Source organism: Ceratotherium simum, chromosome 33, assembly GCF_057802395.1.
Source record: "Ceratotherium simum simum isolate JZ-2026a chromosome 33, ASM5780239v1, whole genome shotgun sequence".
In the NCBI taxonomy this organism is placed as follows: domain Eukaryota; kingdom Metazoa; phylum Chordata; class Mammalia; order Perissodactyla; family Rhinocerotidae; genus Ceratotherium; species Ceratotherium simum.
The window spans coordinates 14,037,744-14,089,041 of record NC_141932.1 but is presented as its reverse complement, the minus strand read 5'-3'; the positions used below and the strand labels follow the sequence as shown (position 1 = coordinate 14,089,041).

The 51,298-nt window shown below is 38.6% G+C and overlaps 1 protein-coding gene across 2 annotated transcripts; it reads right to left on the bottom strand.

The window, feature by feature from the left end:
* Window positions 1-5,823: 5,823 nt before the first annotated feature.
* On the bottom strand, window positions 5,824-24,353 carry LOC101388366 (sulfotransferase 2A1-like). Of its 2 annotated transcripts, none has more exons than XM_087422282.1 (6): window positions 24,218-24,353; window positions 22,763-22,971; window positions 20,132-20,258; window positions 12,838-12,950; window positions 11,215-11,395; window positions 5,824-5,936 (listed from the first exon to the last, which is right to left on the bottom strand). In XM_087422282.1, exons 1-6 carry the CDS (start codon window positions 24,351-24,353, stop codon window positions 5,824-5,826), a joined length of 879 nt encoding a protein of 292 aa, XP_087278408.1. The 2 variants fall into 2 exon arrangements, with proteins under 2 accessions (XP_087278408.1, XP_087278409.1); XM_087422283.1 differs by having other exon boundaries at window positions 12,856-12,950.
* Between the last annotated feature and the right edge of the window lie 26,945 nt (window positions 24,354-51,298).

The following is a 51,298-nucleotide window of genomic DNA, read 5'->3' as shown; positions in this document are numbered from 1 at the left end:
CTAGGGATAGGAGGTTCCTTCTATTCTTAGTCTGCTGAAAGTTTTTATCAAGAATGTATGTTGAATTTGGATAAATGATTTTTGTGCATCAGTTGATAATTTTATGTGATTTTTCTTCTTTAGTTTGCTGGTATGGTGGATTCCATTGATTGACTTTTGAATATTGAAACAGCTTTGCATTCTTGGGAGAAATCCCACTTAGTCATGACTTATTACTATTTGTGTATATTGCTGCATCCAATTTTCTAAAATTTTATTGAGAATTTCTGTTTGTGTTTATAAACAATATTGGTCTGTAGGTTTCTTTCTGTGTAGTGTCTTCTGTTGTTAGTATCAGGATAATAGTGGTCTCAGAAAATGAGTTGAGAGGTGTTTAAGTCTCTTCTCTATTCTGGAACAAAAGTGTGTAGAACTGGTATTATTTTTCTCTAAGTGTTTGTAGAATTTACTGAAAAAATCATCTAGGCATGGAGATTTCTCTTTCAGAAGGTATTAAACTATGAATCCAATTTCTTTATCAGTTATAGGACTATTTATGTTATCTGTTTCGTCTTGGGTGACTTTTGGTAGTTTGTATTGTTTGAGGAATTCATCCATTTAATATAAATTGTTGAATTTATGTAGATAGTTGTTCCTAACACTCCCTTATTATCTTTTAAATGTCTGTGGGTTCTGGTCATATCTCCTCTCACATTCCTGATGTTGATAACTGTGTCTTTTTTCTCTCTCTTTCAATAAGTCTTGGTAGAGTTTTATCAAGTTTATTTTTTTCAAAGTACCAGGTTTTGTTTTATTGATTTCTCTATTCCTTTACTGTTATCAATTTTATTGATTTCTGCTCTAGTCTTTATTATTTCTTTCCTTCTGCTTGCTTTGGGTTTATTTTGCCCTTCTTTTTCTCCCTTCTTGAGGCAGAAGTTTAGATAATTGATTTGAGACTTTTCTTCATTTCTTTTCATTATTTTTTTTTTAAAAAGAATGTCTGCTTATTTTTAATTAATTGATTAATTTCCTATTGTGATATGAACACTTAACATGAGATATACCATTTTAAGGAATGTTTATTTTTATTTTTTATTTTTTTTAATTTATTTTTTATTTTTTTGTGAGGAAGATCAGCTCTGAGCTAACATCTATTGCCAATCCTCCTCCTTTTTTTTTGCCAAAGCCCCAGTAGACAGTTGTATGACATAGTTGCACATCCTTCTAGTTGCTGTATGTGGGACGCAGCCTCAGCATGGCCAGAGAAACGGTGCATCAGTGCGTGCCCGGGATCCGAACCCGGGCCGCCAGTAGTGGAGCGCGCGCACTTAACCGCTAAGCCACGGGGCCGGCCCCTAATGAATTTTTAAATGCACAATATTGTTAATTATAATAGGCACAATATTGTACAGCAAATCTCTAGAACTTATTCATCTTGTATAACCGAAAGTTTAAATCCATTGGACACTAACTCGCTATTTCCCTCTCCCCCTGATACTTGGCAACTACCATTCTACTCTTTCTTTCTATGAATTTGACTATTTTAGATACCTCATAAAAGTGGAATCATGCAGTATTTGTCCTTCTGCATCTGGCATATTTCACTTAGCCTAAGTCCTCTGGGTTCATTCATGTTGTTGCAAATGGCAGAATTTCCTTCTTCTCTAGCGCTCAGTTATATTCCATTGTTTGTATAGACCATATTTTCTTTATCCACTCCTTTGCCAATGGACATTTAGGTTGTTTCCATGTCTTGGCTCTTGTGAATAATGCTGCATTGAATGTGGGAGTGCAGATATCTCTTTGAGACTATGATTTCACTTCTTTTGGCTATATATCCAGGACCGCAATTACTGGATCATATAGTAGTTCTATTTTTAAGTTTTTGAGGAACTTCCATACTGTTTTCCATAGTGGCTACACCAACTTACATTCCCATCAACAGTGTACAAGGGTTCCAATGTATCCACATCTTCACAAACATTTGTTATATTTTGTTTTTTGATAATAGACATCCTAACAGGTTTCAGATGATAGCTCATTGTGGTTTTGATTTGCATTTCCCTGGTGATTAATGATGTTGTACACCTTTTCACGTACCTGTTGGAGACTTGCATGCCTTCTTTGGAAAAATGTCTATTCAGATCCTCTGTCCATTTTTTAATCAGATTGTTTTATTTGTTGTTGTTGTAACTGAGTTGTATGAGTTCTCTTTGTATATTCGATATTAATCCGTTATGAGATATATGATTTGCAAATAGTTTTTCCCATATGACAGGTTGCTTTTTCATTTTGTTGATGGTTTCCTTCGCTGTACAGAAGCTTTTTAGTTTGATGTAATCCTGCTTGTTTATTTTTGCTTTTATTGCCTTTGCTTTTGGTGTCATATCCAAAAAGTCATTGCCAAGACCGATGTCAAGGATCATTTCTTCCATGTTTCTTCTAGGAGTTTTATGGTTTTAGGCCTTATGTTTAAATTTTTAGTATACTTTGACTTGCTTTTTGTGTATGGTGTAAGACAGTTTCATTTATTTATTTATTTATTTACTTACTTACTTATTTATTGTAAGGAAGATTGCCCCCTGGCTAACATCTGTTGCCAATCTTCCTCTTTTTGCTTGAGGAAGATTGTCCCTGAACTAACATCTGTGCCAGTCATCCTCTATTATGTATGTGGGACACAGCCACAGCATGGCTTGACGAGTGGTCTGTTCATCCATGCCTGGGATCCGAACCCATGACCTCTGGGCCACCGAAGCCGAGCATATGAATTTAACCACTATGCCACTGGGCCGTTCTCCCTATTTTATTCTTTTGCATGTGGCTATCCAGTTTTCCCAACACCATTTATTTAGGAGACTATCCTTTTCCCATTGTGTATTCTTTACTTTTTTTTTTGTGGGAAGATCAGCCCTGAGCTAACATCCATGCTAATCCTCCTCGTTTTGCTGAGGAAGACCAGCTCTGAGCTAACATCTGTTGCCAATCCTGCTCCTTTTTTTCCCCAAAGCCCCAGTAGATAGTTGTATGTCATAGTTGCACATCCTTCTAGTTGCTGTATGTGGGACGCGGCCTCAGCATGGCCGGAGAAGTGGTGTGTCAGTGTGCGCCTGCCATCCGAACCCGGGCCGCCAGTAGGGGAGTGAGCACACTTAACCGCTAAGCCATGGGGCCGGCCTTATTCTTGATTTCTTTGTCATAATTTAATTGGCTATAGATGTATGGATTTATTTCTGGGCTATGTTGTTCCATTGATCTATATGTCAGTGTTTATGCCAATATCATACTGTTTTGATTACTATAGCTTTGTAGTATAGTCTGAAATCAGGAAGTGTGATACCTCCAGCTTCGCTCTTCTTTCTCAAGATTGCTTTCTATTCAGGATCTTTGGAGGTTCCATACAAATTTTAGAATTGTTTTTCCTATTCCTGTGAAAAATGTCATTGGAATTTGTTACAGCTTGCACTGAATCTTCAGTTTGCTTTGGGTAGTATGGACATTTTAACAATACTAATTCTTGCAACCCATGAGCATGAAATATCTTTCCCTTTATTTGTGTCTTCTTCAATTTTATTTCCTCAATGTCTTATAGTTTTCAGTGTACAGGTCTTTCACCTCCTTGGTTAAATTTTTTCCTAGGTATTTTATTCTTTTTGATGCAATTGTAAATGGGATTTTTTTCTTAATTTTTATTTCTGACAGTTTGTTATGAGTGTATAGAAATGCAATTGATTTTTGATTACTGATTAATCTCCTTACTAGTAATTAGTGTGTTCAAATCATCTATATCTCTCTGACTCAATCTTGGAAGGTTGTATCATTCTAGGAATTTATCCACTTCTTCTAGGTTGTTCTATTTGTTGGCATTTCATTGTTGACAGTAGTCTCTTATGATCCTTTGTATTTCTGTGATGTCATTTGTAATGTCTCTTCTTCCACTTGTAATTTGATTTGTTTGAGACCTCTTTGTTTTTTCTTGGTAAGTCCAGCTAAGGTTTGTCTATGTTGTTTCTCTCTTCAAAAAACCAAATTTTAGTTTCTTTGATCTTTTTTTTGGACTTTTACTCTCTATGTCATTTATCTACTCTGATCTTTGTTCTTTCCTTCCTTCTGCTAATTTTGGGCTTAGTTTGTTCTTCCTTCTCTAGTTCCTTGAGGAGTAAAGTTAGGTTGTTTAATTGAGATCTTCTTTTTTTTTGTAGATTTGTGTGTGTGTGTGTGTGTGTGTGTGTGAGGAAGATCAGCCCCATGCTAACATCTGCCAATCCTTCTCCTATTTTGCTGAGGAATACTGGCCCTGGGCTAACATCCAGGCCCATCTTCCTCCACTTTATATGGGACGCCGCCACAGCATGGCTTGCCAAGCGGTGTGTCAGTGCTTGCCCGGGATCTGAACTGGCGAACCCCGGGCCGCCACTGCAGAGTGCGTGCACTTAACCGCTTGCGCCACCAGGTCGGCCCCGAGATCTTTCTTAACGTAGGTGTTGATAGCGATAAACTTCCTTCCTAGAATGGCTTTTCCTGCATCCCATAATTTTTTGTATGTTGGATTTCCATTTTTATTTGTCTCTAGATATTTTTTTATTTCTCTTTTGATTTCTTCTTTCACCCATGAGTTTTCCAGTAGCATGTTGTTTAATCTCCTATTTTTCAATTTTCTAGTTTTTTTCTTGTAGTTGATTTCTAGTTTCATACCATTGTATTTGGAAATGATGCTTGATATGATTTAAATCACGTTGAATTTATTAAGATTTATTATTCTAATGGAAACCAAAGGAAAGCAGGGGTAACTGTACTTACATCAGCAAAACAGCCTTCAAGACAGACTGTAATAGGAGACAAAGAAGGCCATTATATAATGGGGTCAGTCTAACAAGAGGATGTAACATTTGTAAATATTTTTGTACCCAACAGAGGAAGAGCTAAATATATAAAGCAAGCAATAACATATCTGAAGGAAAAAATGGACAGTAATACAATAATAATGGGGGATTTTAATATCCCACTTTCATCAATGGATTGATCAACCAGACAGAAAATCAGCAAGGAAATGTTGAACTTATACTATATATTAGACCGGATGGACTTAACACACATTTACAGAATATTCTATCCAAAATCAGAAGAATACACATTTTTCTGAAGTGCACATGGAATATTTTCCAAAATAGATCATATGTTAGACCAAGGCAGTGATTTAAATAGGGAAAAACTGGTGGGGAGAAACTCAAATTTATCCACAGGAGAACTGGTCGCCAAATTATGTTATAAGTGTCAATACAAAATACTGAGCTAGTTATGTAATAAACATGGATGAAACCCAAATATAAAATACTGAGTGGAAGTGTCAGTTGATGAATGCATTATACAGTATGCCATTTATCTAAGTTTTAAAAGCCTCCATAAATACCATATATTGTTTATGGTCAAACACAACCTAGTAAGAGAACAATACTAGGTTGGGAATCCTTGAGGTCAGAACATTAATAAATTGTAGTGACACAGGCAATTGAAAGAAAAGGAGCCTGAATTGCTTCTCAATTTTATTTCTCATTTTTTAAAAAAAATTCTGACATAATTTTGGGTAATACTTGTATTATTTCTGTATCATTCTATATGCATGAAATGTTACAAATATTTTTCAAAAGCTGGGATGCCACAAAGTGAACGAAGTGTGCCTTGGTAATTTTTAACAATCAAGTCCTCAATGATTCAAGGATTCTTTTCATTTGAGGCTCTCGGATGAAATACAGGTTTTATGCAATTACCCCCAGTTATTTGCATGTAGAAAGACAGGAAACAAATATCAATATTCATATAAGATCCTGAAGTTTTAGAACATTATTCCCATGGGAACAGCTCTTGAGGAAGATCTCCCATCTTCTCCTGGAATATTTTATCAAAGGTTTCAGCTTGGGCCACCGTGAAGTAATTTTTCCAGTCTCCAGAAATGCCTACAAACATGAAATAGAGACTGAGATCAGATCTAGGGGGAGGTCTGCAGTCCCCAACACATCTCCTCCTGGATCTATTCCTTCTGTCCACTGGACATGGAAATTGTAGCTAGTAGAGCAGAATGACCAATGGCTCAATGGTGGGCCGTCATACCTGGGCAATCATAGGTGTTTACACTTCCACCTGCCTGGAAACGATTTCCTATATTCTCCTTTCTCCCAACCCATCCTGTATACAATCACCAGCAATACTGTGGCCATATCTCTGATACATCCAGAATCTGGCCACTTCTCACCACCTCTATTTCTACACCTCGGTGCAAACCAATCTCATGTCTCTCCTGGATTGTTGTATTAGACCTCTCACTTGTCTCTCTGTTTTTGATCTTTCTCCTCTATAAGTTATTCACGGTGTGGCAGCCATCTTGATTCCTTGAGAACCTGAGTCAGATCATGTCCCTTCTGGCTCAAATTCTCCAAGGACTTCTGGTTTCACTCAGTGAAAGTGCTTATGGCTTCAGGTGATTTGGTCGCTGTTACTTCTCTGACTCCATCTCCTACGACCATCCACTCACTCACTCTACCCCCTCACATTGAGTCTTCTGATTCTTCCTCAAACATTCTCCTTCCTCAGACTATTTGCATTTCTTCTTCCTTCTTCCTGGAATGCTGTTATCTCAGATACATGCATATCTTCCCGGTTTGTTTCTTTGACCTCTTTGCTCCAATGCAAATTCTCAGTGAGGTTCTCTCATATTACTCAATTAAAAACTGTAAATCCCCATCCTTGCTGTATTTTCCTGTATAACACTTATCACGTAAGATATGGTATATATATTTCCTTTGTGTGTGTGTGTGTGTGTGTGTGTGTGTCGCAGGCATTTCTAATCTCTGTAAGTTTTGGAAAGTCACAAGCTTTTCTTTTAAATTGCCAAAGACTTAGTGTTTCAAAGAGTCATAGACACCTAGTATGTACTCAAATATTTGTTGAAAGGATGACTGAAAGAATGAGGAATGTACTATTATTATCTCCATTTTACAGGTGAGGAAAAAAGACTTGGAGAGGTTACACAGTTAGAAAGTGATGGATGTGGATTTGAAGCCAAAGATTTTATCACAGAAGCCATACTCTTAATTATACAATTATATTATTATTTCTATATCATATAAATTAATACTTGGTATTATATGAATATATTAACTAAATTAATACATCAAATTACTATATTAGAGAATAATATATAATTATATATAAATTAATATATAAAATATAAACTATATACTCTTATATGCATAGAAGTGATATAACAGAATGTCTAATAAATAATTGCTGCCCTAGAAACAGCCACTGTTACTCTCAATCTCATTGTTCTCTTCATTATTAGCATAATTGTTATTATTATTAACTTCTTATGCTTATATATCATCCATAAGACATCTGACTTTTGGGAAGCCAGAAAGAGCTCTTTGAGACACCAGAGTCTCTGTAAATTCAATATGGCGGCCCCCTATTAAACATCAGTCCAGATGAGAGAATCTAATGTTTCTATGCAGGAGCCTCAAATTCTAAATCTTACCCATTTTCAAAATCCTACAAAACTTTTTGATGTAAATTTCAATTTATGTCTCTCGTTAGTCCTTGTCTCTTAAAAATCTCCCCAAACTCTTGTGTATTAGTTTTCTAGGGCTGCTGTAACCAAGCACCCTAGACTGGGTGGCTTAAAGAATGGAAATGCATTTTCTCACAGTTCTGGAGGCCAGAAGTCAGAGATCAAGGTGTTGACAGAGTTGGTTCGTTCTGAGGCCATGAGGGAAAGAACTGCTCTAGACCTCTCCCTTTAGCTTATAAACGGCTGTATTCTTTCTATGTCTTCACATCATCATTCCTCTGTATTCTTCTCTGTCCAAATTTCCTCTTCTTTTAAGGACACCAATCATATTGGATTATGGCCTACTTGAATGACCTCATTCTGACTTAATTACAGAGGGTCTGTAAAGACCCTCTCTCCAAATATGGTCACATTCTCAGGTACTAGAGGCTGGGGCTTTAACACATGGATGTTGAGGGGACACAATTCAACCCATAACATCTTTTTCGGTAGGAAGACACCTTTAAAAAGTTCTATGAAGCATTAATATATAATAATGGCTAAATGATGTTAAGTTTTGGATAAAGTTCATCAGAGCTTCAGGTCATCCTTACTATATTTACTGTCTAGTGTTAACAGCTATACTTCAATGATTTTGATATTCTGATCTGTCATATGTTTAGATACGTCATAATTGGGTGGGCAAACTGTCACCAGCTTGTTGATTATGATACTTTAAACTACATTTCTTTAATAAATTAGTACATTATGGTTTTATTATTTCTTCCTTCTGTTTATTGAACAAAAGTCTTAGAATGTCTAATCCATGCCAGGCACTATCCTCTAGGATAAATATCATCAAGGATAATAATCGCCATAATAGTTAGAGAAAACTATTGCTTTTATCTGAAAATCAGATAGGTCACCAGTAATGGAGACTTTAACAGCGAGGATTCTCCTAGGTGCAGCTGGTATGTTTAGACCTCAATGGAAAACAAAAGTATTTTTCCTGTGTCCTGAGCAGAAAAGTGCCCCAAACATCATGAAAGTAGGTCGAACAGAAGAGCTTGTGACAAAGAACACCCACCATTTGATATGTCTTTTCACGATGTCATGATTTATACAGTTAATTAACTATAATTGATATACTTTATTTTAAAATTAATCTTGGACCTGTATGTGCCTCCCAGATGAAAGAAAGGACACAGGTCAGACCTGAGAGAGGAAGGTAGGATATTATTCCTTTTCTTTTTCTTTCTTCCTTCTTTCCTTCCTCCCTCCCTTCCTTCCTTTCCATGTTGATTTCACCCATCTATCCGTTTTTAGTCTGCTCTGTCCTAGAATAGTGAAGTTGTAAACCATGGTGGTTATGTTTAGTCTCTAGCATCAGAGACCTGGTTTTCAAAGGGACTTGTGTCTTACTAGCTGCATCAATTATCACACTTTTCTGAGGAAAATAATACCCCATGAGATTGTTGTGATGATTCAAGTACAAGCTACATAGGGAGTCAGATGATTAGCTTAGCAATAATAATCACATGGTTTGTTGTTAACTATTATCATTATTATTATATCTATCCCTTTCAACTCTCTATGCCGTATAACAAATCCATGAGTAATTGGAAAATGTTGAAATCCAATATGGTTGCCTTCTGGAGGAGTCATTCTAGACAAGAGTAAATGGTGGGTGTACTCATTGAATTATGCACCAAATTCGAATTCATCCCCTCTATTTTGTCTCTGCCAAAATTATGGATTGTAAATTCCCATTGCTTTTCTCTCTTAAGCAATCATCTTTTGTCCCTTTAACCATTTCATACAAGTATTGTACATAAATATAACATTTTAACTCTGTCAAACTCTGATGCATAAAAATCAATCTAAGAATGGATAATCTCTCTATGCTAGGTCTTCCCTTTACTATGCCAAAGGCTGTGCTTGCTACAGGCCTTTTTATTTTAAACAACAGAAATTTATTTTCCCACAGCCTATAGGTCTGAAATCCAGGATCCAGGTGTCAGCAGGGTTGCTTTCTTCTGGAGGCTTCTCTCCTTGGTGTGTAGATAACTGTCTTCACATGATCTTCTCTTTGTGTGTGTGCATTCCTGTGTCCAAATTTCCTGTTCTTAAAAGGATACCAGTCGTATGGATTAAGGCCCACCCTAAAGACCTCATTTTGACTTAACTCTCTCTCTAAAGCCATATCTCCAAATACGGTTACATTCTGAGCCAGTGGGGGTTAGGACTTCAAGACGTGAAGTTTGAGGAGACATGATTCAGTCTACACACTCCTCCTTCTGATCGCCCAACTCCAAATTCATGTCCTTTTCACATGCAAAATACGTTCACCCCATCCCAACTGACTGGAAGTCTAAACCCATTCCAACCTCAACTCTAGTCCAAAATTTCATTTAAATATCCTGTAAAGCAGGCATAAGTGAGCCTAAAGGTAGGATTTAATCCTGAGGCAAGATGCCTTTCGAACTGTGAACCCGTGAAACCCAAGTTGTCTGCTTCCAAAATACAATGGTAGGAAAGGCAGAGCATACATATTCCCATTCCAAAAGGGAGATCTCAAAAAGAAGAGAGGGGTCATGAGTCCCAAGCAAATCCAAAACTTAGCAGGGCAATTCAATGAAATTTTAAGGATCAAGAATGAGCCTCTTTGTCTTGAAGCTCTGACCTCCTGACCCACTGGGGTCGTGGCTGCTGTCCCCTCTGCCCTGGTTGGCAGCCACCACCTGCTTGAAGTCTTTTGAATCATTGAAGCTCTTCCTTCCATGGATCACTATCCTAGATGTAGTTGAACTATGGAGTTCTGGGAAAATGAGCTCCTATTACATGTAGCAGATGCTTTGCATTCAATCTGAGCCCAAGGATATGGACATGATTAATCTTTCATCATGGAGGGTCTTTTTTTTTTTTTTTTTTTTTTTTAAAGATTTTATTTATTTATTTTTCCCCAAAGCCCCAGTACATAGTTGTCTGTCATAGCTGCACATCCTTCTAGTTGCTGTATGTGGGACGCGGCCTCAGCATGGCTGGAGGAGTGGTGCCTCGGTGCGCACCCGGGATCCGAACCCGGGCCGCCGGCAGCGGAGCGCACGCACTTAACCACTAAGCCACGGGGCCGGCCCCCATCATGGAGGGTCTTACAATGTCTGATAGCAAGACAGGCTGTCAGCTACGTGAAAAGTCTCTTCTCTTTCCTTTTCTCAGTAGAGTTATTCTTTATACATTTATTTATTCAGGAGAGTTCTCCATGTTAAATTACCAGTGGGGTAGCACCAACATGACCATCCCCGGTCTGGTCCTCATTTCCCAGGGGAATCCCGCCTGGCAGGTTGGCAGGAGTAGTGAATTAACTTGGTCGGTGTTTGTAGAATGGGTATGCACCATGTCAAATTCTGAGGGTAGAGAGTCTGAATGAGGAGAGAGAGAGTGACCTCACATAAATCAGATCACCATTGAAGGCCTAATAAACTTTCTCCAAGTGCCTGCAGCCCACATCAGTGCCATGAAAAGAGACTCCATGAGAAGGACATCTGAGAAGTTCTCTGGGTGATGAGGAATTAGAGTTGATAAATTCAAACACTCCCTAGTCCCAACTGTTAGTGCCCTACTGTAAGCACCAGAATGCTCTCCATACATTCTAATACATTTTGAAAGCAGAGCATTTTTTTGTTTACCTTTTCTCATAAATGATCCATTCTTCTCATCTAAATACCGACCATGCAGGAGGGAATAATTGGACATCTTGTTTTCTCTCATGATCTGAAAGGAGCTATTCTTGAGGAGTGAGTTCAGTTCTTCTGGTTCTAATTTCTTGCCCAGGAATTGGCAGATCTTCTCTACAGTGCTTCTTGTGTCCTAGAAGAAAAAAAAACAAGAGAGAGGATGTGAAAGAGAAGCAGCATAGAAAAGGAGTTGAAAAGCAGGAAACAGCAGTGTGAGGACAAGGAGTAGAGGCAGAGGAACTACATGAGAAGTGAGAAGCGATTGGTTGGATGTGACTAGGAGGAATTAAGGGAAAAGCTAAAGACAGAGGAGCACAGAGGATGTAAAAGATGCAGGATGCACATGGATTTCCCAGTATGGTGGACTTCATGACACCTTAACACTAAATACAGGGCCTGGGTTCTCTAAACAGACTTTCAGGAAGTCTTCTAGACAATTATGATCAAGATTAAGCAAAGAGAGGTTCAGTGAGAACTTGACAAATGTTGAAGGGATTGATTTCAAACACTGGCTGTGCCATGAATCAATACCGTTGTCCATAATTAACATTGGAATAACACAGAGAGTTTCACAATATCTTCACATATATTATCTCAATAACTAGTACTTGGCACACTATCCTGGGATATTATTACCAGAAAATGGATTTTATAACCATGAAGACTTTGCTGTAAATCATAGACCTTCCTCGTAGAGCTACAATGCTTTAAAAAATTTCTTCATCCCATGAGCCTTCATTATGATCTAACCAGAAAGCACACAACCGTAGCAATGACTTCAATAAATATTCATTTTGTGCTTGAAAGCATAATTACTGCAAGGTATGGGAGCATGTACCTGAGGTAGCCAAGCTCGTTACAAAAGGCTTCTTGGTAAAAATGAAGTTCATGTGGAGGTCATGCAGGATTAGACAGAGGTAGCCAGAGGATCATGATGGGAAGTAATGTGTCTCAGAAGCAAAAGCCTATGTTTATGTTATTTTCTCTTTTCTCCATGGCACCACTAATAGGTAAAGTTCTTCTTCCCATGTTTTAATGACCCTTACTGGTTTTGAGCATCATCTCACAGCTTTTCCTGCTCATCACAGCTCAATCTAGTACTTGGCACGGCAGAATAATTACACAGACTGATTTCATGACTTTGTCTTTCTTCTATCAGTCAATCTGGGATGCCAGACAGTTGGACACATGTCTGGAACCAAACTTGTTTCTACCCAGTCCCACCTTCTTCCTCAGTCCCCTCCCACCACTAGGTTATCAGCAGCATCATATGTCCAACCTCTAAAGATTTTACAAACGTTGCCAATGTGAGCATAAGCCATTTTCCTCTGTCTCAGTGCATGAAAAAAGACCTTTAGATGTTGTTAAGATGAAACAAAAAAGAACACATGAATGAAGAGAGCATGGAGCTTGGGTTATGTCAACCAGAAGTATGGCAAAGAAAATAAGGAGTTGTTTTCACTCCTCATGACCCATCACACGGCTAACCTTTGACTGAGAAGGTGGAATAGAGACACAGAGGAATGGAGGGAAGTTAGAGGGAGTGAAGGTGGTGGTGAAAGGATGTGTGCTAACCATAAGAACAATAGTTACCCGTTTCAGCTCTTCATAACTCAGTATCAAGAAGTTCTCCTTCCTTTTCATGGACACCCAGCCATGAGTGTGGTCAAACCAGGATCCATACGGCACTGCATATTGGGGAGGCAGGAAGAGGGGGTCGATTACAAAGTCTATGAAAGCAGGGATCCATCTATCATATTCACTCTTGTGGGAACAGTTAATAGCACAACGTCTGGCACATGTAGGCCTGTCCTAAGAATTTGCTGAATAAATGAGAGTAAAGATGTAAAACTATTATCCAACATCATGCAATTACCCTGTAAATACCGTTGTTTATTTGGAGCAGGCTCTGTACCTAGTTTTCAAGGGTGTCTAAGGGGATCCTGTCCAGAGAGCCATGTGGCCTGAGGAATGGTATTTTTTGCTGCCTCAAATCAGTTTAATGTTTAGAAATTTTGGTTGATAGGTCATTCCTACAGCCCTTGAAGATATTTTTCTCTCTTCTTGCTGTCACTGATGCTATTACAATTATTGTTCCTTTGGAAATTATCTGTCTTTCCTTTGGTTTAAAGTTTTCTTCCCTTTTTGCTACTACAGCTTTCCTAGAGACTAGGCAAAGATTTCTTTGTAATAATTCTTTGTGAGGTTAGATTTGGTTCTTCAAACTGAGACTTCATTAATGGAGGAAATTCTTAGGCATGTCTCCTTGAAAATTTCCTTTCTCTATATTTCATTTTATCTTAGAATGTAAATCTTCTCACTCTATCCTCAATGTCTTAACTACTTTATTCTCTTCAATGGCTATCTACCATGCCTAAGCACTTCTTAACTCCAAATGTAGTGGAAAATTAATTATCAACTGAGAATTCTACTTCGTTAAACTATCATTCAAGAATGAGCATAAAGGAGACATTTTCAGGCAAAATACTGAGAGAACTTACCACTTTTGTTATGATAGAACTAGGCTAAGTTATACTTTATGAGTAAATAAAGTGAATCCAGGAGGAAGGAACAATCAATGAGTCAAGAGGAAATCCAAAGGTAAATAAAAAATATCATGACACAAACAAAAATGGAAGCACAATATATCAAAACTTATGGTTGCAGCCAGAGCAGTTCTAAGAGGGAATTTCATAGCTTTACACACCTACATTAAGAAAAAAATACTCAAGTAAAAAATTTAACTTCACAACTCAAGGAACTAAAAAGAGAAGAACAAACTAATCTCAAAGTAGGCAGAATTAAGTAAATAACAAAGATCAGAGCAGGAAAAAAATGAAACAGTGACAAGAAGAAAATAGAATAGATTAACAAAAATAAGACCTTGTTTTTTAAAAAGATAAATAAAATTGAGAAACCTTTAGCTCGATTAAGAAAATTCCGAACAGACTCAAATAATTAAAACATGAAGGAAGAGGCACTACAACTATTGTCACAGAAATACAAAGGATCATAGCAGATTACTATGAACAATTATATGCTAACAATTTGGATAACCTAGAAGAAATGCATAAATTCCTAGCAACACACAACCTATGAAGACAGCGTCATGAAGAAATAGAAAATCTGAATTGTCCAATAGAAAGTAATGAGATTGAATCAGTAATCAAATATTTCCCCAAAAAGAAAAGCCCCGGACCAGATAGTTTCCTGGTAAATTCTAGCAAACCGTTAAGGAAGAATTAAAACCACTTCTCCTCAAACTTCCAAAAAATTGAAGAGGAGGGAACACTCTCCAACCCTTTTTATGAGGTCTGCATTTCAGCGATACAAGGGCCAGATAAGGACACTATAAGAAAGGAAAACTACAGCCCAATATTCCTGATGAATATAGATGCAAAAATTCCAAACAAAATATTAGCAACCTCAATTCAAGAGCACATTAAAAGCATCATACATCATGGGATGCAAGGATGGTTCAACATATGCAAATCATTAATGTGATACACCACAGTAACAGTAAGAAGGATAAAAATCATATGACCGTTTCAGTAGATGAAGAAAAAGCAACCTTCCCATGTTAAAAATTCTCAACAAATTAGGTAGAAAAGGAGTGTTCCTTTCTCATCATAAAAAAGGTCATATATGAGATGTCCACAGCTAACACTATACTGAACGGTGAAAAATTAAAAGCTTTTCCTCTACGATTAGGAAAAAGACAAGGATGTCCACTGTCGCCATTTCCATTCAGCAGAGTTCTAGAAGTCCTGGCTACAGTAATTAGGCAAGAGAAAATCCAAATCAGAAAGGACGAAGTAAAATTATCTTTATTTGCAGATGACATGATCTTATATGTAAAAAACCTCAGAGACTCTGCCAAAACCTGGTAGAACTAATAATTGAACTTAGTAAAGTCCCAAAATATAAAATCAACACACAGAAAACAGTTGTGTTTCTACACACTAACAATGAACTATTTGAAAGAGAAATTAAGAAAGCAATCCCATTTACAATAGCAGTAAAAACAATAAAATACTTTGGAATAAATTTAATCACTGAGGTGACAGACCTGTATGCTGAAAACTATAAGACATTGATTAAAGAGATTGAGAAGACACCAATTAATGGAAAGATATCCTGTGTTCTTGGATTGGAAGTGTTAATATTGTGCCAATGTCATACTATCCAAAACAATCTACAGATTCAGTGCAATCCTCATCAAAATTCCAATGGTATCCTTCTCAAAAGTAGAAAAAAGAAATCCTAAAACTTGTATGAAAGCACAAAAGATCTCAAATAGACAAAGCAATCCTGAAAAAGAAGAAGTATGCTGGAGGCATCACACTTCCTGATTTCAAGCATTAATACAAAGCTATAGTTATCAAAACAGTATGGTACTGGCATAAAAACAAGCACACAGACAGGTGGAACAGAAGAGAGAGTCTATACATAAATGTGCACGTAGACGGTCACCTCATTTTTGTCAAGTGCACTAAGACACACAATGGGGAAAGGATAGTCTCTTCAGTAAACGGTGCTGGGAAAACTGGATATCCACGTTGAACAAGAATGAAACTGGACCCCTATCTTACACCACTCACAGAAATTAATGCAAAATGGATCAAAGACTGACATGTAAGACCTGAAACCATAAAACTCCCAGAAAAAAAACATAAGAAAAAGATCCTTGATGTTGGATTGGCAATGATTTCTTGGCTAATCACCAAAAATACAGGCAACAAAAGCTAAAACAAACAAGTGGGACTACATAAAACTAAAACGCTTCTGCACAGCAATGGAAACAATCAGTAATCTGAAAAGACAACATATGGGATGTGAAAATGTATTCGCAAACTATGTATCCGATAAGGGGTTAATAACCAAAATTTAAAGAACTCATACAACTTAATATTAATAAAGCAAATAGTCCAATTAAAAACTGGGCAAAGGACATGAATAGATATTCTTCCAAAGAAGACACACAAATGGCTAGTAGGTATATGAAAAGGTGCTCAACATCACTGATCATCAGAGAAAGGCAAATCAAAACCACAGTGAGACATCACATCACAGTTGTTAGAATAGCTGTTATCAAAAAGATAATAGACAACAAACATTGGCGAGGATGTGGAGAAAAGGGAATCCTCTATACACTGGTGGTAGGAATATAAATTAGTACAGCCATTATGGAAAACAGATGGCAATTCTTCAAAAATTTTAAGACAGAACCACCACAGGATCCAGCAATCCCATTCCCGGGTATATATCTGAAGGAATTGAAATCAGTATCTTGAAGAGATATCTGCACACTCATGTTCATCTCAGAATTATTTCAGCATTATTTACAATAGTTAAGATAAGGAAACAACCTAAATGTCCTTTGATGGAGGAATGGATAAAGAAAATATGTATATATACTTGAATATTATTCAGTTATTAAAAAAAAAAGGAAATCCTGTTATTGGCGACAAACATGGGTGAAACTGGGGAGCATGATGCTAAGTGAAATATGTCAGACAGAGAAAGACAAATACTGTATGTGTCACTTCAATGCATAATACAAGAAAAGCAGATTTCAGAGAAACAGAGAATAGAATGGTGGCTGCTAGGGGGTGTGGGGAGAAGGAAATGGGGAGATATAGGTGCAAAGGTACCAATTTTCAGTTATAAGAAAAATAAGGTCTGAGGATCCCATGTACAGCACGGTAACTGTAGTCAATAACTCAGTATTATGTACTTGAAAGTTGCTGAGAGTAGATCCTAAGCAGTCTCAGCACACACACACAAAGACCTAACTATGTCAGGCAATGAGTGTGTTAATTATCTTGATCTTGGTAATCATTACACAATGTACAGGTATATCAAATAATCACCTTTAAATATATCCAACTATATCTGTCAATTCTTTCTCAATAAAGTTAAAAAATAACAGGTTTGAATGATTACAAAATTAAAGTACAAGCAAGTATTACCACTATCATCACTTCTATTCAACATTGTCCCATCCCCCTGGACAATGAGGTAAGAGAAGAAAAAATAAAGAAAACATATGTGTAGTAGAAATGAAGAAAAAATAGTCATTCCTTAAAGTTTGTATTTATACTTTATAGAAAATCAGAGAGAACCTACAGGGAGAGAATGAGAATTAAGAAGAGAATTCATTCAGATTGGTAAATAACTGATCAATATTCAAAATCAGTTACATCCCCAAATCAGGCACAAACAACTGGAAAACGTAATTTTAATATGTCATTAATCTAGAAGAAATGAAATACATCTAAAATAGAGTTGCAAGCTTTTTATAGCAAAAAAATCATAAAAGATCATATAAGACATCAAAAAAGCTTTAGCTAAAAGGAGGCATAAACAATGTCTATAAATGAAGAGATAAACTAAGTGAAATATACCAATTCTCCACTAATTATTCTGTAAAATTACTAAAGCGACAATCATAAAAATACTGACAATAATGAGTGTCACTGAGGATATGGAATAACATGGACTTTCATATGCTATTTTTGGGAGTATAGATTGATACATCCGCTCTGGATAATCATTTAATATTATCATTTAAAATTGTAAATTCAGCTTCTTTGTGCCTTAGCATTTCTACACTCAGGTATATAAACCAGAAAGAAAGTCATGCACATGTGAACCAGAGAAGAATTATTCTGAATACCGTTAAACTCGAAACACCTCATTTATTTTGTAACTTTGGATGTACAATTGTTAGGAGAAGCATTGGACCAAAAAACTAACGGCTTCAGTGATGCTTGCAAACAGCAATTGATTTTGATTCTCCCTTGACCAAGCCTAATCTAGTAGCACTCATGATGCTGGTATCATCAGTCTTGGGAGGTGGGACCTAGGCTAGAGGACCACGCAGGCCATGAAAGCATGCTTGGGGTCTTTTTCATTGGAAATTCTAGGGTCCAAGGTTCCCAGAGCACGGGTGATGAAAGGGTTGCAAGCTCCAGGAGTCCTATGGATGACTTACCTTGCTGGGGAGGAAATGTGTCCAGAGAAGGGGATCCCCTAAGGCTTTGTTATCATGTATGATCCAGAGCTCTGCTCTAACGTCCAGGGTCCAGAGCAGGCACTCCTGTTGGCTGGGTCTAAGGACAATATTTCCTTGGACTTAAATTCCCAAGGTTTGTTCACTGAAATTGAGGAAAGAGTTCAAAATCGGCTGTCTACAAGGCTGCAGACAACTCAGGATGCTGGTATTAGTTGATAACGATAAAGATTTTGGTGTTGGTGGTTCTTGGCTAGATAAGAAAGAGGCCTGTGTGTGAGTTTTAAGGCACAAATAAGCAAGATATTGGGATAGTGGTGAGGGTTACAGGACATGTCTTCATCACCTATGACTGTTGATTGGGCTCTCCTGGATTCCTGGTGACAGCTGAAGCACAATTCAGACTACTTTATGCACCAAAGGGCAAGATCAAATATAGCATTGATGAGGGGGTGTGTTCTCTTCATGTCTGGGCTTCCACAATAGGGTTTCACTGTTGCCTTTTTTCTGAAAGAGGAGATAGGGCTGACGAGTTCAGCCAGGATCAGCTCAATAAGAAATACAAGTGCCAGGCTTTGCAGATTGGACTTTATGCTGAGGGCAAACAATTCAGGAAACGTGAACTGTTCAATATCTATCAGGTGATTGCAACATAGCCTAGAAGGGCCAAAGTGCATGAGGTGAGGACACCAATATTGAGTCTGTTATACGAATCTAGGTGAAAAGTAACAGTGGCTCTGGTTAATGAAGCACAAATGGAGGGCTGGCAAGTAAATATTTATTATTTAACAAAGGTGCATTAGCTGCTTACTATGTGGCAAGCACCTCTCTAGAACCTGGGGTCAAGAATGAACAACTCAAAGAGCTTTCATTTTAGTTGGAAGACACATGCAATAAAAAAATAAATAGAATAAATACTCATTGGTGATGAGTACTAAGAACAAAAAGAGATAAGCCTATAGAGATGGGGAAGGATGATCTTACATATAGCATTGATAAAGAAAACTTCCCCAATTCAGAGACATTTCAGCAGAGACCAGAAGGAAGAGATTAATCAAGGTCATGGGAATTGGAGATTAAATAGAAAGGAAAGTGGTGAGGGGCATGGGGGAGTGGGATGGGCAACAGATGACACTTGGGAGATGTCAGAGTCCTGCTAAGCTTGGGTGAGGGGTGGTTCTATTTATTGTATAAGATCCACCTGCAGTGGGAGCCGTTTGGGACTTGGAGGGAATTATGTTCAGTTTCGAACATATTGAACTATAGGTGTCTGTTGTTCTTTCTAGTGAAGATGTCCATGGGCTGTTAGAGAAACTCAGCTGAAGCTATGGAGATATATCACAGCTGAGATATGGGACTCATCACGTAGTTTTGAGAAAAATTGCAAAATTTCAAGTATCTGCGAAAGCCTAGATGCTTCATCATTAAAAGTATAGAGATTCTAGGATAATTAATATATTTTTGAGGCAGATAGGACAAGGGGATTACGTTTTAGAAAGATGCATCTCAAAAATGGTGGAAAGTCAGGACTGTGTTGTCCAGGAAGCCAATGAAAAGCTGACTTTCAGACAGTCACTAATTATGAGAGAAGAGAAGAATACAAGTGCTCTGTGTTAATATTGGACAGGCCTGGAGACTCAGAACATAGCTAGGATGGTTTATGATGGGGCAAGCTGAAAGGCTGGCTGGAGTTATGCTGCTTGGCAGGAGAAAACGTGGACTTTGAAATTTGGGTCCAATGGTGATGGAGCCTTATACCCCCAGGATGATGTAGAGATCTCAGGCTGGGTGTTAGATGAGGTCTGAGAAAGGCCTCTGACAATCCCCTAGCTTCCATATTTTACATTCACTCACCATTTCCTTGGATGAACCATTCAAAATATTGTTCCAGTGACTCTGGGTTCTTAAAAAATTTTAAAATCCTCCAGAAAAAGTAACCGGACAAGAGAGTATCTCTGGGATTTCTGATGAGATAAATAACCTTAAAGAGAAAATTGGATAACAAAAAATCAACACAGTTATTTCCCATCCTTTTTTTTTTTTTGTGAGGAAGATGAGCCCTGAGCTAACATCCATACTAATCCTTCTCTTTTTGTTGAGGAAGACTGGCCCTGAGCTAACATCTATTGCCAGTCCTCCTCCTTTGTTTCCCCAAAGGCCAGGTAGATAGTTTTATGTCATAGTTTCACATCCTTCTAGTTGCTCTATGTGGGACATGGCCTCAGCATGGCGGGAGAAGCAGTGCATCGGTGCGCGCCTGGGATCCAAACCCGGGCCTCCAGTAGCGGAGCGTGCGCGCTTAATCGCTAAGCCACTGGGCCGGCCCTCCCATCCTTTTTGATCTTCATAAAAATGGAGAAAAAGCCAATTCCTAGAAAATGCACATTAAATATCAATGGATTCTTTTAATAAGTTACTTATTCATTAACCAATATATATTTTTATGTTCCTAAAAACCAGTCACTGAAGTAACACTAAGAATATGACAATGGAAGAGGAACGCATTTTCTCTTCCCTCTGGGATATCATAGTCTACTCACAATGGGAAGCAATTGAAGGTTTATTTTTCATTTTATTCATTTATTTATTTATTTTTTCTGGGAAAGACTCACCCTGAGCTAAAATCAGTTGCCAATTTTCCTCTGTTTTTTCCCCCTCCCTGAAGACCCTGTATATAGTTGTATATTCTGCTGTAATTCCTTCTAGTTCTTCTATGAGCCGTTACCAGAGCATGTCTACTGAAAGAGGACTGGTGTACTTCCGTACTTGGGAACCGAACTCAGGCTGCTGAAGGAGAGCGCACCAAATTTTAACCACTAGGCCATCAGGGCTGGCTCACAACTGAAGGTTTTAAAAGGTGAGTGCTTTAAATTTTTATAGTATAGTTTAAAGATTACTGCTAGGAGATGGATTAATAAGCTGTCCTATATTCATAGATACACAGCAGACCTTCTCATGGTATAAGTCTATTTAAAAGAAGTTCAAACTAGCAAAACTAATTTATAGAGTTAGAAGCCAGGGGAGTAGTCACCTCTCTGGGTGGGCATTGATTGGGGAGGCACATGAGGGAATTTTCTGGGGGAGTGGAAATGTTCTAAATCTGGATCTGGAAGGTAGTTACCCGATTATCAGACATTCGGCCCTGTGCAGAACATCCATAAGACATTTGCTCCATAAGACATTGGGTCCACAGCAAAGGTCTTTGATATTTGGTCATATTTGGTCCTATTCAAAATGTCCACGGAGACAGTGGGTCCACACACCAAAAGGTCCTTGATATTTAGTCCCATCTGAGAGCATTGGGCATAGACCAAATATGCTCATGGATGTTTTGGACAGGACTATATGTCAAGGAACTTTTGGCATGGACCAGGTATCTTATGGGCCAAGTGTCTACCGTACATTTTGAACAGTACCACATATAAAGGACCTTTGGAGTGGGTCAAATGTTTATGGATGTTTTGGGCAGGACAAATGTCCTGCAAGGAGTTAACCCAGTTGTGTACATACGTAAAGATTCAACAAGTTAATACTTAAGATTAGTGCACACATACAGACACACACATGCAAGAACACTTGGCATTTGAACATCTGACTTATACTCTGGATTCTGCACGAACTTCCTTTGTGACGTTATTCTAGGCCCCAACTCTCTCTAGGCCTCAGTTTCCCCAAGCAGGGATTCAACAAACACCAATAAGCACATGTAAATGAGTATATTCTAAATAAGCCTAGGAAGTGATGGGTCAGAACAAACAAAACTTAATTGTGCTGCAACACATTGTGAAATTTCCAGGAGAAAGGAGAATATTATTCTGAGCTTCACAATCTGGTTTAAGCATAAAACATTTAAAAAACCCACAAACCAATGAGCAGCTTCTAGCAAAGTATGTTTCTAAAAACGATCTGAGATATGCTAGATCCTGCATATCCAACGATGTCTCCTGGGGATTATCTTTTATCCCCAGGAGAGATTCCTGTGACTGCTGAGCTCAATAGAAAGCCATATATAGGAAGATATAGTGGTTAGAGCAATCAGCCGTGATGCAAGAGCAATCTCCCTGGATTTAGGCACTGATTTACGAATGGGCTGCTTTCCCCCTGGGCAACTCTATGCCTGGTGCTTCTACCTAAGTGGCAGGAGGCATTTACCTAATTAAGATTGGCTGATTATTTTTTAGAGCAACAGAGTGTGATTGTCTAATATGTAACAGTTATAAATTCTGGTTAGGTTTAAAATGTGGTTTTCTAAGATTCTTGCTCTATCACTTCACTTTGCCTCGTGTTTACCTCTGGCTGGTATCACCTGTGGAGGGGTCTACACCCTTGTACTCAAGTATGGACTGTGGCATCACCAATGCAGAATCTCAGGCCCACCCCAGACCTAGTCAGTGAGGCCTCATTTCACCCAGATCTCCAGGGGACTCCCAGGCACATTAGAGGGTGGAAAGCATTGACCAAACATCTTGACCATTGAGCACTGACCTTGGTCTTGGAACTGAAGAGAGACTTGGGGATGAGTTGGGTGGGGAGGTGGGAGGTGATGAGGCGGGGGCCTTCCCTATTCTTTAGCATGTTATACCCAAATTCAGTCTCGACCCAGGGCGAGCGTTCCCAAATGGGCACAGATTGGATCCACCTGGGATCCCCCTTGGAGTTAATCAGGCAGAGAATTTCAATCAACCAGTTTGTTCCTGAATAAAGAAGGAAAAATGATGGTCACTCATTTTAATCTGACTTCAAAACAATTGTGGTAAAGCATACATAACATAAAATGTACCATCTTCACCATGTCAGTAGTGTTAAGTATATTCATGTTGTTGTGCAAGGATCTTGCAAAACTGAAACTCTGTACCCATTCAACAACTCTCCATTTTCCCTCCCTCCAGTCCCTGCCAGTCCCTGGCAACCACCATTCTCCTCTCTGTTTCAATGAGTTTGATTACCCTAGATACCTCATCTAAGTGGAATCCCGCCATTTTTGTCCTTCCTGACTGGCTCATTTCTCCCAGGATAACGTCCTCACAGTTCACCCACGTTGTAGCGTGTTTCAGAACTTCATCTTTTTAAAGGCTGAATAATACTCCATTATGTGTACGTAGTACATTTTGTTTATCCACTCCTCTGTCAATGGGCATTTGGGTTGCTTCCACTTTTTGGCTATTTGCTTAAATCCTTCAACCTGCTCCCAGTGCCCTTGGCTTTTCACCACCTCGCCACTTCCAATGTCATCAGCCTCAGTCTCTGCCCAGTTTGCCTTCTCTCTAACCCCTCCCTTCATACAAACGTGATCCTCATCCTTTCGGTCCCTTGAATTTGACAGGCTCTTTTCCAATTCCTAACCATCATCCATGCTGATACCTTTACCTGAAACTATCCCTTTTCACTAAATCGTTTCACATTCATTCTTTCATCTCCACTTAGACACCATTTCTTTTACGTTTTTTTTTTTTTGGCTCTGATAGTTGTGTTTATTCTTCCCTCCTCAGTTTAACTGAGGTGTAACTGACGAAGAAAAATCATCTATATTTAAGTTTTACAATGTGATTATTTGATATACGTATACATTGTGTAATGATAGCCATGATCGTGCTAATTAACATATCCATCACCTCACATAATTACCTCATTTTTTCTCTTTCTTCTATAAGGACTTCACTGATCATCCTCCTCCACTCTTCCATATAAACAACTGACTGTGCCTTGGGATTCAATCCTCTGGATTCCCCTAATACCTTAGATTACCCCCTCTGGACACTCATCTTACCATGTAACTGCCTGGCTGAAGCCTTTTCTCTGACTGTAAATGGCATCAGGCCACAGCTCTATTCCCCCAGAGCAGTATGCATCCTCTGGCATATAGAAATCACTCCATTCGTCTACCGCATGAATGAGGGACATGGCCACAGCCTGTCCCAGTATCTGATCCTGCTTCCTTACCTGATTTCGGGTAAGTCACTGTTAAGACATCTTCATCCTTAAACACAAAACTCTCCTGCACTTCTCTCAGGACTTCAGCTGTGAAACCCGCTGTGATGAAAGGTATCCCTTCATACCACAGATACCCATCTGACATTGCGATGAGCTCTTTGTTCTTGGTGTTAGAGTCTCGGCTGTAGCCTCTGTTGGAGATACTGGCAGCTGCTAGGAGTTCAACTTTTATACTAAAGATAGAACAATTATTAATCTCTCCCAGGTTGATGAGGAGATGGCCTGTTGATAAAGAAAAGTGGATACTGATAGAGAGTCCCAAGGTTGATGATATTGAGCAACTATGAAGTCATTCAGAGATCATTCTAGGGTAATCTGAGTTGGATTTCATGAAAGGGAACTGGGAATCAATAAGAAGCCCAAGGTCATAGAAATGTGGGTAAAACTAAAAAATATTTTTCATAAGCTGTATTTATTTACTTGTTTATTTATTCATTTATTTATTTATTTTTCAGTTATCTTATTGGGGTCATAGTGGTTTACATTATTGTGTAATTTCAGGTGTACACTATTATATATCAGTTTCTATATAGACTGCATCGTGCTCCCCACCAATAGTCTAACTTTTATAATTCACCATATATATGTGCCCCTTTACCCCTTTTACCCATCCCCCAACTCCCTTCTCCTGTAGCACCCAATAATCTGTTCTCCTTATCCATGTGTTTGTTTATCTTCCACATACGAGTGAAATCACACAGTATTTGTCTTTCTCTGTCTGGCTTATTTCGCTTAACATCATACCCTCATGTTGCACCCCTGCTGTTGCAAATAGGATGATTTTGTCTTCTTTTATGGCTGTAGTATGCTGTTGTATATATATACCACGTCTTCTTTATCCATTCATCAGTTGAAAGGCACTAGGGTTGCTTCCACATCGTGGCTATTGAGAATAATGCTGCAATGGAGATAGGTGTGCATAAGTCTCTTTGAATTGTTGATTTTAAGTTCTTTGGTAAATACCCAGTAATGGGATAGCTGATGGTGTGATATTTCTATTTTTAATTTTTGGGAAAACTCCATACTGTTTTGCATAGTGGCTGCACCAGTTGCACGCCCACTAGCAGTGTAGGAGAGTTCTCTTTTCTCTACATCCTCTCCAACATTTGTTATTTTTTGTCTTGTTAATTACGGGCATTCTGACAGGTGTAGGGGGTATCTCATTGTAGTTTTGATTTGCATTTCCATAATAATTAGTGATGTTGAACGTCTTTTCATGTGCCTGTTGGCCATCTGTATATCTTCTTTGGAAAAGAGTCTGTTCATATCCTCTGCCCATTTCTTTTTTCTTTGTGAGGAAGATCAGCCCTGAGCTAACATCTGCCAATCCTCCTCGTTTTTTGCTGAGGAAGACTGGCCCTGTGCTAACATCCATGCCCATCTTCCTCCACTTTATATGGGATGCTGCCACAACATGCCTGACAAGCGGTGCGTCGGTGCGCACCCGGAATCCAATCTGGTGAACCCCGGGCTGCCGCAGCAGAGCGCACGCACTTAACCACGCCACCGGTCTGGCCCCATTCCTCTTTTTTTTTGGCTTGGGGAAGATTATCCCTGAGCTGACATTAGTGGCAATCTTCCTCTATTTGGTATGTGGGTCACTGCCTCAGCATGGCTGAGGAGTATGTCCGTGCCCAGGATCTGAGCCGGCGAACTGGGGCGCCAAAGCAGAGCACACCAAACTTAACCACTATACTGCCTGGCTGGCCCCCTTCTGCCCATTTTTTGATCTGGTTGTTTGTTTTTTCTTGTTGAGTTGTATGAGTTCTTTCTATATTTTGGAAATTAACCCCTTGTTGGATATATGATTTGCAAAAATTTTCTCCCAGTTGGTGCATTGTCTTTTAATTTTGTTCCTGGTTTCCTTTGCCCTGTAGAAGCTTTTTAGTCTGATGTAGTCCCATTTGTTTATTTCTTCTTTTGTTTCCCCTGCCTGAATAGACATGGTATTCAAAAAGATGCTGCTGAGACTGATGTCAAGGAGTGTGCTACTTATATTTCTTCTAGGAGTTTTATGGTTTAAGGTCTTGCATTCAAGTCATTAGTCCATTTTCAATTAATTTTTGTGTATGGTGTAAGATAATAGTCTACCTCATTCTTTTGCGTGTGGCTGTGCAGTTTCCCCAACACCATTTGTTGAAGAGACTTTCCTTTCTCCATTGTATGCTCTTGGATACTTTGTTGAATATTAACTGACTATAGATGTGTGGTTTTATTTCTGGGCTTTCAGTTCTGTTCCATTGATCTGTGTGTCTGTTTTTGTGTCAGTACCATGCTGTTTTGATTACCATAGCTTTGTAGAATATTTTGATGTCAGGGCTTGTGATACCTCCAGCTCTGTTCTTTTTTCTCAGGATTGCTTTGGCTATTTGGGGTCTTTTGTTGTTCCCTATAAATTTTAGGATTCTTGTTCTATTTCCTTGAAGAACGTCATTGAGATTCTGATTGGGATTGCATCGAGTCTGTAGATTGCTTTAGTTAGTATGGACATTCTAACTATGTTTAATCTTCGAACTCATGAGCATGGAATATCTTTCCATTTCTTTCTGACTTCTTCAATTTCTTTCAGTAATGTCTATAGTTTTCAGTGCATAGGTCTTTCACCTCTTTCTTAAGTGCATTCCTAGATATTTTATTCTTTTTGTAGTGATTGTAAATGGGGTTGTGTTCTTGACTTCTCCTTCTGCTAGTTCGTTATTAGTGTATAGAAATGCAACTGATTTTTGTAAGTTGATTTTGTACCCTGCAACTTTGCTGTAGTTGTTGATTATTTCTAATAGTTTTCTGATGGAATCTTTCAGGTTTTCTATATGCAGAATCATGTCATCTGCAAACAGCGAGAGTTTCACTTCTTCCTTTCTGATCTGGATTCCTTTTATTTCTTTTTCTTGCTTACTTGTCGTGGCCAAAACCTCCAGTACTGTGTGGAATAAGAGTGGTGAGAGTGGGCATAACTGTTCCTGTTCGTGTTCTCAGAGGGATGGCTTTCAGTTTTTCCCTGTTAAGCATGATGCTGGCTGTGGGGTTGTCATATATGGCCTTTATTATGTTGATGTACTTTCCTTCCATACCCATTTTTCTGAGAGTTTTTATTATAAATGGTGTTGCATCTTGTCAAACGCTTTCTCTGCGTCTCTTGATATGATCATGTGATTTTTATTCCTCATTTTATTTATGTGTTGTATCACATTGATTGATTTGCACTTGTTGAACCATCCCTGGTATAAATCCCACTTAATCATGGTCTATGATCCTTTTTAATGTATTGCTGTATTTGATTTGCCGATATTTTGTTGAGGATTTTTACATCTATGTTCATCAACGATATTGGCTTGTAATTTCCTTCTTTGTGCTGTCTTTGGTATCAGGGTAATGCTTGCCTTATAGAATGAGTAAGGTATTATTCCATCCTGTTCAATTTTTTGGAATAGTTTGAGTAGGATAAGTATTAAATTTTCTTTGAATGTTTGGTAGAACTCTCCAGAGAAGCTGTCTGGTCCTGAACTTTTTTTTTTTTTTTTGAGAGGTTTTTGGTTATCTTTCAATCTCTGTACTTGTGATTCGTCTATTCAGATTCTCTATTTCATCTTGATTTAGTTTTTGGTGGTTGCATGAGTCTAATAATTTATCACTTTCTTCTAGGTTATCCAATTTGTTGTCATATAGTTTTTCATTGTATTTTCTTATAATCCTTTGTATGTCTGTGGTGTCCATTGTAATTTCTCCTCTTTCATTTCTTATTTTATTTATTTGCGCCTTCTCTCTTTTTTTCTTAGTGAGTCTGGTTAAGGGTTTGTCAGTTTTGTTTATCTTCTCAAAGAGCCAGCTCTTAGTTTCATTGATACTTTCTGCTGTTCTTGTAGGCTCCATTTCATTATTTCTGCTCTAATTTTTATTATTTCCCTCCTTGCCAACTTTGGGCTTTGTTTGTTCTTTTTCTGGTTCTGTTAGGAGTAGTTTAAGGTTACATATTTGATATTTTTCTTGTTTGTTAAGGTGGGCCTGAACTGCTATGAATTTCCCTCTTACAACTGCTTTTGCTGTATCCCATAAGGGTTGGTATGCTGTATTTTCATTTTCATTTGTCTCCAGGTATTTTTTTATTTCTCCTTTAATTTCTTAAATAATCCAATGGTTCTTCAGTTGCATGTTGTTCAGTTTCCACATATTCATGACGTTCCCAGATTTTTTCTTTTAGTTGATTTCTAGTTTCATAGCATTGTGGTTGAAAAAGATGATTGATATGATTTAAATCATCTTAAATTTATTGAGGCTTGCCTTGTTTCCCAACATATAGTTTATTTTTGAGAATGTTCCGTGTGCACTTGAGATGAATGTGTATTCTGCTGTCTTGGGATGAAACGTTCTATATATGTCTATTAAGTCCTTCGAGTCTAGTGTTTCATTTAAGGTGACTGTTTCCTTGATGACTTTCTGTCTGGATGATCTATCCATTGATGTAAGTGTAAGTGGGGTGTTGATGTCCCCTACTATTATTGTGTTGCTGTCAATTTCACTTTTCAGGTCTGTTAATAGTTGCTTTACATATTTTGGGGCCCCCATGTTAGGTGCATATATGTTCATAAGTGTTATTTCCTCTTGGTGGAAAGTCCCTTTTATCATTATATACTGCTGGGTTGAATCAGGAGCTGTATTTCTGATCTCAACCCATTTGCTGGAAGTGGTGCAGGGACGATGGGCACTTCCACAGTCCTGGATAGCATTCGCATGCATGTCAGGCTGTTTCAGCCTCTTCTTACAGTGGCATCAGGGTGTGTTCCCACTGGTGGGGCCACAGCCACACGGTGTGCACTTCTACAGGCCAGGAAAGCATTCATGTGCATGCAGAGCTGCCACCACCTCTTCTTTCAGTCATGCCAGGCCGCATTCCCACTGGCGGAGTCATGGTGGCACAATTTGCTCTCCCAAAGGCCAGGATAGTGTTCACTCAGCCTGGGCTGTCCCTACCTCCTCTTAGAGTAGCGCTGGCTGCTGTGAGAGGACCTGAAACCTGGCTGTCTGTTGCTGGGGATGGGTAGGGGAGCACTCACCTATCTCCATTGCTTCCCAGGGACCCAGTCGATCCACCTTCAGATGTATAGCTGCATAGGTCTCTCAGGCATCCTGCTGTGCTGTATGGGTATGCTCTGTTGGTCAATGAATGTCCATTTAGTTGTAATTCAGAGGTGGAGAGACAAAGGGAACAGCTTCCTCTGCCATGTTGCTCATGTCACTCTCCCATAAGCTTTATTTTTCAGAACAGTTTAGATGTATAGGAAAATTCAAAGTTAGCAGAGAGAGATCTCGTAGTCCAAACTTTATTCAAATTTCCTTAGTTTTTCTCTAATGTCCTTCCTCTGTTCCACGATCCCATCCAGACACCACATTACATTGAGTCATCATGTCTCATTAGGCTCCTCTTGGCTTTGAAAGTTTCTCAGACTTTCCTTGTTGTTACTGATCTTGACCATTTTGAGTCAAGTCAAGTTTTTCCTGGTCAGGTATTTTAGAGAGGTCCCTCTATTGGGGTTTGCTGCCTGTTTTTCTCATGATTAGACTGGGATTTTGGGTTTTAGGGAGGAAGATCACGGAGGTAAAACACCATGATCATCACCTTTCAGGGGAACTTACTGTCCACGTGACTATCACTGTTGATGTCGACTTTGATCACCTGGCTGAGGGAACATTTCTCAGGTTTCTATACTGTAAATTTACTCTCCCTCTTTTCTATGAGGACATATTTAAAATGTTAACTCTGGACCTGGATGTATTCATGAGTGCACATTGTATAAACTCCAGTTGAGGGAAATTCTACAAAATAATTATCGGGTACTATTCAAGTCATCAAATTGTTATGAAAAACAAAGAAAAGTTGAGGCTATGTTCCAGATTAAAGGAACTTGTAAACCAAATTCTGGAGTGCAACTTGTACCACAAAAAATGCTGTGATTATTAGGACAATTGACCATTTTCAACTAGCAATTTGGATTAGATGATAATAGTGCATCAATGCTGTATTCCACGAGTTTTATAATTTTACTGTGGTTATATAGGAAATATCTTTGCTCTCAGGTAATATACAAAGAATAATATCTCTTCTCCTATAAACTCACACAGATATGTGGCTGAATCTATCAAACTATAACTGGAACACAGGATTCAGGTCTCATTTGCCATTTAATCAGTAACATATGGATAATTTAGTAAATGCTTTCAGGATTTAGGGAGTGGGCTAAGAGAATTCTCATATCCACCATATGGAAAATCAGAATAGCAATTGTTATTTGATTGGCCCCACTCTTCTATTTCCCAGTCAAGGACTCTAAAAGCCCTGGCTTCATGTGTTCACACAAGAAGCAAAAGAGAGAGTGCCATTGAATGTATGGAATCTTAATTCTAGGCGAACTTAAAGAAACACCTAGGTTTCTACCATTTCCCTGTGAGAGTCAGTCAGCTAAAATTAAGACCATCTAATAACTTATCTAAAACCCAAATTTGAAATTAGCAATGTTGAAACTGTACAACTACTCCCTGTCCCCTCTGTGTCTTCCTCCCTGTGTCCCCCTGGAGAGAAGTGGTTGAAGATCCCCAGGCAATGACTCTAGAGTGCAGTGACTGCTCAAGTGGTGAGACTGTGGAGCCAGAGGTGTGCCCATGGGCCCTGGAACCCTGCTCCTGCACCTGCAGGCCCCATGCTCCCTGAGTGCCCAATTTCTGTAGCTCCTGTCTGCCCAGTGTTGATAAGCAAGGGCTTACTAGCTGATGCACATAAAAAGACAATAATGATGACACTGGCTTTTGAGAAAATAAAAGGCTTTATTGCAAGGTCAACAGGCAAGGAGGCAGTAGGCCAGGCCCTCAAATCTGTCTTCCTGATTCAGGATTTGGGACAAACTTTAAGAGGTTAGGGATAACAGATGGGTACACAGAAATGCTAGTGGGGCAGGTTTTGACTGGAGGGCTTTAAACTTTTATGGTAAGCTGTGCCATGGAGTTTTAATACTGGGTCTTCTTAGACAATGGACCCCTTGCATCTTATGAGAGTCTGGGTTTCAAGTTCCAGTTGTGTCCAGGTCTTTTCATCTCATGGGGGAAGAACCTTTGTTTCTGAGTATTATTACCGATCAAGATATTCTCTGCACACGCTCTGGCTACATGACTTGCAGTTTTTTGGCTTGCTGCCCCTCAAAAACAACTTTTAACATTCTGTTGATAAGACGGTGGCAGTCAAAACTGATCTATAGCTACAAATGTCCCCTTTTTGTTGTTCATTCCTCAATCTTGAGGGAAACAGTGTGATGACTACTCTAGCTTCTTCCTGCTGGCAAGTGGCATAGGTTGTTTCATCTCATTGAACCAGTCTCTTAATCCTGATGATAGGTCAGTCTAGTTAAATTCATTTCAGAAGGCAAGGATGCAGGTGGGCTCCCAAAGTTAGGCATATATGTGTAAGGAAGTAATCAGGTATTTAATAAGAAACATTTCTAGAAAAGCAAAAAGAAAAACAAGGTTAAATGGTCGGAGCAAATTATAAACCAGTTCCTGATGGCCAGACAAGAAATTTCAAGATGTCAGAATTGAAACATCTTTTGCAATTTGAATTGTGTCTGAAGATGTCATCTGTTGTTCAGGTATCTTTTGAGTGGCTTACACAGCAACGGGCATGCAGATTGTCTATACATGGGCTATTGTGGTGGTCTCTGTTATGTTTATATAAAATTGTCCAGCTTCAGTTTGCAGGGCTTCAGGAAAAAGGGCGATTTCAGTTCTCCGTGATTCCAAATGAAAAGGATGGAACAAAACTGAAAATGTTAGTTTGGAGATTTCAAAAGGTTGAAAGAATTCAGGATCCAGTCCAGTTTACAGATAGAAAACCAAAACCTCAAAGACAATTAACAGAACTAGAATCTAATATCCACAAATGTGTGCTATAGTTTCAATCGAAACATACTTTTTCTCTAACATCACCCTCAGTTTTACCACGGATAGCCAAATTAAGACTAATTGGTTTGCAAACTGTCTAATTTCAATAAACTCAGCCCAATTATTTACATAAGTACGGCAAAAATAACAATTGGTCGTATAGGTTCTTTTAAATCTGCTTTGCTTTAACTTTTTATAAGGAATCTCACATTGAACTTTAAGGCCTCTGGAGGCCAGGAAAGCCAAGCCAAGGACTTGTTATTAGACTCTTCCTGTAATACTTAAAGATTTGGGTGATTCCTCTCTTCTTGAAGTCCCCAAAGGTATAATTTTACCAAATTGCTGTAAGTCTTAGTTAGCTGAAGAGAACATGTTTCCTTAAATCAGGAAAAACAGAACACTAGAAAAAATCAGAAATATTTCAAGCAAAAGTCATAACAATTGTAATCATCTTCAATAGTTGATTCAGTCCCATGTAGCCAAATTTAATCTTGATCTTTTTTTAGCAGTTTTATGAAGCCATCAGTTTCTCCATTAGAGTTCTGTAATTTCTTACCCAGTTCAGTTTTATGATCTAAAAGTTTATTGGAAACCTGTATTCTAGAGCAAGTTTCAAAGTCCTTTCCATGAATCTCTCTGAAGATGAAACATTTGCAAAAGTGGAGTAAAACAATACTATCTGTAAATGACAAAAGACTTAATAATGGGAATTGACAAAGAAATTTGGTTATTTGCAACATATAACATTTTAAGATAATAACTAGAATTATGACTGATAACCAGGACAGATCAGAATTTAAGAAATGTAATATAATTTTTAAAACACTTAGATTAATGACATTTACCCACACAATGTAACCTGTAGAAGGTTTATTATCATTTATTTGATAATGCTTCCCATGTAGTTTAACATACCAAGCAAACCTAATTAGTTTAGTATCTTCCTCTTTATAGGAAGAAAGAACAAACCCTTTGAGAATTTCCAGGGACCCACTGGAAATTCTCAAAATTACTTTTAGGTCAAAAGAAAGACTATTTAGGATTTGAATTCTGGGTAAGTTTGTCAAAAATGTCAAAAGGATCATAGGTCCCTATGAAACAACCTTAGTTATCCATTTAACCAATGTGAGAAGAGAAGATGTTAATGGCAAACATAGACAATTAAACAGTTAAGAAATCCTTAGTTCTCTTAATACAGAGACCTCAGCCTTTTTGCACATAGGAAAGTGTTTTCACAAAATATAGAATTTCTGCCTCTTATGTAGACTTACTCAAAGGTAGAGAAAAACATTTTATAATCTCTTTATCAAAAGCAGACTAAAAGTTCATGAAAAGTATCCTTTTAAGAGGGAGAAAAAAACAAATTTTAAGTTTGCACCAGCTTACTTTTGATATCAAAACTCATTAAGTTAATTAAATTAATTTTAATTTCGGACAACTTGACCATGCAGAAAACTCTTTTCTCAGGGTTCCTCTTCTGCAAACCTTCTATAAGTTTCTTTTTACATTCAGAATTTGTCCCATGGCTTCTTTCTTCCCTTGTAGTACTTGAGGACAAATTCATCTTTCTTAACAAAACAAACAAAAATATCTCCATTCCTTAAAACTTCCTTACTGAAAACATACATCTTACTTTCCTTAATTTTTTATATATTATCACCCTGTGGATTGGAAGATCCACAAATACTGTCTATAAACATGTGCTTTCTCATAGAAAATTTCTTAGCATGGCAGAAGACATGTTTATCAATAAACCCAAGTTTTTTCCGGTTTCTCTGTAATAGGAAACCAAAGGTAGATAAATATATGTTTAGTAATTAATGTCTAATATCTTATCATATGTGGAAATGACCTAGATCCTCAAAAAATTTTATCATTTTCATCGTTTCTTATGGCTGAGTAGTATTGCATTGTGTATATATACCACATCTTCTTTATCCATTGGTCCCTTGATGGGCACTTAGGTTGCTTCCAAGTCTTGGCTATTGTGAATAACGCTGCAATGAACACAGGAGTGCATGTATCGTTACGCATTGGTGTTTTCAAGTTCTTTGGATAAATACCCAGCAGTGGAATAGCTGGATTATATGGTAGTTCTATCCTTGATTTTTTGAGGTATCTCTATACTGTTTTCCATAGTGGCTGCACCAGTTTTCATTCCCACCAGCAGTATATGCGAGTTCCCTTCTCTCCACATCCTCTCCAACACATGTTGTTTCCTGTCTTGTTAATTATAGCCATTCTGACGGGCGTGAGGTGATATCTCATTGTAGTTTTGATTTGCATTTCCCTGATAGTTAGTGATTTTGAACATGAAGTAATCTATGCAGAAATAGAAGTATAATGATGTACACCTGAAATTTATACAATGTTATAAACCAATGTTACTGCAATAAATAAAAAATTTTAAAAAATTATCATTTTGCAAAAATCTAAGGTTTCAAGTTACCAAATGGTTTTGAAGTTATTTTAAGTACATGCACCATAACACATAAATGCTGTTAAAAAGTTAACCCAAAACATTTATCTTTTCACATCTATTTAGTTTCCCTTTTCCTTATAATTATTTAAATGGCCTATAATTCTTCATGAGATATTAGGCAAAACTAGCTATCATTCTAAGCTTTTTGCTAAGAAGTTTTGTGACAGAGATCACATGAGATTGTTTGACCAACAAGCCCCAGTAGAATAAAGGCTGTATGTCTGCATCATATCCAATGTTGGTAACTCACATTCTTATTTCCATCAAACCAACAAACTTAAATAAGCTTTCATTTGCCAAGGATTATGTTATATCGTGTTATGTTGAAAAACATTTGTGTTATTTTCTATTATATTTATATAAGTACTTATGTTCAGACAATTGAATAGAGCTGTTTTGAAAATTATACCATCTGGAGGTAAAAATATCACACATATGAAACATATATATTGAAAACATACACAGAGACTTCACAGCTATTGTTTTAAAGTTACTGCCATGAATCAAGTAGAGTAATACAAAGCTCACAAGTTATGAAAGAATAATTGAATCATAATTTTGTTTTAAGCTTTTTCTACTAACACTAGTGGAGAAGACACTTAAGCAAGATTTTGGGAAAGGATGCTTCTACAGGCATTTTTTTCTTTCCTTTTTCCCTTTTTCTTTTCTTCAGTCTTAGGAATTTGTGATGGGCTAGATACCAGTTCATGGAGAGATTACCAGTTGTTTGAGATAAAGGAAATGGTTGGGATCTGAACTGCCTGTGGAGCTGCATTTCCAGTTTTGCAAAGATTTTAACGTTAAAGAGTTGCTCTTTGTTCCTCAGAAATTGGGCTGCAACTTAAACGACATTATATGTTCAGCTACCTGTCCCACTACATCATCCCTAATTTGCTTCTTTCCCTCTGGGTGTTTAGTTTTATTTTAACTTAGGGAAGAAGGTCTAAAAGATTCCTAAGTGGCTTTGAATATCAGCTTCCAATGTGGTCCAATTTTTAATCATACATTGCTAAATCTTTTCAAGTGTCTTTTCAGGTTTCAGCCAGGGAGACTGGTAACCAAATCTTGCAGTATTGAACAACTCCACTAATCTTTAATGTCACCGTTTCTTGGAAAATCTCTCAGAACCTCGTTAACTCTGGGAGGGACTCATATTGTGCCCTCCTTTGAAGGTACATCATGGGGTGTCTGTAAAGCTATGACCTAATAGTCTTTTCTTTTAGGTATCTTTTATAACTTAATTTTTAATTACCTTTTGGCAACAAAACTTTCAATAAGGTTATTTAAGAATTTTGATGTTTTTGCTTTTAAGTGCACTTCTTAAATGATCTTGTCTAATCAGAATGTTCCTTCTAATGGCCAATGCAATTCCCCTGAGGCTGACAGCAGTTTTGTAGGACCCTATACTGCAAATGGAGTGCAACCCACATTTCTGTTCCACCATCTCTGACCACAAATGGGTGCAACTGCATTTTTGTCTGACCATATTTTGGGACCTCATACCTGACAATTGTCAACCCAAGCCCTCAGGGCACAAAACAAGCTTGGGAACATTCACCTGTTCTTTGTAAATATTTACAATTTCCAGAATCTTTAGGTTTTGAGCAATTGTGCCAGAAGGTGGTGCACTTGACTCTTTAGAGATTAAAGTTTTGTGTGTTCTCTGGCTCTAAAAACAAGTTTTGGAAGCTCAAAAGGAGCCCCAAATGGCACTGCAGTTTTAAATTATCCCAAGTTATATAGCCAGCTGTTCAGCTATCTCCATTTTTATTTTGCTGTTTTTCTTTCCCTTTTTTTTTTTGAGGAAGATCAGCCTTGAGCTAACATCTGTTGCCAATCCTCGTCTTTTTTGCCTAGGAAGATTGGCCCTGAGCTAACATCTGTTCCCATCTTCCTCTACTTTATATGGGATGCTGCCACAGCATGGATTGACAACCTGCGAACCTGCGAACTCCGGGCCACCAAACTGGAGTGCGTGCACTTACCCGCTAGGCCACTGGGGCGGCCCTCACAGTTATCTCCATTTTGGGAGGCTTTTTCCAAGGTGGCCACAGCATCAAGGTCTTTCTAAGGGATAGTGGTTAGGGTCTGATAGTCTACGCTTGTGGGAACAGCTCCCCAAGAATAACCCAAAGATCAGCTTTCTCCCTTATGTGTTTTGACACCCATAATGTTCAGACAAGTAAGCCCCAGCTGAGACGCCACTGTCAACTGCTTCACCACGAACAAAGAAGGCCCAATAAGATACGTTCTTCACGAGGGGGTCTGTATGAGTCCAATGCACATCATGGGCAGATTCCTTGACACCTCCATAAAATCTCCAGTCACCTGGAAATGGCCCAAAGGTCCAGAGCGAAGAGAAAGAAAAGTGCCTTTTTCTTTGGAGTCATAAGACTCTGATAAGGTTAGTTTCTAAAGGGAGTTGGTTATGGTCACTGAGAAAATCAGTCCCCAAACAGCCAATGTAATTTAGACAAACATTATCACACAATACCATTCTACATAGAACGTAAATTAGAATGCTAGCCAGATTATCAGGAGTGACTCAGAAACAGAATACCAGGAGTAATTCAGAAACGGAATACCAGGAGTAACACAGAACCAGATTATCAGGAGTAATTCACAAGTGAACAGATAAATCCTGCCTCTTTTTATCTTGGGTGGTTCAGTCCCCTGGTTCAGGTCTTAGCCTCCCAGGATTCCCCAGCATACAACCCTAAGTTATATTTCCAGGGGATCAAACCAGAGAGATGAGGTAAGGGACAGTTTTTTTCTTAAACTTACTCACCCAGAGTCCAGAGATGTCTTAATTCAGAAGAAGTTTCTTTTTGTACAAGTTAAAAAAAGCACTGAGGGGCCTAGAGCGCCACTATAGGGGAGCAGGAACCTGACAGCTAAGCCTCTAGATGAGTCAATCCAGCTGGTCACTTGGAGTTGGTGAGGAGGGCCCACACCCCACCAGGGGCTGCAGTATCCCAGGCAAGTGGTCACAAGGCCTTGGTCCCTACATGGTCACCAGAAATTTTTACCAGAGCAAGGGCTTGCTACCTGATGTAAATAAAAAGCCAATAATTATGGTATCTGCCTTTGAGGAAAAAAAGGCTTTATTGCAAGCTCAACAGGCAAGGAGACAGGAGGCAAGGCTGTCAAATTTGTCTCCCTGATTCAGGATTTGGGGTGAAATTTAAGAAGTTAGGAAGAACAGGCTGGTACATGGCAAGTCTAGCAGGGTGGGTTTCGACTGGTGGGCTTTAAATGTTTATGGTAAGTTGTGTAGATAATGAACCCCTTGTTTCTGAGGAGAGTAAGGCTTTCAAGTTCTAGTCTTGGTCCTTTGGTTCCGTGGGAGGAGAATCTTTGATTTTGGGTATTATTTCAGGTTAAGATTTCTCCTCTGCACATTCTTCGGTTACATGACTGGCAGTTTTTTTGGATTGCTGATCCTGTAAAAAAACTTTTAACCTTCTTTTGATAAAATGGGGTCAGTTTAAACTGGTCCCATGTTTACACCAGCACCACGGGAATCTTCCCAGCAGCAGAACCCAGGGTCTTCAGCATCAGCCGGGCCTGGTGGGCCTCTGTGAATGGGCCCAGGACATTGTCCCAGTTTCATGGGCCCTGGCCTCAGCCCTGGGCCCATGACCCCCACACCTTGGGCTTCCCACCAGACCCGGTTGTAATCTCTGATTTCACACCACTCCTCTCAACCCAATACCCCACCGGGGAACTTCCTCCTCCACGTCTGTGTACCAAGAGAAGGATGAGTCTGCTGATGAGAATGACTCAGGCCCTGGGAGATTACAGGATTTATAGAGGATTCTCTCCCCGAAAAGTCCTGCTGATCCTGAGGGGCCAGAGGGGACTAGGGAGTCGTCGGCCTGCATGTGGCACTGGTGTGGGTGTGGGAAATGGAGGCGGATTGATCTTTGCACCTGGTTGCTCTTCTGCAGCGTGGATGTACCTTCATTTATACAACCTGCAGAGGGGGGCATTTGCTTGTTCTCTGTGTGGCCCTCACACATCATGCTACTCTGAATGTCCCTACATGCTAATTTAGGGCCCATGTGGGCATTTCTGTGGGTCCCTTGGTCTAGCAGTGTTTGCACTTTCACGGAAGCTACCAAGAGCTTTCTAAAGTGTCTTGACCAGCCTGGTTGCGAATTCAACTGGGATTGCATTAAATCCATAAGTGGTTTGGGCTTAATTGACATCTTTACAACACTGAGCTTTCCAATCTAAGTCTACTACCTGCTTATTCTTCATGTGGTTGCTTACAAAGACACTCTGGGAGGTGTTACTATTTAATCACAGAGGTTGTCTGCATGTCTTTCTGCATGTTTATTTCTAGAGCTTCACCTTTATTATTGTCTAACATTTTAGATGGTATCTTTAATTAAGAAAAATCTGTTTCTCCTGTATGTAGGATTCAGTTGATATATTTATTTTGTATCCAGGGACGTAGCTCAAGTTTTTAATTGTGATAACTTATCTGGACATTGTTTTGGGCTTGATAATTTGAACATTAATAGAGTTCATGGTGATCTTGTAAACACTGTTTCCTGCGGAGCCAGTGAATGTGTCCCCTCCTTGACGTCCACAAATCCAACACTGGAGGAGACCCTTCACCCCTTCTCTCTGCCCCTCTGTCTCCAGTCTCCTGCTTCCTCTGCTGCCCCCTTGTGGCCGTCCTGGACCCTGGGTGTCCCCACAGCGGGTTCTCTGACCCTGTCCTGGTCCCATTTAGCAAATGCTCCAATCCTCTTAGGACAGGCCAGCCTCAGCAGAGCAGAGAGAGAATTAGATTTGGGAGGGGTCACTCATGTGACAGGCTCTGGAGAGGAGTGCTTTGGGTGAGGGGGAGACAGACATCTAGGATATAAACAAAGCCCCTTCTGCTTGTCTGACAGACCCTGGCAGGGATGGACACACGCAAACACTGGACCCCACCCCAGTCAGACCCTGACATTGTGGAGAGGGCAGGGAGAAATGTCATTTTCTATCTATCCCAGGAGAGGGAGCTGAGGTGGGGGCAGTCCCTGTGGGTATCCTGGAGGTGGAGGGGTAGGTAGGATTCACACTCACAACCTGGGTAGGGAGGTGAATCTTGGGGCCCCTGGAGACCTCCAGGCACCAAAGAGCCAACAGTGAATGGAAAATGGATTAATTTTACAATTGCATGGAGACAGTTTGCATTTGCCCTGACTGTCTGAATAGAAAGTGATGGATTAGGTAGCACAGGATTCCTCCCCTCCTCATCTTCTCCATTCCATTTCTCCTCTTACCCAAGCAGTCTCACCACCCCCCACCTCCTTCTGAATCAGGAATCTTCACCATCACCTAGGATGCTCTGCCCACCTCTCCTCACAATCTCAGGCTGTGTCCTGACCATCTCTAGTAGCAGAGGACTTCCTGCTCATCTCAGGAAGGAGGGAGGTGGGGACTTCCTGAAGGCAAGTCTTGGAAATTCCCCATATCTGTGTCCCCCTGGGTAGTGCCAGACCAAGAATTTCTCTTTGTTTTCCTACCCGTAGCTAAACAAACAAACAAACGGTTGCACCATCAATCTTATAGTTATGGTCAGCACTGGTGATCTGTTGGGACCCATAGTGATCCCTATGATCCATGGTGATCCATCTTTGGTGGTTTTCATGGTGATCCTTGTAGGTCCTTGGGTATCCATGGCATCATGGGAAAGATAAGAATCGACTGTGTGTTTTACTCTGGAGAAGGTGAAGCTTCTAGACTCAGCCACATGGCATGTAGGAAAAAGACTCAGGGTGTATATGAAAAGATTTCATTGTTTGTACCTTCAAGAAATGGATAAAGTTCAAGCTCAATTTTGTTCTGGGTGCTCTGGGGTGGTGATGGAGGTGATGAGAGTACAAGTGTCTTTGCCTTGTGAGGATTGGAGAGAGGGGAGAAGGAAGTCAAACAGAAATCTGGAGAGACCGGGACTGAGGGACCATTACCAGAAGGGACCGCTGGGGTCCCTCAATCAACAGGTGAAGAGGAAACCCATTTTGAGATATCCTGGGAGCAGCATGGGATATATTTGGGCCCAGAGACACAGGATGTTCCCTTGTCCAGGAGGAACAAAGTGTGGAACAAAAGATAAAAAGAATGCAACCATGGTCCATGGGTCTGGAGGAAGAGGCAGGTGGATGATTACATTTTCCAGTTTTAATTTCTATGGAGCTCCATTTCTAGGATGAAAACGTGGGCATTGGAGAAAATAGAAGAGGTAACCCATTTTCTAGCAGTGACACACTGAGTCTCTGAGTGGTGCAGAGGATGGAGCACTGTTTGAATTTGACAGAATCATCACTGAAACCCAGGTGTGCTGGCTCCTCAGCCTGGCTAGAGGGTAGGTGGGGCATGTGACACCTCACCTGTATTTAACCTGGAGTCTGCTGACAGGAGCCTCCATCCAACTAGACAAGTTACCTTGCTCTCCCATACTGCAAGTCTTCCAGGCCCTGTTGGGTCCCTGCAGGATGCTCACCTCAGGGAGGCATCTGGGTTTCAACATCATGCATCATCCCAGATCCCTGGTTTGTGATTCAGCACATCTGGGTGGGGCTTGAGACTTTGCATTTCTCAGTTCCCAAGTGATGCTGATGCCGCTGGTCTGGGAACCACACTTTGAGAACCACTCCTCTAAATCGTGGTTCTCAAACTTTGCCACCCATTAGAGTCCCTGGGAGTGTTAACATTCCTATTCCCCAGGCCAATGAAGCAGTGTCTCTGGGGGTGGGACCTGAGTACCAGTATGTTTTAAAGCTCCCAGGGGATTCCAAAGTGCAAAGCTTGAGAACTACCCTCAGTCAAATCTCTGCTGAGGAGTAGACGGACTTGTAACTGCTAATCACATCGTGCTAATCATTAACCTATAATGTAACCAGGCTGTTGTACAAAGGCCAGAGGGGAATGTTTTACTATGTTGCAGCAGGTTCTCAATCTGACATGAAACTTTGCTGACACTGGAATGAGTTATTTTTCAGGAACCAAGAGGGCTGAGGAGGCCACCTGAGACAAACCCATTGTTAAGGAAGAAATAACGTCGGACACTGGAGGCAGAGCAGAAGATGAGAAGTCCGTAGAATGGATACCAGAAATAGCCTGACCTCCCTCTGTATTCTCCCCTCCTCCCCACATAACTGCCTCAAGATTCTGTGTTTGCTTAAGATGGTCTTTGGGACATGAGTCCGCCATCGTCTGGTTTTACTAGGCAATCAAATAAACCCCTTTCTCGACCACTGACTCATCTTACAATTGATTGGCATCAGGTTGCAGTGAGCAGAATGAGCCCTTCGTCAGTTACAGACTCAGAGAGTGAACATATCACTGTCGTTCTTTAGACCATACCGAGCCTTTTTTCACTAAAATTCAAAATTGCTGTAACTGAGTGTTATTTTTTCAGAAATCCATCTAAATGAATCAAGTACTATAAAAAAAGATTTTTAAGGTTCATTATTGTGTTTATACTAATTGAATACAGTTTATGCCAGTAATTTTGCTTGTAAAACAATCCCCATTTTATTGGACTCTTTACTTGAAATTCCTCTAAATAAAATGGGTAACAGGAAAAAGCCCTAAACTAGTGAAGTTTTTAAATTGTTGTTACGGTAACAATGTGTATAGCTACACAGCTGGGTCAGATCAAAGATATGGTTCATTCAGGGGCACCCATGAGACTGGGAGAGACAGGGTGTCCACATACCTGTTGTGATGCATCATAGCCACCAGGGAACACCAACACATCATCGCTCCAGAGCTGGGGCCCTTGGGTGGGTGGGAGAGAAGTTCCACATTCAATGGGAGAAAAGCAGAGAAAAGAGACAGAGGCAACATTAACATTTGTTTCCTTTAGTATAATATACGGCTACAACCAAACAGGTAGAAACTGCTAATTTTGCAAGAATTGGAATGATGGTGGGGGGGAATTTAAGTTGGAACAGCTTCTTTGGAAAACAGTTGGCAGCAGCTACTAAATCCTCAGGCACACACGTCTTATGATCCGGCGATTCCAGTCCTGGGTGTTTACCCAACAGAAATCTTCACCAAGAGACACACAAAAAGACACATTCACAGGTGCATCCAGGATCATAAGCCCAAGATAGAAACTTCCCAAATGCCCATCAACAACATCATGGAGAAAATGAATTTTTGTGCATTCGCCCAATGAAATACTAAACATGCGTATGAATCTCATGAGCATAATGATGAGTAAAGGAAGCCAGACACGAAAATGTTGCTGCCACTTGATTTATAAAGAGGACAAAATTTTATAAGAAAATACCAAAGTGTTTTCCAGAGGGCCTGACAGTTTTGCATTTCTGCCGGTGCTTTGCTCTGACTGTTTGTGTTCCTCCAAAATCTTGTGTTGAATTCCAACGCCCAAGGAGATGGCATTAGGAGGTGGGCCTTTGGGAAGTGATTAGGTCATGAGAGCAAGGTGAGGCCCTCATGAATAGGATTAGCACTCTGATCAAGGAGACCCCAGAGAGCTAGCACCCCCTTCCACCATGTTCAGATACAAGCAGATGTCTGCCACCCAGAAGAGGGACCTCACTGACCACACTGGGACCTGATCTCAGACTTCCAGCCTCCAGAACTGTGAGCAATAAATTTCCATCATTTTTAAGTCACTCCATTTATGGTGTTTTGTTATAGCAGCCCTGACACACTAAGACACCAGCAGTGCATAAGAGGTTCAGCTGCATCCATCCTTGCCAGCACTAGGTTATGTGAGTATTTTTTCTTTTAGCCATTCTCATAGGTATGTACTGGTGTCTTATTGTTGTTTTAATTTTTTATTTCCCTAAGGGCTAATCATGCTAAACATCTTCTCACGTGCTTATGTGCCACCTTTATATTCTCTCTTTGGTGAAGTGATTGTTCAAATCTTTTGTTCCTTAAAAATAACTGATTGCTATTGCTGAGTTTTGAGAGTTATTTATATATTCTGATACATTTGGAACAAGTCCTTGGCCAGATGTGTTATTTATAAATATTTTTCCCCATCTGTAGTTTCTGTTTTCATGCTCTTAACAGGGTCTTTCATGGAGCAAAACTTTAAACATTTTTTATGAAGTCTGATTTCTCAGTTTTCTTTTATGGGTCATGTTTGATGTCATGTCTAGGAACTTGTAGCCTAACTCTGGCTCATAAAGATTTTCTTTTATCTTTTTCTCTAAAAGTTTTATAGTTTTCTGTTTTATATTTAGATTTATGATCCATTTTGAACTAAGTTTTGTATAAGGTGTGAACTTTTGGTCCAAGTTTATTTGTAACATCACCATTTATTGAAAGGAATATCCTTTCTGCAGTTAGTTGGGTTTGTACCTTTCCTCAGAATTAGTTGATCATTTATTCTGGGTCTGTTTCTGGATTCTCTGTTCTCTTCCCTTATCTTTGTGTCACATTGTATTGATTACTGTAGCTTCATATTAAGTCTTAAATGCAGGGAGTATAACTCTTCCCACTTTACTTTTCTTTTTCATAATTGTTTAAACTATTTTAGTTCCTTGCCTTTCCATACAAATTTTGGAATCATCTTATCTGTATCTACAAAAAGTAGTTCAGGGATTTTCAGGAAGTACTTTTGATATTTTGATTGTGGTTAGGTTAAATCTTTAGCTATATTGAGGAGAATTAACATCTTTACTACATTGAGCCTTCCAAACCATAAACATGGTATGTTTCTTCATTTATTCATATCTTTTTTGTCTTCTCTAATCAGCATTTTGAAGGTATCAGCATACAGGTTCTGCCCATATTTTATTTGTGCTTAAGTTTTCTTTTTATGAGGAGCTATAATAAACGATATTTAAAATTTCAGTTTCAAATTGTACTTGGCAAATATATTGAAGTACAGTTAATTTTTATTTCTTGATCTTGTATCCTACAATCTTGCTAAATTCACTTGCTAGCTCTAGGAGTTGTTTTATTGTTTTGTTGTAGATTCTACGATGCCTGCAAATAAAGACAGTTTTAGTTTTACTTTTTTTTTTTCTTTTTTCTTTCTCCCCAAAGCCCCAGTAGATAGTTGTGTATCACAGTTGTAGAGGTGTAGCTCTTCCTATGGGACACCACATCAGCATGGCTTGATGAGCAGTTAGTAGTTCCGGTGAACCAACGGCCCTGGAAACAGGGCACAACAAACTTAACAGCTACACCACTGGGACGGCCCCTAGTTTTACTTTTCAACCTGTGTGGCTTTTCTTTCCTTTTCCTGCCTGATTGCATTGACTCAGATATCCAGGATGTGGGTGAATAGGAGAGGTGATCGCGAACATCCTTGCCTGGTTTCCAGTCTAGGGGAGGAAGAATTCAGTCTGTCACTATGAAGTAGGATGTTAGTCGTAGATGTTTGTAGATGCCTTTACTAGGGACAGGAAGTTCCTTCTATTGTTAGTTTGCTGCAAGTCTTCATCAAGAATGTAGGTTGAATTTTTTAAAATGATGTTTCTGTATCAGTTAATATGTTTATTTGATTCTTCTACTTGAATCTGCTGGTATGGTGGGTTATATTGATTGATTTCTGAATATTGAATCAGCCTTGCATTCTTGGGAGAAATCCCACTTAGTCGTGACTTATTCTCTGTGTATATTGCTGGATCCAATTTTCTAATATTTTGTTGAGAATTTCTGCATTAGTGTTTATAAACAATATTGGTCTGTAGCTTTCCTTCTTTGTAGTGTCTTCTGTTGTTAGTGGCAGGATAATGCTGGTCTCAGAAAATGAGTTGAGAGATGTTTACTCCTCTTCTCTATTCTGGAACACAATGTGTAGAATTGCTATTATTTTTCGTTAACTATTTGATAGAATTCAATGATAAAATGATCTAGGCCTCAAGATTTCTTTTTCAGAAGGTGTTAAATAAGGAGTCGAATTTCTTTATTAGTTACACAACTATTCCGGTTATCTGTTTCATCTTGGGTGACTTTTGGTAGTTTGTGGTTTTTGAAGATTTGATCAGTTTAATATAAATTGTTGAATTTATGTAAACAGTTGTTCATAGGACTCCCTTATTGTCTTTTTTTTTTATAATTTTATTTTATTTTTTCCCCCAAAGCCCCAGTAGATAGTTGTTATGTCATAGATGCACATCCTTCTAGTTGCTGTATGTGGGACGCAGCCTCAGCATGGCCAGAGAAGCGGTGCATCAGTGCGCGCCCAGGATCCGAACCCCGGGCCACCAGCAGCGGAGCGCGCGCGCTTAACTGCTAAGCCACGGGGCCGGCCCCCTTATTGTCTTTTAAATGTCTGTGGGTTCTAGTCATATCTCCTCTTATATTTCTAATGTTGATAATCGTGTCATTTCTCTCTCTCTCAATAAGTCTTGACAGAGTTTTATCAAGTTTACTGTTTTTCATACTACCAGCTTTTGTTTTATTGATTTCTCTATTGTTTTTCTGTTTTCAGTTTTATTGTTTCCTCTCTAATCTTTCTTATTTCTTTCCTTCTGCTTGCTTTGGGTTTATTTTGCCCTTCTTTTTCTACCTTCTTGAAGTGGCAGTTTAGATCATTGGTTTGAGGCTTTTCTTTCTTTCTTTTTTAAAAACAGAAAATGTCTAGTTATTTTTAATTAATTAATTAATTTTCTATTGTGTTATGAAGACATAACATGAGACTTACCCTCTTAAATTTTTAAATGCACAATACAGTATTGTTAACTATAATATGCACAATATTGTACAGCAAATCTCTAGAACTTATTCATCTTGTTAAACTGAAACACTATTCCCATTGAACAGCAACTCCCCATTTCCCTCCCTACTTGACACCTGGCAACTACCATTCTACTCTCTCTTTCTGTAAGTTTGAGTATTTTAGATGCCTCATATAAGTGGAATCATGCAGTATTTGTCTTTTTGTGTCTAGCATATTTCATTCAGCATAATGTCCTCCAGGTTCATTCTTGTTGTTGCAAGTGGCAGAATTTCCTTCTTCTTTAAGGCTCAGTAATCTTCTCTTGTTTGAGTATACAATATTTTCTTTATCCACTCAGTTGTAGAGGGAGATTTAGGTTGTTTCCATGTCTTAGCTATTGTGAATAATGCTGCATTAAACATGGGAGTGCAGAGATCTCTTGAGATCATGATTTCACTTCTTTTGGATAAATATTCATGAGTCAGGTTGCTGGGTCATACAGTAGTTCTATTCTTATTTTTTGAGGAAACTCCATACTGTTTTCCATAGTGGTTGTTCCAATTTACATTCCCACCAACAGTGTGCAAAGGTTCTAATTTCTCCATGTCCTCACACACGTTTGTTATCTTTTTAAGTTTTTTTTGAACAATAGGCATCCTAACAGGTGTGAGTGGATATCTCACAGTGGTTTTAATTTGAATTTCCCTGATGATTACTGATGTTGAGCACCTTTTCATGTAGCTGTTGGATATTTGTATGTATTTTTTTTCAAATGTCTATTCAGATCCTCTGCCCATTTTATAATAGGGCAATTTTTTTTTCTGTTGTTATTGAGTTGTATGCGTTCTTTATATATATTGGATATTAACCCCTTATCAGACATGTGATTTGCAAACATTTTCTCCCATTCCATAGGTGGCTTTTTCATTTTTTTTGTGGTTTCCTTTGCTGTGCAAAAGCTTTTTAGTTTGATGTCATCTGACTTGTTTAGTTTTGCTTCTGTTGCCTTTGCTTTTGGTGTAGAGTCTAAAAAATTATTAAAAAGACCAATGTCAAGGATGTTTTCCTCTAGGAGTTTTATGGTTTCAGGTCTTATGGTCAAGTCGTTAGTCCATTTTGAGTTGATTTTGTGTATGGTGTATGACAGGGGTCCAGTTTCATTCTTTGGTGTGTGGCTGTGCAGTTTTCCCAATGCCATTTATTGAAGAGACTATCCTTTCCTCATTGTATATTCTTAGCTCTTAATTCATTTTTTAATTGACCATAGATGCATGGGTTTATTTCTGCGCTCTCTATTCTGTTCTATTGATCTGTGTTTCTATTTTTATGCCAATACCGTACTGTTTTGATTACTGTGGCTTTGTAATATAGTTTGAAATCAGGAAGTGTGATACTACCAGCTTTGTTGTTTCTCAAGTTTGCCTTGGCTATTCAGGGTCTTTTGAGATTCCATACAAATTTTAGAATTGTTTTCCTATTTCTGTGAAAAATGTCATTGGAATTTTGTCATGGATTGCATTGAATTGGTAGATTGCTCTGGGTAGTTTGGGCATTTTAACAGTATTAATTCTTCCAATCCATGAACATGCTATATATTTCAATTTATTTGTGTCTTCTTCAACTTTATTTCATCACTATCTTATAGCTTTCAGCATACAGATCTTTCACCTCCTTCTTTAAATTTATTCCAAGGTCTTTTACTCTTTTTGATGCAATTGTAAAAGGGATGGTTTTATTAATTTCTCTTTCTGACTGTTCATAATGAGTGTGTAGAAATGCAACCGATTTTTTATTTTGCAATTTTACTGAATTTATTGATTGGTTCTAACACTTTCTTGGTGGAGACTTTAGATTTTTCTATGTATAATATCATGTTATCTGCAAATAGAGACAGTTTTATTTCCTCCTTTCCAGTTTGCATGACTTTTATTTCTTTTTCTTGTCTGATTGTCTGGTTAGGACTGCTAATACTATGTTGAATAAAAGCTGTGAGAGAGGGTATCTTTGTCTTGCTCCTGATCTTAGAGGAAATGCCTGCAGCTTTTCATCATTGAGTATGGTGTTAGCTGTGAGCTTGCTATATTTGGCCTTTGTTATGTTGAGATACGTTCCATCTATACTCAGTTTGTTGAGAGTTCTTATAAGGAATCGATGTTGAATTTTGTCAAACGCTTTTTTGGCATCTATTGAGATGATTAGATTGTTTTTATCCTTCACTTTTTTAATGTGATATATCACATTGATTGATTTGTAGATGTTGAACCATCCTTGTATTCCTGTAGCAAATCACACTTGATCATGGTGTATGATCCTTTTAATGCATTGATGAATTTGGTTTGCTAATATTTTGTTGAGGATTTTTACATCTATGTTCATCATGGATACTGGCATGTAATTTTCTTTCTTGAAGTGTTTTTTCTTTTTTTGTGGTATCAGGGTAATGCTGGCCTCCTAACATCAGTTTGGGAGTGCTCCTTCCTCTTAAATCGTTTGAAAGATTTTGTGGTGGAATGGTATTAATTGTTCTTTAAATATTTGATAGAACTCACCAGTGAAGCCATCTGACCCTGGACTTTGTTGGGAGATTTTTGATTACTGATTTAATCTCCTTACTAGTAATTATTCTGTTCAAATTATCTGTTTCTTCATGCTTCAACCTTGGTAGGTTGTGTGTTTCTAGGAATTTATCCATGTATTCTAGGTTGTCTAATTTGTTGGCATTTCATTTGCACTAGTCTCTTATGATCCTTTGTATTTCTGTGGTATCCATTGTAACATCTCCTCTTTCATTTCTAATTTTATTTGTTTGAGTCCTCTCTTTCTTTTTCTTGTCAAGTCTAGCTAAAGTTTTGTCTATTGTGTTTCTCTCTTTGAAAAATCAGCTTTAAATTTCATTGATCTCTCTATTGTCTTTTTAGTCTCTATTTCATTTATCCACTCTGATCTTTGTTATTTCTTTCCTTCTGTTAACTTTGGGTTTAGTTTGTTCTTCTTTTATTAGTTCCTTGAGGTGTAAAGTTAGCTTGTTTTTCTTTTAGTTCTTTCTTATCTCTTAATGTAGGCATTTATAGGTATAAACTTCCCTGTTAGAACTGGTTTTGCTCTATTATGTAAGTTCTGATATCTAGATTTTTTATCTTTCTCTTTTGATTTCTTCTTTGACCCACGGGTTGTTTGTAGCAGGATGTTTAATCTATACATATTTGTAAATTTTCTAGTCCTCTTCTTTTAGTTAATTTTAGTTTCATACCATTGTGTTTAAAAACATGCTTAATATGATTTAAATTTTCTTAAATTTATTAAGACTTGTCTTCATGCAAATGGAAAGCAAAAGAAAACAGGGGTAGCTCTACTTACATCAGACAAAACAGACTTGAAGGCAGTCTGTAATAAGAGATAAAGAAGATCATTATATAATGATAATGAGGTCAATCCAACAGGAGGATATAACATTTGTAAATATTTATGCACCCAACACAGGAGCACCTAAATATATGAAGCAGATATTAACAGACCCAAAGGGAGAAATAGACAGCAACACAATAATAGAAGGGGACTTCAGTACTCTATTTTCAACACTGGATTGATCAATCAGACAGAATTCAATAAGGAAACATTGGACTTACACTACATATTAGATCAAATGGATTTAACAGTCATTTATAAAATATTCCATCCAAAAGCAGCAGAATATACATTCTTCTCAAGTACACATGGAACATTCTCCAGGATAGATCCTATGTTAGGCCAAGGCAGTGAATTAAATAGGGAAAAGCTAGTGGGGAAGTAACCCAAATTCACCCACAGAAGAACTGGTCACTAAATTGTTATAAGTCTCAATACTAAATACTGAACTGTTTATATAATCAACATGGATGAAACCCAAATATAAACTATCAAATGAAAATGTAAGTTGAAAAAAAAAAAAAAAGAAAATGTAAGTTGATGAAAGCATTATACAGTATGCCATTTATCTAAGTTTTAAAAGCCTCCTTAAATACCATATATTGTTTAAGGTCAAACACCACATAGTGAGAGAATATTATGTTTGGAATTACATACCTGAAGGTCAGAATAATAATAAATTGTGGAGGTACAGGCAACAGAAAGAAAAGGAGCCTGAACTGCTTCTTAATTTTATTTCTGATTTTTATTAAAAATTTCTAACAAAGTTTTGGGTAATGCTTATATTATTTCTGTATCACTCTGTGTATGAAATACTACAAACATTTTTTAAAAGCTTGGATGCTACAAAGTGAATTAGGAGTACCCTGCTAATTTTTAACAACCAAATCCTAAAAATGCAGAGATTTGATAATTCAAGGCTCCAGGGTGAAAGATAGGCTTTATGCATATACCCCCAGTCATGCACATGTACGAGGACAGGAAAGCAAATATCAATAGTCATATAAGATCCAGAAGTTTTTGAACGTTATTCCAATAGGAACGACTCTTGAGGAAGATCCGCCATCTTCTCCTGGAATATTTTATCAAAGGCTTCAGCTTGGGCCACTGTGAAGTAATTTTTCCAGTCCCCAGAAATGCCCGAAAAACACGAAATAGAGACTCCGACCAGATCTGTGGGTAGGTCTGATGACACCAACACATCTCCTCCTGATCTATTCCTTCTGTCCACTTGACATGGAAATTTTAGCTGATAGAAGAATGACCAATGGCTCATCAGTAGTTCTTTATACTGCCTGGCAATCATACCCATTTACTCTTCAATCTGCCTGGATAAAATTTCCTATATGCTCCTCTCTTCCAGCCCATTCACCAACAATACAGTGGCCATATCTTCTGATACATCCAGAATCTGCCCACTTATCACCACCTCTATTTCTACCACCTTGGCCCATGGCAACATCATGTTTCACCTGGATTATTATGTTAGACTTCTAACTAGTCTCTCTGTTTTTGATCTTTCTCCAGTATAAGTTAATCTCAGCATGGCAGCCATCTTGATTCC

Bases quoted from the DNA above. Each gene is read 5' to 3' on its own strand.
- LOC101388366 (XM_087422282.1), bottom strand. From the start codon at position 24,353: ATGTCAGATGGGTATCTGTGGTATGAAGGGATACCTTTCATCACAGCG. The intron at 22,972-24,217 runs GTAAGGAAGCAG...TTCTTTATTCAG, and splicing joins AGTGACTTACCCGAAATCAG to GAACAAACTGGTTGATTGAA. The intron at 12,951-20,131 runs GTGAGTGAATGT...CCCAATATGCAG, and splicing joins ATGGTTCATCCAAGGAAATG to TGCCGTATGGATCCTGGTTT.